At 38.7% G+C, this 68,893-nt stretch overlaps 9 protein-coding genes, 1 long non-coding RNA gene and 1 pseudogene across 15 annotated transcripts; 4 read left to right on the top strand and 7 right to left on the bottom strand.

The window, feature by feature from the left end:
• Positions 1-7,145: 7,145 nt before the first annotated feature.
• Positions 7,146-8,439, bottom strand: LOC131693327 (exosome complex component RRP42). Its single transcript, XM_058981051.1, has 2 exons — positions 8,063-8,439; positions 7,146-8,002 (listed from the first exon to the last, which is right to left on the bottom strand). Exons 1-2 carry the CDS (start codon positions 8,117-8,119, stop codon positions 7,163-7,165), a joined length of 897 nt encoding a protein of 298 aa, XP_058837034.1. The 5' UTR covers positions 8,120-8,439; the 3' UTR covers positions 7,146-7,162.
• An 8,406-nt stretch (positions 8,440-16,845) lies between these two features.
• LOC131687360 (uncharacterized) lies at positions 16,846-18,231 on the bottom strand (annotated as a pseudogene).
• A 10,441-nt stretch (positions 18,232-28,672) lies between these two features.
• LOC131693329 (uncharacterized) lies at positions 28,673-31,460 on the bottom strand. 2 transcript variants are annotated; one of them, XR_009306215.1, is made up of 3 exons: positions 30,967-31,460; positions 30,522-30,911; positions 28,673-29,531 (listed from the first exon to the last, which is right to left on the bottom strand). It is a non-coding gene; the product is annotated as an uncharacterized LOC131693329 (long non-coding RNA). The 2 variants fall into 2 exon arrangements; XR_009306216.1 differs by lacking the exon at positions 28,673-29,531 and adding an exon at positions 29,539-29,734.
• A 1,379-nt stretch (positions 31,461-32,839) lies between these two features.
• Positions 32,840-36,108, top strand: LOC131689628 (CDK5 and ABL1 enzyme substrate 2). 2 transcript variants are annotated; one of them, XM_058974859.1, is made up of 5 exons: positions 32,840-33,933; positions 33,994-34,714; positions 34,786-34,970; positions 35,453-35,657; positions 35,714-36,108. In XM_058974859.1, the coding sequence occupies exons 1-5, from the start codon at positions 33,494-33,496 to the stop codon at positions 35,852-35,854; spliced, it is 1,692 nt and encodes a 563-aa protein (XP_058830842.1). In that variant the 5' UTR covers positions 32,840-33,493; the 3' UTR covers positions 35,855-36,108. The 2 variants fall into 2 exon arrangements, with proteins under 2 accessions (XP_058830842.1, XP_058830841.1); XM_058974858.1 differs by having other exon boundaries at positions 32,847-33,933; positions 34,780-34,970.
• On the bottom strand, positions 36,056-37,499 carry LOC131689629 (arginine-hydroxylase NDUFAF5, mitochondrial). Its single transcript, XM_058974860.1, has 2 exons — positions 37,097-37,499; positions 36,056-36,958 (listed from the first exon to the last, which is right to left on the bottom strand). The coding sequence occupies exons 1-2, from the start codon at positions 37,222-37,224 to the stop codon at positions 36,118-36,120; spliced, it is 969 nt and encodes a 322-aa protein (XP_058830843.1). The 5' UTR covers positions 37,225-37,499; the 3' UTR covers positions 36,056-36,117.
• An 8,919-nt stretch (positions 37,500-46,418) lies between these two features.
• LOC131690307 (succinate dehydrogenase assembly factor 2, mitochondrial-like) lies at positions 46,419-47,652 on the top strand. The gene is made up of 3 exons (XM_058975977.1): positions 46,419-46,573; positions 46,639-46,823; positions 46,914-47,652. The coding sequence occupies exons 1-3, from the start codon at positions 46,556-46,558 to the stop codon at positions 47,185-47,187; spliced, it is 477 nt and encodes a 158-aa protein (XP_058831960.1). The 5' UTR covers positions 46,419-46,555; the 3' UTR covers positions 47,188-47,652.
• Positions 47,653-47,665: 13 nt separating this feature from the next.
• LOC131690306 (DNA mismatch repair protein Mlh1) lies at positions 47,666-50,138 on the bottom strand. 2 transcript variants are annotated; one of them, XM_058975976.1, is made up of 3 exons: positions 48,626-50,138; positions 48,294-48,456; positions 48,016-48,234 (listed from the first exon to the last, which is right to left on the bottom strand). In XM_058975976.1, the coding sequence occupies exons 1-3, from the start codon at positions 49,861-49,863 to the stop codon at positions 48,157-48,159; spliced, it is 1,479 nt and encodes a 492-aa protein (XP_058831959.1). In that variant the 5' UTR covers positions 49,864-50,138; the 3' UTR covers positions 48,016-48,156. The 2 variants fall into 2 exon arrangements, with proteins under 2 accessions (XP_058831958.1, XP_058831959.1); XM_058975975.1 differs by having other exon boundaries at positions 47,666-48,456; positions 48,626-50,137.
• A 4,634-nt stretch (positions 50,139-54,772) lies between these two features.
• LOC131692945 (uncharacterized) lies at positions 54,773-60,551 on the top strand. The gene is made up of 4 exons (XM_058980365.1): positions 54,773-55,040; positions 55,109-55,211; positions 59,659-60,197; positions 60,453-60,551. The coding sequence occupies exons 1-4, from the start codon at positions 54,776-54,778 to the stop codon at positions 60,491-60,493; spliced, it is 948 nt and encodes a 315-aa protein (XP_058836348.1). The 5' UTR covers positions 54,773-54,775; the 3' UTR covers positions 60,494-60,551.
• On the bottom strand, positions 60,027-61,877 carry LOC131692946 (uncharacterized). 2 transcript variants are annotated; one of them, XM_058980367.1, is made up of 4 exons: positions 60,915-61,877; positions 60,716-60,858; positions 60,190-60,545; positions 60,027-60,134 (listed from the first exon to the last, which is right to left on the bottom strand). In XM_058980367.1, exons 1-3 carry the CDS (start codon positions 61,136-61,138, stop codon positions 60,235-60,237), a joined length of 678 nt encoding a protein of 225 aa, XP_058836350.1. In that variant the 5' UTR covers positions 61,139-61,877; the 3' UTR covers positions 60,027-60,134; positions 60,190-60,234. The 2 variants fall into 2 exon arrangements, with proteins under 2 accessions (XP_058836350.1, XP_058836349.1); XM_058980366.1 differs by having other exon boundaries at positions 60,114-60,545.
• Positions 61,878-62,938: 1,061 nt separating this feature from the next.
• Positions 62,939-66,883, top strand: LOC131689559 (integrator complex subunit 8). The gene is made up of 6 exons (XM_058974749.1): positions 62,939-63,028; positions 63,086-63,204; positions 63,266-64,678; positions 64,818-65,688; positions 65,753-66,215; positions 66,686-66,883. The coding sequence occupies exons 2-6, from the start codon at positions 63,090-63,092 to the stop codon at positions 66,803-66,805; spliced, it is 2,982 nt and encodes a 993-aa protein (XP_058830732.1). The 5' UTR covers positions 62,939-63,028; positions 63,086-63,089; the 3' UTR covers positions 66,806-66,883.
• LOC131689561 (flap endonuclease 1) lies at positions 66,824-68,347 on the bottom strand. Of its 2 annotated transcripts, XM_058974751.1 has the most exons (3): positions 68,177-68,347; positions 68,013-68,121; positions 66,824-67,956 (listed from the first exon to the last, which is right to left on the bottom strand). In XM_058974751.1, the coding sequence occupies exons 2-3, from the start codon at positions 68,092-68,094 to the stop codon at positions 66,896-66,898; spliced, it is 1,143 nt and encodes a 380-aa protein (XP_058830734.1). In that variant the 5' UTR covers positions 68,095-68,121; positions 68,177-68,347; the 3' UTR covers positions 66,824-66,895. The 2 variants fall into 2 exon arrangements, with proteins under 2 accessions (XP_058830734.1, XP_058830733.1); XM_058974750.1 differs by having other exon boundaries at positions 68,013-68,346.
• Positions 68,348-68,893: the final 546 nt, after the last annotated feature.

The raw sequence follows: 68,893 nt of genomic DNA, 5'->3' as shown, positions 1-68,893 counted from the left end.
GAAATAACTTCGAAGTGTGGTCACGACACCCCTGTTATGTCATATACATTAACAACCCATCTTTTTCCATTTTGCATTCGTCCTAATAAGGACGATTTGTAGATAACTATGTTGATACAAGACGAGAATCTTTTGAAACAATTCTAACCTTGCCGACGATTGTTTTACACACATATGATCATTCCCCTTTCGCAGCTCACACCGAATGAGCACGCTTTGCATCAAGGCGTTCCTATCCTTTTGCGCGATAAATGAAAATATTTTCATCATTCGTTTTGGTGTAGCTTTCGCTTAGTGGTAGAGTTGCCACATTCACTGATTTTCTTGGAAGGATTTGCAAAAACCTGTTATCAAGGTTCAAAATGTACGTAACGCTTTCGCTAATATGCACTACTATCGCTTTCTCGCTCGTTCTCGTGCCGTGCATGAACCTGTCCTTTCCGTCCGGTTTCTAATGGCATAACCAAAACGAATATGCCGGCTTTCCCCCACCAACTACTCTCGTCAAGCAACCCAATAGGAATAATCATAGGAACAAACATGTAGTGGACCTATATTTAAAACTTTTCGTCATTTTATTGTTCGGTTGGTGCACCATATTGACGGCTCTATTCGGGATGGGCTGAAAATTTTCACTTTTCCGAGTCGTTTTCGAAAGATTTTTCAAAACACTATTTTTCCGTTGATAATGAATGTCCTACATATTCCAAAATTTAACACAACATTGGTACAAATATTTTCGACAAAATGCCGAAGAAATTGATTAAATCCATTTAGTACAACAAAAGATATAAGCGATCAAAATCTTACATCATTTTTCTTCCGAAATTTTGAAAAGGGGCCCCTTATTGAAAGGTAAGTCGTTAGTCACGACAAAAAGTGAAAATGACCACAACGCAAAGTGGGACAATTATGCGTAGAACGGCAGCATAGTTTCAAATGTGGCCACAGTCCCAACTACAAATATGTTTAAAATGACCGTTAAAGCGGGCGAAGTATTGTTTTTTAGTGTTATATCTGTTAGTCTGTGATTTGGTTGTGGACATGAATACCACGGATATGCACAGGCTGGTTCAGATCAATGCTGGGGGGACTCTCATCTTCGGGTACAATCGATTCAAATAGGGGTTTGTGCAGGGTGGCCAGAGAGAATTCCTTAATATCGGTAGGGTCACTAAAAGTTTATCAGTAGGCCGGGTTGTTGTCCCAAAAACGTAGTGCTGACATAGAATTGTAAAATACTGAACACAGATTTCAAACCAAATCCAACCCAAAAAATGAATGTTGAGTAGGATGTGTCCAAAATCATTAAAAATCGGTAGTTTTCGGTAGGGATAACAAAATATCGGTAGTTTTGCCTTGGTCGTCTGTGAATCGGTGGGGAAGACCAAAATCGGTAGACCTACCGATAAATCGGTAGGTCTGGCGCCCTGGGTTTCTGGTTTTTCGTGCAATCAGGCCCGGTAAAAAAAATGCGGACGAACATGGTCAGGCGACAAGATGGAGGGAAAGGTGGGAACATTTGACACTTTTGAGTGTATTAGTATTATACTTGCAAAATTAAGCTTGGCGGCCGGGGCCCTTGAAGTAAACTTCAACATCCGAATGAGCATCCTGATTCTTTGGCGCACGATGAAAAGTGAGAAAACGCCGAGTTTCACTTCGGATCTATCGATTAGAACACTTATGGACACTTTTTACCTCGAAAAAAACCGATTAAATTAACTATGACCGAACCGAAACAAAACTTATGGCAACAAAAAGGCCCGCTAAGTCAACTGTTTGTGCTTTTCTTCGTCATATCCTCTTGTTTTTTCGGCTTAATCAAAGAAAAATGATAACCGCACTCACACACAGAAAAAAATATGCACACCTGTATCCGTCTTGGTCAGGCCATTTAAACAGTTCACGCGTGTTTTTTGTAAGCGGCCAATAAGCATGCTGTCAAAATTCACTTTGAGAGAAAATTGCGGCCAAACCCTAAGACAAGACATGACAATAGGGGGGCCGTTTTTGTTCCAATTTTACGTCAGAATGTTCCAGCTCCTGATTGGTTGATTCGGACATTTTGCACCGTACGCAATGTTACTGCAGGGATAGCGAAATGATGTTTGGCAGTGTTGCTATATTTGTAGGAAAATATTGTAATTACTTTTGACAAATAAAATTAGTATCGTTAAAAGAGTAAAAATGATAAAATTGAGCAGAAATTATGCGGCAAAGTAGTACAGTATCTACCAAACATTTGCCGTATACGTGGTTGATTAATTTGAACAAAAATAAGACAGCAACCAAACCATAATCTAAAACTTGTCAGAAAATGGCTTCATCAAACCTTATTTAACACCCATGGCATGAAAACGGTGCCCTTCATCAATATAATGAATTCAAGATTGTATGCATTAAAAAAATCAACAAGAATCCATTTTCATTATTAAAAATAGCAACACTGTTCGGAAGATTTCGGCAGGGTGAAAATGTGCGAAAAGAAGAATGCCGAAGGAAAAATAAGAAGCCGATTGTCACGTCTTGTCTTAGGCCAAACCGTAACTCTCCGAGAACGGATGTTAACATTTTATGGAAGAAAAAAGTTTTCTCTTTCGTCTACTGCTAAGATTTATAGTCTGAGGCTAATGGTTTGTCCGGAATTTCACCTCAAAATGAATTTTGACAGCATGCTTATTGGCCCTTTTCAAAAAACACGCGAGAGTTTGACCCCTGTCAAAAAAAATGCGGACGAACATGGTCAGGTGATTTAAAAAGTTTGACGTTTGACTCAACTCGCCTGTGCTGATTGCCCCTAAGAACAAATGCAATTTGCGAATGCGATTTAATGGCAATTTCAATACTTAGACAAATTTTCTGGCGGCTGAAATGGACTTGGTTGTTTCTTGCGTTTTTCAAACATGGCGCTTCATATTTGGCTTAAGCTTAAAATTGTTTTTCGAACAATTGGTGAGTTCTCACCTGTATTTTGTTTGTCTAGTGCACTTCATTTAGCCAACGAATATAGGAAATTGTGGAATCGTGTGTAAGTGTAGTGGAACAAGATCTCTTACCCAAAGTCTTAATGAAAGTCAAATTGTGGTAAGTTTTGGTGTGCAATACCAATTTCACCATTAATTCTTCCTATAATTGAGGGTGATTACCTACTGTACTGATAAGTTTATATGAATAGATAATGAATCCGAAAATAAGCATTATTTGTAATTTTCATATTAGGCAATTAAGGGCGATGAAATGGCGCGTTTCCTGGGCGATTTAAGGGTGGGTAGAGCAGCAAAAAAATAACGGCGGCAAATCGCTCAAATGTTGCATTTGAAATAGCCCCCTAATTGCCAGCAATTTGCTTGCAAATTGAAGGGCAATTAGGGCATCCGAGTTGGCAAATAGCCCCCGTTAGCGAACAACTTGCCCTTTTTGACTGGGGGGACTGCACCTAGGGGCAGATCACTTGTGATGCATTTTTAAAAATCAGCGAAATTAAATGCATTTCTTTCCATCAAAATAGAATTTCATAATATATTTTGCGTTGCGTGCAACGTTTTTGCGTTGTGTGTAATGTTGTTTGCGTTGCGTGTAAGACGTCAAAACCCTACATAAAAACCAGAGATGCCAGATTTGCAGACAAGTCTGCAAATTGGCAGACTTTTAATTTAAGCTGCAGATTTTTTCGATGACGCAGATATTTGCAGATTTTTTAGTTTGGTTGCAGATATTTGCAGATTTCTTAGTTTGGTTGCAGATATTTGCAGATTTTTGAATATAAAGGCTTTTGGTTACACTAGCTTTCCTGACATTTTTTGTTCTTCCCAGACTTTTAAAATTATTATCGCAGACATTTGAAAAAAGTACCTGGCATCTCTGATAAAAACTAGCCCTACATTTAACAAAACGTCGAACAAAGTGGATCAGCGTAGGACGTTTGTTAAACAAACTTTTCTGCGAGGGAGTGCAAAGCTGATGCAAAAATGGAAATTAAATGCATTTTTTCTAATTTGATGCAAATTTGTTATACATTCTTAGAGTGATCTGCCCCTAGGATGAGAGTTAAATCAGTTGTACACATGCGGTGAAGAGCCCATTTTCGGTATATTCTTATCTAAACTCTACCCATTTGAAACCGTTGGTTATCATCTTTGTTTCACATATTATCTCAAATGGGGTGCTCGTTCAAGTTACCATTTCACTTAAACACTTGTATTCGATAATTAACAAGCAACTTTTGTTACTTATATCTTTCTTATTAATTCATATTAAGTAAAGGGATGAGTACCAATGTATACGAATTTCGTTGATCGTTAATTGATACGAAATATTGTTTTGTGTAAGTTGCTTAGATTGGCTAGCATTATGTTACGTGCCATGTTATTTCTATTCAATTTCCTCAAACATTGCCAAAAATCCTTTATAATTCACTCTCGTTAAAACCAACCTACTGAAAATGATGTATAAAATTTATAAATTCGCAAACAACCTACCAAAACAATAGTAGATGGTCATAGCAAAAACAACGAATTGTATTTTATTTCTCTATAAAATACTCATTAATCGTCATAAATTGTTTTTGGCAATTTTGTTTTTTTGTTGGAGACGGACCACTGCGACCAACATTTAGATTTATTGTGTTATGCCCATTCCTTAATCTAAGTGTACTATCAACTATGACATATTACTATAGATGAATGATTGTCTTTATTGAGATACACACTCTTCCCAGCTAGGGGTAAGGGTTTCAGCATGAAAAAACACTTTTTTTGCGAAATTTTTTTAGAACTTGTGAAGCGAATTGATCAAAACTTTTGTACATTATAGTGTACCATTTCAATAACATTCTGTAATTTTTCTATGTAAAATATCGACCAACGACTCGGTGACGAAGCTTTTTGTAGAACGTCTCTGAAACAAAAACGATTTGCGGTCTTACTTGCCATTCAAAAACTACTTAACCGATTTCTTTCAAACAGATTCTAGACAAAAAATACCTAACCCCTACGTTGAGTTTTTAAGATATTTTTTTGATTAAGGTGGAATTTTTCGTCAAAAATAGAAATTTTTATTTAAAACTAGCTAATCCATCGCGCGTTGCTGCGACTTTCAACGAAATAGGAGGAAAACACAATTTGTTCCGAAACGCGATCTGGCGGGAAGATAATCCCCATTCAATAGCACACAAACCCGCTCCAAAACAAACGCCTACTATGTATCAATTCGCTTCACGCAAAGTTCTAAAAAAATTCGCAAACAGTTTTTTTACGCTGAAACCCTATACCCTCTTAATCTAAGAAACTCCAGGATTTTTTATCGTTAGGTGAAATAAATTTCCTTAATTGTCGTAGTCCAGTTACGGTACTCCAATTGTTGTTTATAGCTGTGATCTCACACTTCTTCATCTCCATTTTGAGGGCACTCGATGAGAATCCACAGAATTGTTCTGGTCCGATAAAATTAGTGAAAGACCCTCTTCTTGCTAACTCATCGGTTTTTTCATTCCCTGCAACTCCACAATGTCCTGGAACCCAGTATAGATTGACATGATTTTTCTCCGCCAATTGTCGGAGTGCAAGGATGCATTCCCATACTAGTTAGGGCATTTAGTGCTGCTTAACTATCTGAGAAAATGCAGATATTTGCATACTGGTATCTTCTCTTGGCAATTTAGGTACCATTGCCACAAAGATAATAAAACATTGACAAAAGACGTTGATCCCATCTTTAGAGATACGAAAATATTATTGCGTTGAGAACAGCAATTAAACACGTTTTTCTAATAGATAAAATCCCCCAATTTCATGCATATCGATATCTCGAGCAGACTGAAATTCATTTCAGTACTAGAAATTCAGATAGTCTCAGTTCTATTGAGGCCATCCGTGCGGCGAAGCCTGGAAAGCACTCACCGTATTTTCTGGGGAAAATACGGAAATATCTGAGTGCTTTATCTAAAAAATCCAGATTACCTTGGTTAGAGTCCCGTCACATTGTTCTGTTGCGGGCAATGAGAAGGCGGACTCTTTAGCCAAGGTGGGCGCATTAGAAGGCGACACTTACGAAAGACCAATTTGCTTCAATGATTTTTTCAGTATCTCTCGTCAGAGGCGCTCGATAGTTGGCAAACTTCATGGAGCAATGGGCATCTGGGACGGTGGCTATATTCCATTATCCCGAAGGTATCAACGAATGCTTGGTTTAAGGGCTTGGATGTGAACCGGGACTCTATTCGTACGATGTCAAGGATCATGTCAAACCATTACACATTTGATGCGCATCTCCGTCGTATAGGGCTTGCTGAAAGTAATCATTGTGTTTGTTACAACGGGTATCACGACATCGAGTATGTTGTTTGGCTGTGCGCAGAGTACTGTGTTGCCAGGTCCCAACTAATAGATTCCCTTCGGGCCCGAGGTAGATCACCCTATGTGCCAGTCCGGGATGTCCTGGCAAGCCGCGACCACCCCTATATTTTTCTTATCTATATCTTTTTGAAAACTATTGATGTCCAACTTTAATACATTTTCCCCTTTCTCATTCACAGTAGAATCTCACCAACCTATCCCTGTATCTAATATGGCATTGCTTCACGAGTCTTCGCTGCATACCCTTCGCATACGTCTATCCAGAACATCATGACATACCTCACATGCAGATGATATAGAGAACATCATGACAGCATCGGAGTGCCAATAATTATCCGAAATATCGACCCTCCCCTCGCCCCTGCGATTACAGGCTGCAAACTACAACAAAGTGTGCATATCCGCCACAATGATCAATCAGCAAACGACGATGTCAATTACACAATATGTATCCCACTTCCTACCTTTTTCCTTTATTTACATAAGACGGGAGCAAGCCGCCCCTAAATACGGCTTTCCCTTCCCCTACTAACATGTGACATGTAATTAAAAAAATGAATTATCGGCCTCGTTGAGCTACAGCATGTGGGCCTAAATAAACGTATTTAAGATAAAAAAAAGTATTCTACGACTTATTCATGTGATTATTTAAAAATAACCTGAATTTTACCCGGGTTTTCTGCACTATGCCTAGAGGTCTATACTCACAAGTTTGCTGTTAACTACGCAACGATGCTACCCGGTATCTATACGATTGTCCCGTTTATTTTAAGCTAATGAATAAAGCAATTTAACATCCAAACTATTTATTTCATAAATCCAAAGATATCTTTTTCCCCTAAAGGTTTAGCATTTCTTTCTTCGTCAGTTTTGAGCGTAGCCATCAGTGCCTTATCAAGAAAAATACCCGCACTGATACCAAGATCTATGCTCTTGTTTAAGGTATCTGCGTGAAATGAGCCTTCGCCAGACGTTCTTATCGACGTGATAGATCCTTGATCGTCGCGGTAGGATACGCCAATCACAACGCTAATGGCACTGCACTCCTCTTCTTCAGCTGAGGGATCAACCACGCAATGATCTCCAATCTTGCAAACCGTCACTAATAACGGAGCAGGACCAATATCCAACCTTTCACAGTCATAGGGATCGTCAGAAAGGATGATATCCATAGATCCACCATCCAGTTCAGCAGATGAAACTTTTGGCAATTTTGTATTGAAAAGTGCCGCCTTCACTGCCAGCGAAACGGCATCGAATAAATTTCCTCCACATTCCAAGATCAATATATCAACATACAATTTCCAGCACTGGTGTTTAGCTAGAATACACAACGGGCCTAAATCGAATACCTGCTGGGAAAGGTACGCTTTCGACAACGTGTTTGCAATTTCTGTAGCCAACGCCTCACCCCCGCGGCCTTCAAAGTCTGGCGTCGCATTTGCAGAACAGTCCACGAAGAACTCTATTTTGCCTTCTTTTGGACGGTCGAAACTAGGTGCATCGATGTCTGCCTTTACGGCAACCAAAATATCCGTATTGGCAAGTCGAAGTCGAGCCGAACCCATTGCATGTACAACAATGTCCGTCTCCAGTTCCATTGGCCGATAGTCGCGGTTTGCTCGCCCGTCATTTCTATAGTCCTTCTACGAGAGAGATTCGCATTAGCTTGAATGAAAGGTACAGCCCGTATTACTGGGATTTACCTGAATTCCGTGTAAAATGTATGTTTTTTCAGCTTCACTCAACAAAACGTTAGCCATGTTTCATTAAACTAGAGTCTGTGCTGTGTATTGTTTATTGCTTTGAAAGTTGGATTTTTGATACACTTTGCTATCACACTTTTTTCACGGTTGCCAAATGAAATGATATGAAATCCACAAAAAATTAACTTTTTCTATCAAAATTTAATATATTATTAAAACAGCTAGAGTGGCAGCCATGCTAACGCACCAGCTACTAAAAGTAAGAAGAAGTTTGTTTTTGACACTTTTCAATTAGACAATCCATAGGCTTTTCTACGGCTCATGTACGTACACGGCACATGACACAAACACTACATCACTAGCTGGTGGAAAATAATTGACTAATCTATGTGGAGTTGTGTTAGTGCGAGATTGAGGTTAAATCGGGTAGTTTTTTTGCCAAATGAGGTTAAATCAGATGGCGAATTGAAAACATAGCTTTATATGTATGTTGTCTATACACATTGCAACTGTGTTGGTGTCCTAGACGTCAAATAAGTCAATAAACAAAGACGGCAAAATCAAATGGGATTGTTTTCAACCAAGAAGCTGCAGAAGTCAAGAGTGCTGATTCAAATGGTCCTTAGTGACAAATGTAAACAAACTGAGTTATTTGCAGCGCAGCACGTGATTACAACATAGCTAACGAATACCGAAAACCAGGATTCATTATACCCAGTATTTATCAAAATAACAAGCATTATATAAAAAGTCGCAAAGTTGTCATGATCATATTTAGAAATTTTGCACTTGAGACCTTTTAAATTGAAAGGACCTATGCGTGAAACATTTCAACACCTCTGCAACTGCTCATAGGCGCTATGCAAAAACGACGCATGATTCATTTCATTCTATGTTTTTCCCACTGCACATAGGTACCTAGTAAAAACGTCCTAAGCATCAAAATAAAAGATTATTTTCTTCTGTTCATGCGACTTATTTTCGAAGTTGAATTTAGAAAGTATAATAAATTAATTGATAATTGGAAAGCTTAGTTATTCTTAAATAACATGCCATTCGTTGGTTTCAACCACTTCCAGCCAATGGTTTGGTAATATAAACTAAAGTTTCCCGCAATTTTTTTCTGCAAGACTTCTGTTAAATCCAGTGCAACTATTTACCATAGTAATGAAGAACATTCGTATTCCGGTGCTCATTATGTCGAAAACTTTGAAGATATTCAATATTCGTCGTAAGAGCTACCTTTGCTGAAAAAAGCCTTATGTGCAGCGTCGTATGATTCTTAGGCCCGAAAAAAAGACCTATGTGAAAGGTCCTATAATTTTCAAAAGGACGCATCATTTTAAAACGCTTAAAAACTACATTAGCACTAAACATTTCATGTTTTTAGTATTATTTACCTAAAGAGCATAGTCCATAGACTATATTGGCATAATTGTTTCATCAAAACACATATTTGTTCTCTAATAGGGATTTGTTTTAGGTCCATGAAACTTCATCCTCGTTTTTCTCAGTTCGAGCTCAATGTCACTTAGGACCTTTTGAATAAGTACTCTTGAAGTGTTCGTGAGACCGGGCGACAAGAACTCAATTAGACGTTTGTTTGACAATTCAGCGGTGGGTTCTGTCAACAAGTATACTCCGGCGAACAGAAAAACTCGTCCGACAAACAACTTTGTTAGTTAGACTCGTTTGATGTTGGATCGAATCAACAATATTGTCGGATGTCGCACCCCTCGGAGTAACGTCAGAATATGTAAAGAAGAAATAATCAGCTGATCAGAAACGTCTCATGGATTGCCTAATGTCAGTAAACTGTCAAGTCAAACCCAGTGAGCAAATTTTCTGGCTGAGACTGCTCTGATGCTAGATTTCTGTAATTCTTGGTTTGGCAGCCCTGTCAGATTTCTGCGCGTATCCTGTCGGGTTAGTTGAGCTACACGCTCATTCAGAACTACTCAAAATTTGAGTTCCGAGTACTCAAATTCAAAAATCTAGGCAAACTGTCAAAAAATGAGTTTTTGAGTTGAGTGAAATTATCTCATCTCTTGAGTAACCGTTAAGTTTTAAAGTTTTGGGTGAAAAAATTACTTTGAACAATTGACTAAAGTTGGGTGTCGACCAGAACTTAAAAAAAAGACCTTGCTGTGAAGAGGAAGGCGCGGGAACATTCAGGAAAATCAATCGTAAGTTTCGACAAGTTTTATTTTTGCTTTAACCTAATTCCTTTTGATTTTTTTCAGATCCATCCGTTACTAAGAGATTATGATCTGCATGCTATCTAGGAAGGGGGAACATTCAGGAAAAAAAAGCTCCCGGAATATATGGACCGAGATCCAGACATCGTGATAACGCCGGGAGGTACAGGTAAATAACATTTTAAATTACGTTGAATTTTCATATAGCTATATTCTAAATATGGAGTGGTTATTTCTCATATTTTATTTTTGAGTAAAAAGTACTCAAATGTTGACATGTTCAACTCGAACTCAAAACTGAGTAAGCGAGAAAAACTCTCCTTTTGACTATGTGCACTTTTTATGAAATTGAGTGGCTGGCCACTCACTTTTGAGTTATGTTGGATGAGCGTGAGGGCGAACTCGGTTTCGCTACACGCTCATTCAAAACTACTCAAAATTTGAGTTCGGAGCACTCACTTTAAAAAGTAATAGCAATATGTCAAAAAATGAGTTTTAATTTGAGTAGAACTAACTCATTTCTTGAGTAATCATAAAATCTTCAAAGTTCTGAGTGAAAAAAATACTCTCAAAAAAGTGTGCGGAATTAGGTGCTGATTTAAATTTTAAAAAGAGCCTGAAGTTAAAGCCAATGAATGTTCATAAAACTAGAAGGTAAGTTTCATTGTGTTTTGCTTGCTTTCAAATCTTACTTCCAGTTGTGTTTTTGTAGTATCGGCAATTTATACAAGATGCCGATCGGCATGAAATAGATGTAGAGAACGACCCTTGGATTAAGTTCCCGAACATCGCAAACACCTGGACAACGGTCTGGAGGATCAGGTAAATGATATTTGAAATGCCAATGAATGTCATTGTACTTTTATTAAAAATTCGGAATGATTATTTTCTGGATTTCCCTCTTGAGTAAAATGTACTCAAATTTGACATTTTTATCCCAAACTCAAAACTGATTAAACGAGGAAAACTCAATTTTTGACTGTGTGCACTTTTTATGAAATTGAGTGGCTGACTACTCAAATTTGAGTTGTTATGGATGAGCGTGTAGAGTTTTCTGGCAAACTTTGACAGGAACCGAGCTAAACCCTGGCATAACTCGGACATAAACTGTGCAAAGATCTTGGCAATTAGGCAATCCATTAGACGTTTGTTTGACAATTCAGCGGTGGGTACTGTCAACAAATCTACTCCTGCGAACAGAAAAACTCGTCCGACAAACAACTTTCGTTAGTCCGATGCGTTTGATGTTGGATCGAATCAGCGATGTTGTCGGACGTCGCACCCCTCGGAGTAACGTCAGAATAAGTAAACAAGAAATAATCAGCTGATCAGAAACGTCTCATGGATTGCCTAATTCCTACCTGGTAGAAGTTAGCATGAATCGAGCAAAACATCTGACAAAGATGTTGCAGGAAGCGTGCAGAGATCTTGGCCGTATATTTCTGGCTGGATTCTGGATAAAAATGAGCAGCATCGGTTGGTTTAACCGCTTCTGTCAGAAACGGTTGTTGCATTTGAGCGAATTCGTTGCCAGAATTCTCGCACAAATCGCGCAAAATGCTCGCAGAAACTCTGCCAGCATCAATTTTGCTTTGCTCAACTTTTGCTAACTTTCTGCCTGCCACGCTGACCGGGAAGGAGTTGCACTTTTGATCACACTTTTGATTCATCACACTTTCATTCTGTGCAGTTCGATTTGGTGGGAACTGTGCAATATACAAGAGAAGACGTTTGTTTAATGTCGTTTTTGCTTGAAGCAAAACTGAGTCAGTTTCTAACCCCAACTGCTGTCAAAATGTATGAACTTACAGCGGTTGGGGTTAGAACCTGACTCAGTTTCGGGTTCAAGCGAAAACGCCGTTGGTCATTGTATGAAATGCCTTAACCTCACAAATTTGACAAGTGCTGGTCCTTATGTTTACAGTTTGAACTTAACAAATTTGAATTCAATTAAGATAAGTTTAGTGCTAATAATCACGCGAATAGAAATGTACAGTAACAAAACCATTAATTTTACTGACAGTACAGTAATTTTACAATAATTTACAGTAAGTTTTAATGTTATGCTACAATACAAATACAATAAACTTTAACGTTTTTACAGTAAATTTCAATGTCAAATAGACTTTTACTGTGAAAAAGGGGGTGGTTATGTATCTTAACACTAAAAAAAATTCTCCATACATTTTTTTCTCGAAAACAATAAAATTTAATGTGAATGCACTGTATCAGTTTTTTGCTGAACAGTGAAATTTATTGTTACATGAAATTTTATTGTAAATCTACTGTGAGAACTTGGCATCGAACAATGTTGAAACACTAATAACTATAATATTTATTGTTTTATGATTGTTTGTAGGGTAAATGCTATTGTAAAATTCTATCCGGGCAATTCCCAAGAAATTTTACCGCAAAACTACTCATCGAACACTAGAAGTAATTGATAAACAATTAATTAGTTCACTTATTAGATCATGAAAGATCTAATACATTTCCCCACAATAGTGAATAGCACAACTTAATTGTAAGGCGTTCTAGAGTAAATCTATACTTCCATAAACGTGATTCCCAATATATCATTTTGAGAATACGAATTATCTCTAAGTTCAAAATATCGATCGTGAACCGACAAATGTGCCTATATAACAAATGTACACAAACGGAGATTTGATTAATATCTTAAATAGGAGAAAAAATACTATATAAAAATATAAAAACTCATTTATAAATATTTCACACTTCATGAAAATCAATAAAAAACAAAACGGCGGATCCGACTTTCAACTGTAAACAAAATGCCAGGCGGGTTACGCCTCTGCATTTCTAAGGTAGTGTATACGGGCGAAATTGACAGCATCATTGTTTACAAAGTCCGTAAACAGAATCGCCCTAAACAAAAACCAAATGCTTGTTACACCCTGGAGGAATAACAAATTTTCCCCTCCAGCGAGCACGGCGAAAGCCACATTTGATTTTTGTTTTCTGGCGACACTGCGGGGCGAAATTGAGAGTCGTCAAAACATCAACATTTCATAACAACACTCGGCGAAATGATTTTTTTTCAATTTTATCAACGAAAACGTTATTATATAAAACATTTTAGTTATGCTGCCAAAAACTAGTATTGTTTAAAAGTGTTTCAATACATTTGAAAGCGCAGTATGCAAACACTATTCAAATACGATTTAATTTTCTGAACCGAATTTTCAAAGCTATCTTTCTCGATTCGATATCATTGCGACTTCGGCCCTTTGGTCGATTCATGATCGAATATAATCAACAGGACCACCACCTGTCACATTTAATGCATGACGTCACTGTGCAGTGACCAATAAAGTGGCCATTCAGAGATGCCAGATACTTTTTTCAAATGTCTGCAATAATAATTTTAAAAGTCTTGGCTATACCAAAATTGCCTAAAGTAGATAAAGCTGTAATTTGAAACCAGTGTAACCAAAGGCCTTTATTTTCAAAAATCTGTAAATATCTGCATCCAAACTAAAAAAACAGTAAATATCTATAACCAAATTAAAAAATCTGCAAATATCTGCGTCGTCGAAAAAATCTGCAGCTAAAATTAAAAGTCTACGAATTTGTAGATATGTCTGCAAATCTGGCATCTCTGCGGCCATTACACGTTTAATATTTTTGTCAATTTTTATTGAAGCAATATCGTCAGTATTGAGTATTGGCTTCAATACGCCAATCCCATTTGAAATGCACATCGTCGCAAACGTCAATACTACAGACACTTTATACACAGACTAGCGAAGTGTCAAAAAGTGCAGCCAAACGAGCATGAGGGTTTTGAGAGGGGAAGTGCAAGAGGAAGCCCATGCAAAGCTTATGAATCCGAAAAAATCACGAGCAATCTGTGTTTTACGACAAGTTTTTGCTGGTTAGCTTGTTAAAATCGGTCAATTAGGTAGCTCGTAATTTTTTTTAAAAAATGGATGGGATAAAAACTTCAAATGTCTATATCATGGCCAAAACCATTTTTTTCGCGAAGCCCACCTGGATTTGGTTTCGCAATGCTAAATACTATCGAAAAATTGGATCTTCCATCGAAATTGCGATATCACCTAATTTGGGTGGCCCATTTGAGAAATTTTGACTCATCACACAGAGAACAGATATAAGCTAGAACAAAATTTCTTAGAAAACCTGTGTAAACGTTCAAACAAAAAAACGTTGAAAATCACCATTGCATACAGGTCTTCTAGTTAGAATCGGTTGTGTCACTGGAGCCCGTATACGAACTGGAACCAGCCAGAATTCCAGTTCGTTTCCAGCTGAACTTTACTGGGTTAGTTTGACACATATTGCCCCGGGTACACACATGTCAAAGTAATGGGATACAACCCGGTCAAACCATTCGGAATCCTGAATGGAGTCAGTATGGATTCCAAATCAAATGCAACAACCGATTCTGAGTCGGAATCGGTTGTTGCATTTGATTTGGAATCCATAATGGCTCCATTTAGAAATCCGAACCGGTTCCGGAATGAGTTTAACTAGGAATATGCTAGAGCGAGACCCCATGTTTCAGTCCGTGAATACACGGAGACAGTAGCGCTTTGCTACTTCCCAGTTAAACTCATTCCGGAACCGGTTCGGATTTCTTAATGGAGTCATTATGGATTCCAAATCAAATGCAACAACCGATTCCGACTCAGAATCGGTTGTTGCATTTGATTTGGAATCCATACCGACTCCATTCAGGATTCCGAATCAAATTCCGAATGGTTTGACCGCTAGGGCGTGACACTCTTTTATAAAAATATTTCCACTGGTTTTATATTTTTTATACTTCCTTATATTTATTTATATTTGTCTATAAAAATTATAACTGTATTCGAATTGTTAAAAGTTCGAAAAGAAAAATTCGAACAGCCGTTACCATAGTAGTCTTAGCAACGCGTGTGATTAAAAAAAAACAAAGAAAAATGGTCTTGCATCAACAAAAAATGGTAGGTACGCATATAGATTTACACATAGTTCTCTTTTTACCGACGATTCTTTTGTCCCCTCATCTATTAATCAAACCCGGTTTGACGGGAGCTTAAAACCTGTCAAATTTATGCATGGTCCCCTGAAAAAAGAACCATAACCATCACAGCTTAGAACCCGCAAAACAACAACATCATCACCGATTCCGTTACTTAGATTCTGTAGGCAAAACCAGTTAAAGACCACATCCATTATGACAGAAATCATGTAGCAGCCAAAATATGCCTAAATGTTCATTTCTTCAAACGTGAAAGGTAAGACAATGATCCAGCCCATATCTATGGTCAAACGCAAATGACTAGTAATTAACATCAGCAGCTGTAACAACAAGCAAAAACTAAAACTATCCTCACCCAGATTTCTCAGCAGCAGATACAGCAATGGCACGTTCAGGCACAATAGCAACAGTATGCAATGCTACTCCAAGCACCGTAAGCAGGGGGAACCGCTATTCAGTCAGTGCAGCAGCTGCAGCAAGGTGAGTCATTTTTAATTTCGAACGGATCAGTACCTTGTTCAGTACATTGTAGTGCAATAATCCTATCCTTTGAAGAAAAAGATCGCGCTAAAAAATCACATCTGTTTCAGATCGAATTGGCCAAAAATCATTCAACAGCAGTAAGAAGACAACCGGTCAACCACAAACACAACAGCAAGGCGCTCGAAAGGGATTTTTTGTGCTTCAGTTAAATCGTAGCCAGACACAAAAACGCATCTTTGTCAAATCACAATCTTGTTTTCTGTTCTTATACTAAAATAGCTGTATTAACACCGATAATTCAACCATCCCAAGCGAAACAGTCACTATGTCAGCGCCAATCACCAATATTTCACAGCAGCAGCAAATTGAAACTTCACCATCCGACCGGTCGGTAGTAATGCCGTTCTAACGACGGTTCTGCCACAGGTTTTGACGTTAACTCAACAACCGCAACTATGTGACCATTGGTTAACAGCAGCAGCAACAATCACAAACTAGAATTATCATCACCCAGATTTCGCAGCAGCAGATACAGCAACGGTACTTTCAGGCACAACTGCAACAGTGTACAATACAGTTCCAAAAAGCAGAAGCATCACAAGCAAGAGGAACCACTGTAGCAGCCGCAGCAAGCTGATTTTTTATATTTTGGAAAGGATCAGTACATTGTATCGTAATAATCCCAAATATCACGCTCAAAAAATTACATTTCTTCATATCGAATTGGCTAGAATCGCTCAACAACAGTAACAGAAAACAACCGGTCAACTGCACACAATAGCAAGGTTTACAAGAATCCCGGTTTATCTTCAATCATATTTTAACTAAAAAAAATATTTGAAACATGACCGCCAAAGGACGCATCACCGCCTTTTATCACTGCCTGTTTCAGCGCAGCAATTTTATCCAGATCAAAATCTTCTTCCTCGTCATCAATTCTAAAACATTCGGTCATTTGGGACTTTTGATTTCTCTTTCTCCCACAGATAAATCATCGTCGTCTTCATCACCTCAAAGATTATTCGCGAGTGGAACGGGTTTTACTGTAGTCGCTGGAGTAATATTATCAAGGAGCTTTTATTCTTTTATTTCTTTTATTTAACTCTAAGCACCTTGAATATCATTTTCCAACTGAACATGTATTGTAGGTGTTGCCTTACGTGAACATATGCCAGTACCAAATTAATTTAATCGAATGTAACATATGGGGGGCATTGGTTTTTAATATCAGTTAGCTTGATGCAATCTAGAGCGGATGGAAGATTCGATTTAATGTGTTCAAACGACCTACGATCGACGTCCACTCGGGCGAATTCTTGCCAGCAGAAAGGAAAACCATGTTTGATTGCCTCATATAAATAGCTAGCAATCGATGTCTCTAACAAGCCTCGAAGCTTGGCAATATCCGCCACTGAGCGACACTCTAACCAGAGGTTCCAAGTTGTTTGCTGGGTTGGTGATAACTTACAGTGGGCTCCGCTTCAAATCCCGCTGCATGACAGACAATCCATCACTGCTGTTACAGTACCAGGTGAAAAGTTCAGTTTTTGCTGAATGGAGGACAAAAATTCTTTGCCAAATTTTTGAATCATAATATCAGAGAACTCATCTAACTTGGCATGCTTCATTTCCTCCAAATTCAGCGGTCCAATGGTAGCCATCTGGTGAAGGGCTTGATTCGAAGCAATCACATAGGGCATACATTCGTAAGCGGTGGCCAGTTCGGAGCGCTTTTTCAAGAGAATCTTCACCATATCCTGAATAAAGTCCTGCTTTTGCACAACTGATTGCTCCAGTATACGAGAACCTTTGGCTGGCTTTGAAAGTCCGATGTTGTACATACAGTGCTTGCGCTCGAACATGCGAATAAAAGTAAACTAGTCACATGTATTCCATTCTTGAAAAACATCCTTTTCTTTCAAGCAAAACGGTCAATGCTTTCCACCGGTCCTCATCTCGTGACTTCCCGAGACCGTGACAGGTATTTTCAAGTAATGATCATAGTTTCTTGCTTTTGGAGCCGCGCAGCAGTGCGATCGGCAGCACAATACCTGTATCACCACCTTCGATAGCTTACAACAAATGTTCCATGTCTTTACTAAAATCATAATTATCGCTCTCGTCGATCCCTGATTATCTTCTCGTAGTAGCTCATGTCTTTTGAAATCAGCGCGACTCCAAAACATAATACACTTGGATGGTTGTCCATCCCGGGCAGCTCTATCGCCTTCCTGATAATAACTTTCTAAATCCTTCGACGTACCATAGTGAATGATCAGTCCAACATCCGGTTTGTCGATTCCCATTCCGAAAGCTATCGTAGCCTATAATCTGAATGCAGTCTCGGACAAAGCTTTGGATTACCTCTCGCCTCTGCTTCAGCGAAAGACACGCATGATACGGCTCACAATCAATCCGTTTACTCTTCAACAGCTCCACAATCTCTTCCGTTTGCTTCCAAATCAGGCAGTAGATTATGATACTACCTTCAGTGTTGTTGCCAAGGGCGTGACACTCTTTTATAAAAATATTTCACCTCGTTTTATATTATTTATATCCCTTTATATTAATTTATAATTGCCTATTGACTAATCTATGTGGAGTGGTGTTAGTGCGAGATTGAGGTTAAATCGGGTAGTTTTTTTGCCAAATGAGGTTAAATCAGATGGCGAATTGAAAACATAGCGTTATATGTATGTTGTCTATACACATTGCAACTGTGTTGGTGTCCTAGACGTCAAATAAGTCAATAAAAGTTATAACTGTATTCGAAGCGTTGAAAGTTCGAAAAAAAAATTCGAACAAGCGTTACCATAGTTGCCTACGCGTGTGATTAAACAATGAAAAAATGGTGTTTCTTCAAAGAAAAATGGTAAGTACTCAAATATTTTTACATTTTTTGCCGAGAATCCATTTCTCCCGCGGGACGGAAGTAATTAAAAAATTACCAAGTATAGCTAATCAAACGCGTGGTAAAAATTTTTCGTCGCACAACAGCTGAACGAAAAGATGCCCACTCTACAGCCGTATGTCCTCAACACTTCATCGACCGGGAAGAAAATACACGTCCAAAAAATTTATAATTTCGTGTACAACCGTTATACCTACCCAAACAATCCAACATTCTGTATCGAATAACCAGTTTCAATATTCAACAGCAGCAAAACATCAAAAGCAACTTCGCATCCAGCAGCTACCAATAAACCCTCAAAAAAGAACCATAACAATTACAGTTTAGAACCCACAAATCAACAACAGATTGTGTTGCTCAGATCCTTCAGGAAGCGTATTTCCAAGATCAGCAGCAATACACCGTTCAAACCAGATACCAGTACGTCTTATTGTATATGAACTAACGGCAATTCAGCTCACTACGACGTGCCGTTGCACCGGGGTGAGTTATTTGTAGACATAAAACAGCCTAACGCCTTTTTGCTACTTTAGTGGCTGTCCGAGACGTTCCAACCTACCGATTTCCCTCAAAGTATTTTGAAGCACGCATGATAAAAATAAAACTTAAACGGTCGCAGATCAAACGCATTCACCCTAGAGCTCGGATCCTGTCTGCAGCAGGAAATGTGCATTATACAAAATGGTATTCCAATTGACATGCTGACGGATCTCAACAACCTGCAGGAAATGGGGAACACCATAATGGGCGATGTAGTGATCCATCCTAACTCAACATTTGTGAACAAAGTGCGCAAGAAAGAGTACTGTTCTAACCGGAAGAACACGGAAACAATAATTGTAACACTTCTGTGTCGGTGGCAAGTGTTCCAGTAGCACAGAGTTCCGCGTAAAAATCAGTTCCCGTTAGTATCTCGTCCATGCTTTCGCTACCGTGATTGATGAATGTTTATTTTTAGGTTGAAACAACGGGAATGTTTTTCCAACACTTTGCTTACCAGAGCGAGGCCGTGGACTTTATATCTCACCTAATATTCCTTGGGCTGTGGTCCTGCTTCCGTGGTTGGGTTTTCTTTCTTAGGAGGACGTCTGGAGTTTTAGAACTTTCAAACTTGATTTTCTTTCGTTAGTTAAAGAAGCACTGTGAATCACTTTGAAACTTGAAACTTAATTTATTCAGAAAATATTTACAAAAGTTATCTTAAAGCTACATGTTGCCCGCGCGATTCATATATCGCTACGGGAAAATTTGTCCCTTTTAGTCCTTAAGTTTTTCCCTATTCTCCTGAGATACGGTGTAGATTTCCTATGGCCTTAGAAGGGCGCAATTCCTATTTGTTTACTTATATATTTGGCCCTGCCTCTTCAAGACTGACGTATTTAACCACAATACGGATTCCTGCTATTCAATCCTAGTCCAGTCCCGCAAGGGCTCACAAAATATGCGGTTACATTTGTACCGCTTTCTAAGATTTTATTACTATCCTAACCGCAGAGTAAGTGAGAAGGAAAAACCCAAAGCTAGCTAATCGGACTGCGTATGGCACGCTTATGTATATTAGGCGCGGGAGGTTGATAAATAGACAGTGATCCCTTTTTCTGTGTTCTTTTCATTTCATTTTCGGGTTTTTAAGATCAACATCAACCTTCCCTACGCGTAGCAGTGATGCATTTCTTATGCACTGCTGACATTGTATAATTAACTCATTTGCGCGGCAACATTCCAGGGCCCGTAAATCATCCTAGTGGTTTACTCAAATTATCGCTTTACCGCGCAAAAATCTTAGTATTATTCTTACGGGTGTAAATCATGACGTTATTCTATTTAACTACAAGTTCTTCGAAACTGTTCATTAAACGTCAGGTTGGTACTTGATCTACTGATACGAAGAGTATCAGCGCACCTACTTGGAAGTGCTTTGGCCCTTGTACGAGGTCTAGTTATGCTCTTCATTTTCCTAGGGTTTGGTGGTAGTATTCCTTCCACCATTTGTTTAGTTTTCCCAATGTCTACCCGCTTGCGTGTGCGGTAGACATAAGGTTCTTTTATATCATTCAACGTTTCGATAAAGTGTTTCTTGTACCCTTCATCATTTATGTTTTGCGGAAAAGGTACCTGCTTAAGCGCCTGGTTTTTATTCCTGATAAGTTCCGGCTGATTTTTGTTTGGAGGATTGAAATCCGATCCCACTAATTTTACTGCTGATCTGGTATGTGATCTAGTTCTGGAATCAATACCCAGCCAAATTTGTTTATTTACGGCAGCGTCTGCCTTTGTTTTCTCTCGCTCTTTGGTCTTTTGTTTTCTGTCTTCAATTTTATGGCAATTCAATCTTTCATGTGCCTTATTCTTATTCTTAACATTTTTAGGGTGTGTTGGCAAAACACGTGTTGTCGATAAAGTATAAGTCTGCGGGTCAACGCCCGACACGACTTGTTTCATTTCAAAATTTGAATATTTGTTTTTAAAATATTCTTTCTGTTTTGTTTGTCGGTAGGGCTTTCTACCTAACCCTTGTTCCAACCTTAGAAAACGACCTGAAGTATCGTCATACTTTGTTTTCTCTGCCTGTTCATCGCCCTTTGGGATGAACGGCTTCTCAGGTTCTTTGACCCTGACAGATTCAATACAGAAATGACTTAGGATCATTTCTTTTTTGTTTTCCCTTTTTGGACCTACATCATGCTTTGGCGAAAACTTTCCACGTTGTGTTGCGCCATGAAGAACCCAACCTAATTTAGTTTTCTTAGCTACCGGTTCATTGAACCCTCTGGATTTTTCCTCTAATCCAGTCATTAAGTACGCATGTGGCAATCCAAGTAATAATGTAGGAGTTGCATTTTCATAATGCGGTAACTCTGTACTTTCTAAGTAAGAGTATTTGTTAATCAGTTTGTTTCGCGCTTGAGTTTGAGTAGGTAACGATAATTGCTTTATCGTTCTCAAGCCATTTAACGAATAAGTTTTATCAAACTGACCTCTTATTTTCATACGAATTTCTTGACTCGATTTTTCTTTTTGAGTCTTACCATTCGTCCATGCTAATGTCATAGGACGTTCAATTCCTTTTAAATGTAGTTTTTCTACTATGTCACTTTGTACCAGACTTACTGAGGACCCTGTATCCATGAAGGCAAATGTTTCTACTTCATGCGGTCCGTTCTTAAGAGTGACGGGAATTATTTGATAATGGATTATTTTACCAGAATGGTGGTAATTTATATTTTCATTGTCGCTTTCATCAGACCTTTTTTCTTGTGCTATAACATGTAACAGTTGGTGATGTCTACTTTTGCACCCTTCTATGTTACAAATTTTAGTGGTTCTACAATTCTTTACCGAGTGATTCGGTCTGCAGCACGAAAAGCATAAATTCTTCTCCTTAACGATCTTCCTCCGTTGGTCGGGAGAGAGTTCTCTAAATTTACCACAATCTATTATCCTGTGGTCAAGCTCGCATAACAAGCACTTTTGGTAGCTTGTAGCGTGATAATTAATCCTGTTAGATTTTTCTATTCTAACGGGTTTATCGTCTTGTAATCCCCGCTCAGCTATCAACATGGTAGCTAGCTTTTGCTGGGGCTGTAACCAATCAAATAAATCGCTTACCGTTGGAGCGACAAAGGGATTTGCAGTGGTTGAAAGCGCCCTTTCCTCATTAACATGAGTTAGCCATTTTAAGTGCAGTCCCTGTGGTAACCTGCTGACTAAATCACGGACTAAACGTTGGTCATTGAGACATTCCTTACGTCCCAAACAGTCCATATTGGTGACGAGGTTACCAATTCGAGATACGAAGTCTACCATGGTTTGTGGTTGTTCGAAACGTGGATTCCTAATTTCTAACACGTCTCGTAAAAGGCCTGAATATATCAGTTCGATGCTTCCGAACTGATCCTCTAATTTTTGGATAATTTTGTTAACGTTGCGCGAGTCTAAAAGCAGCGCGTTAACTGCTTGTAGTGCGCCTCCCTTCAAGCATCTTTGCAATCGATGCAGGTTTTCTAAATCAGTGAATTCCCCTTCACGAGTTGTTTCGTAGAAGGTTTGTTTAAATCTGGGCCACATCTTACAGGACCCATCAAAATAAGGCAAGTCCATTAGGGACTGCCTTAGGGCGTACTTATTTGCGGTAGTCTGGTTACCGACGTTGATTTTATTAATTTTTTGAATTATTAAGTCAAAAATTTCCGCTTGGGGATTTTCTAATTGACTTCTCTCTTTAAATTTTCTTAATTGCCTCTCTTTCTCCGCGAGAGAGTCTCTAATAGCCTGGCACTTCCTACAAAGCCAAAGCTCGCTCTTCTTTGGCTTATGTTTCAACCCTACGCAACTCAGGTGGAACCAGCGATCGCAATCGTCGCAGGCCACCATATTGTCTACATCATTAGCTTTAACACATAGGCGACAGTTGCCATTTGGATTTTGTACAAAATTATACTCCATAACTACGCTCTTAAAATTAGCTTACTTGTTTCCTTTTCTGTGTTGGACCGACGGTGTTCTTCGTAGTCCGCAGGTGCCGGTGCGATACCGACGGTGTTCTTCCAATCTGCAGGTGCCGGCGCGAGACCGACTGTGTTCTTCTAATCTGCAGGTGCCGGCGCGAGACCGACTGTGTTCTTCCTTCCTATTAACTAGTTGCAGTAAAACATAACTTTTGTCTCCAGTTTTCCGTGAAGAAACACTACTCAACTTTTGCGTTTTCACGGATAGTTATCCAACGTTTTACATCACAACACTACTACAAATGTCAGACTGCATCAAATGTAGATTCCCCGCACCCACGTCTATCAGTGTTAATATGCGTGCTGTCAAAAGGTTCAGCAAATTCCCCTTGTCTAAGGTGTCTGCTGCGTCTCTTATACTTTCTACTAGTCACTATATACTTGGTATGTATGTTTACTTTCTATGGATCTTGTATTTGTAACACTGTATTAGAACTTTAGTTTACATTTGTATCCTCAGAAGCTGCCACTTCATCCGCGCAACCTCCCTAATCGCACTTAATCCTGGGAGAATGTTTTCTATGCTGTACACCGTTTATACTTATCACACTATTTCTGGTTATCGGCCAGGTTTCGACTGTCCGGAAGTTTCAGTGTTCAGTGATAGATTTCAACTATCACTCTCCAGTGCTCCTCTCTGGAGCCACCATGAAACAACGGGAATGTTTTCCCAACACTTTGCTTACCAGAGCGAGGCCGTGGACTTTATATCTCACCTAATATTCCTTGGGCTGTGGTCCTGCTTCCGTGGTTGGGTTTTCTTTCTTAGGAGGACGTCTGGAGTTTTAGAACTTTCAAACTTGATTTTCTTTCGTTAGTTAAAGAAGCACTGTGAATCACTTTGAAACTTGAAACTTAATTTATTCAGAAAATATTTACAAAAGTTATCTTAAAGCTACATGTTGCCCGCGCGATTCATGTATCGCTACGGGAAAATTTGTCCCTTTTAGTCCTTAAGTTTTTCCCTATTCTCCTGAGATACGGTGTAGATTTCCTATGGCCTTAGAAGGGCGCAATTCCTATTTGTTTACTTATATATTTGGCCCTGCCTCTTCAAGACTGACGTATTTAACCACAATACGGATTCCTGCTATTCAATCCTAGTCCAGTCCCGCAAGGGCTCACAAAATATGCGGTTACATTTGTACCGCTTTCTAAGATTTTATTACTATCCTAACCGCAGAGTAAGTGAGAAGGAAAAACCCAAAGCTAGCTAATCGGACTGCGTATGGCACGCTTATGTATATTAGGCGCGGGAGGTTGATAAATAGACAGTGATCCCTTTTTCTGTGTTCTTTTCATTTCATTTTCGGGTTTTTAAGATCAACATCAACCTTCCCTACGCGTAGCAGTGATGCATTTCTTATGCACTGCTGACATTGTATAATTAACTCATTTGCGCGGCAACATAGGTTCAATCCCGACGGGTGTTTCCAGAGCGCAGAAATATACTACCTGGATCAGGGATAGGTGCCAGTGAAGGACAAACTGTCAATGAAGTTCCACAAAAGAAACCACCACTTGTGCCGATCGGAAACTTTAATATGAAATGTCTTATGACGAGAATCATGATATCTGCTATCCAAAATCGAAAATTGCCTGAAATCATTGGAAAAAGATTCGTCTTGCTCCACCGATCAAATCGGTATTTTTAATACTCGTCCGTTTGGATAACTTACTTTGAATAGATTTAGATGAACATACAACGAAAATTGATCACAAGCTCGCACAATGTAAAACTAATGATAAAAATATTCCCGTCCAGAGATGCCAGATATTTTTTTCAAATGTCTGCAATAATAATTTTATAGTCTAGGAAGAACAAAAAATGTCAGGAAAACTGGTGTAACCAAAAGCCTTTATATACAAAAATCTGTAAATATCTGCAACCAAACTAAAAAATCTGCAAATATCTGAATTAAACAAAAAATCTGCAAATATCTGCGTCATCGAAAAAATCTGCAGCTAAAATTAAGTCTGCGAATTTGCAGACATGTCTGCAAATCTGGCATCTCTGTCTAAGTTGGTCAGGGATGCCAGATTAGTCTGCTTCACAGATTTTCAATGTTCTGCACAGATTTTTAAAACCACGCAGATTTCCAGTTTTCTCTTTTAATGCACAGATTTCCACAGTTTTCTGTTATAATCCACAGACTAGTACAGATTTCTGACCTCGCGCTCAATTTTTGCCTCGAGTAAAAACTAAAAAGAGGTCACCATTTCTTTGAAAGAAAAATCGATTTCACCAAATCGATTTTATTGAATCAATAAAATCGATGTTGTCAAACATCGAACCGAAAAGATCGGATACGAAAAATCGATTTTTCAAGCTGAAAAAATCGATTTTGAAAAAATCGCATCGACATCGCCCATTCCTAGATTCTCCACTTTGGCGTCTAATGGCGATTTCGCTTGAACCTGAAACTGAGTCAGGTTCTAACCCCAACCGCTGTCAGTTCATACATTTTGACAGTAGTTGGGGTTACGAACGGACTCAGTTTCGCCTCAAACAAAAACCACATAAGTGATTACGAATGCATGGGAACAAACGTTGCGCCTTTTCAGATGAAATTCTATAAATTTACCCTCATCAACCAAATAGACCGTTTGTAAAAAATCGGACCTCGATTGTGATGCAATGAGCGGGGAATACCTGTTAATGCCTGTCTCGGCAATTTACTAAATTGAGACCAGCAGCTATCGCCACTATGCGGACCGAAGAAAACAATCTGGAGGTTTCCTCCGATATTGCTAGTCGACAACGTGAACACAGTTTCTCCGTTATCACTTGAAGTTCGATGCAGCATGTGCTGCAAAAGGAGTGTTTAAGGTTTACACAAAAAATCTTCAAATACATGGACCGAGACATTGATGAAAACGTGATCATTTTGGCCCTCTCTTGTATATTGAATCTTATTTCTAGTCTTAAGATAGCTGTAAACTTTCTATTCTTTAGTAAAAAAAATATTTCAACATTGTAACCTCCTAGTTTTAAGATATCAAAAATGTAAAAACAAAAGAAATGTGCACCGCCAAGCTAACGCATTTGTGCCTATCAAATAAACGAAATGAATGAAAAAAAGAAAACGTGATCGCTCATAAACCGGACGTTTTTAATCCAAATAAATTTTTAGACTACTCCAGGGCATTGCGATATGCTCTGTATTAATAAAAAGGGGCAACGAATAACCAATAAATAAAACTTTTCGACTCTTTCAAACACTATTTTATCTTAATAATATGATTAATTTTATACAATTAGGATGAACCCGATCGAGATGTGAGCGGAAGGTATATTTTCGCCGAGTTTCTCGGTCTTCCGATGACGATGAACGAGCTAAAATCAAGCAACTTAAGTCTCACTATCACAAAGTTCTTATGAGACAATACTTACTTTCACAAAGCACTGTTATCAGTCTTGCCTGGATATTTGACTTTGCTTCCGTTTTATTCGGCGATTTCCTTTCCTTGCAACTTGGTGATCCTTCCGCATATTGGTATAATAAATCCAGTTCTGGCCGACAGGCAGATAACTTGATGGTCTTTGGCGTATTTTTAGCTCCTGCATCCCCTGTCAATGACATGCCAGTTTTGGCTATAGAAGTTGGTAAATTTCTGAAGCCCTAGAGCAAAAAATTGAGTCCAAAAGAAATTCCATGAAACCCGCATATATTACCTTGTCAGTATACAAATTTGATGGTGTCTACCCGTGGGAAAAATTTTGATTGTTCTAGCATCGTACATTTCTTTGGCAATGGCATCTTTACTTCGACTGTTAGATCTCGCTCGTACAACAGTTTAAAATAATTAGTTTGCTACTTACAAGCATCAAGGTATCAATACTTACCCTAATTCGGTAGCTCCCGCTCCTGCCTTTGAAACTACGGCCTCAAAAGCTCCAGTTTATGCACAACTTTTTTTTGACATGCTTCGCTTTACTGCCGATAGAATGAATATTGATGGTCACAATAACGAGATCGACCGCACTTGGGATCTAAGCCGACCTACGGTATTTAATTTTGAAAAACGATTTGGTTTCGACGTCAGATGTAAACAATAAAAAATAGCAAATCCAGCGCACACTAAGAATAAGTTCGAAAACAAGTTCGAAAATTCCTCAATGCAATATTTGCTTATAAAGTGTATAAAATTATAATGTCGCTATAATTCTACGAAAACATTATAAATTTATAATATTTTATAATTTATTGGAAGTGTCACGCCCCTTGTTTGACCGGGTTCTAGTACACTGTACCAAAACTGAAGCGTTATTCCGAATGATTTTCAATATGACCCGGCCCTTTAACATTTGTCAGTTGTGTTTTGGATGACAGCCTTTTGATTTTTGTTGCCAGTTACTTTACACCCTTGTATGCAAGTATCAAATGATAGACATTCAGAAAATAGAAGCAAAAGTTTCGCATTGCAAAGCAACAACCGATCAAGATTGAAATGTTAACATTAACTTTACAATAACTAAAACGTCGAATTTGATAAGACATCCCCATATTCAGCGTATATACCAAATCAGAAAATCGAAATACTTCCATTATTTCTTAGCATAAATGTCATCGCAAAGTTGAATGAAAGTTGCTCAAAGAACAAGACGATATATATTTGGTTTTAAGCAGAAGATCAGTTCAAATCAAGGAATTGGTTGTACATATATAATTATTATTGAAACAGTTTATTGCATTTTGCAAACGTAATTTATTGTTATTGGTTTCTTAAAAACTATTGATCAAAATAATATATTCTAAAAACATCAAAACACAATCCAAATGCTTGTAACATGCTAACGTAGTATAAAAAATAACCTCACATTGAATTCAAACTTTTGACACTTTGCTTAATATAGTTTCGTTACCAATGTCATCATGACAATCTTACAGCTTTAGCACACAGTTAAGCTCAGCCGGAAATGAACCGGAGTTCTGGCTGGTTCCAGTTCGTATTCCGACTTCAGTGGCTAATTAGAATCGGTTGTGTTACTGGAGCCAGAATACGAACTGGAACCAGCCAGAAATCCAGTTCATTTCCGGCTGAACCACAACTTTTTTATCGCTACTCCCCCGGTACGTGTCTTCGAAAAAAATTCTTCAGTTAAAACATGTTACGTAACGTCGGTGACTACGAAAGTAAACGAAGAGAGACAATTACGCAGTATTCAAATTTAACGGTAAAAATTTGTTGCCTTCCTTTAGCGGAGAAAGTTATGTCTTATGTGTAATATAACTTGTTTTAGTTTAGTGCTAGGGCGTTTAGTGACAACGGTTTGCCTTGCTCTCTTGGTTCGATCTCGACTATAGATTCTATAGGCTAGTTTACAGTCCGGAAAACGTGTCACGGGATTTGGGTCCCTGTGTATTTTAAATGGAGCTCGGGATTTCAAATCCCGTGACGGGAAATAAGTCTACACAAAAATGACAGTTTTCCTGAAGTGTAAACCCAACCGCGGGAAACATCACGGGATTTTAAAACTCTCCACACAGAAATTCGGCCGGGAACAATTCAACACAAATTGTTTCCGACGGGGAAAATAGTATTTTTATAAAGTTTACAATTCGCTGCAAGTTGGATACTGTTTGTATTTTTAAGAAGCAGCAGAGTTTTTGGTTTGACAGTTTGGAGAGATCTCAGCGGGAAATTTTCCCTGATCAAATCCCGACGCAAATCCCGTGCGAAATCCCGTGATCCATTTCCCGAACTGTAAACTAGCCTTATCTCTCGATGCTGAATCATGGCAGCTAGCAACGGAATTATTCTTCAATGTGAAATTTACCCAGCAGTACCAGAATATAATATTCGCGCAATCAACGAAAAGTTTCCGGAATTTGCGTCGGAGTCAGTCGAAACTTTTCATAGTTTGGATTGATACCGTTTCCGAGCTAGTGCTTTTTTAAAGATATTTTTCTGATGAGTCAGAATTTGTAATTCCGGACATATTCTCTTGTCTAGTGCGTAATTCTACTGGATCGTTGATCGACTTTTAACAATCGCACCGGGAGGTTGCTGATCTAGCTCAGTGCCTTCAAGTTTTACGGTAAACTTAAAAATTGCTGGGTGACTTGGTTTCTTGCTTGAGCGCAAAAGAGTGGTTTCCTTTCTGCTAACAATGATTAGGTTTGTTCCAGTACACGGAAGTCACTCCCTGTTGCTCCGGAACAAAAAATTCTTGCTCCTTTTCACTCCGATTTGCTACCAGAAGAAGGAAAAGAAAAGAAGATAATACAGGAACGATTTTCTCCGGAGTACTTCCAGTTTCTCCTGGTACTGGAACAAACCTATTGCTACCAGTGTACTCTTGCGGCAACGTTGATCCATCACAGAATCTCTTACGTTTGTGCGGTGCTGGTGTTTTCTGAAAAGAGGAAATAAATCACTATTACAGCATAATGGTGAATAGTGGGACGCAATTCTTGAGCGTTTTTTCAAAAAGTCATATCTGCAATGAGTTACTCTCTTTGTTTACTTTCTCTTCTGTTAATAATTCGGTCACTTTAACATTTATCCCTCAAGTCTGGTCATAATATGCTACTTAAAACCACCGTCTTTCGATCTGTACTGTAAAATAAGTGAAAAGCGTTATAGTGACACCGTAAAAATCGAAAGAGAAAGTAAACAAAGAGAGTAACTCATTGCAGATGTCTTTTTGAAAAAATTCTCATGCGTTAAAATATTCGTAAACAGGCGTGTGTCATGAATGCCACCTGTATATTAACCACAATCATAGTACACTCAAAAAAGTAAACGTTATGCCTATTGATTTATAGATTTTTGCACTATTGCGGAAGAATACGTTTACGACACTATTTACTGGCACATAAACCTAATGTGTGTATTTACAAGAAATATTAATCTTACATTCACATTTCATAATTATTAGGCACATAAAACCCCATTCTATAACAATATGCACATATAACTTATGTGTGTGCATACATAGTTTATACAATTGACACATAGAAGGTATGTGTGCGTGCGATAACAATAGCATTTCTTCTTCATATGAATTTTAAGCGGTTTGAAACAAATAGAATTAACGTTTGGATTTTTTAGTGTACTTTTGTGCAGAGAATATTGTAACAACATAACGATAAAGTCAAAGTAACACCTTTCCGATCCGCTTTGGCAACGGTTCAGTACCGTGCACGAATGCCAATATTATTTCACACGCTTCAAATGTGAGCACACTTGTCCGGGACGGTGCCGTGCCGGACAAGTGTGAATGCTCGCTTTTGATTTGTATGAAAGAATATTGGTGTCCGTGCACGGAACTGAAACGGATCGGATAAGTGTAAATAGTGCTTAATGCTATAAATTGAACCCTTCCATAATAAAACTGAAATACCTGCGTCAGATTGTTTAATTGATTGTACATTTCCAAAGGTAATCAGCATTGTGGGGCAATGTAGTTCAGCCGCCATGGTCATCGGGATAGAACCAAAGCAGATCGAACATTGGCTCCTCATGTTGCATATCATGCGATCCGTCTAGCTCTCGAATCTGATTCAGGGACTAAGACGGCTATGTGAAACCAGTAGATTTGGCCATCACCTAGTGCCGGTCGCGTGGAAATTTTCCAAACCTTGGGATAGGAATACCTGTAACTACAATCTCGGGACTCGTGGTTCCTAGGGCTGTGATTCCCGTACGATATTGAATCGTTAGTACCACCATTTCACCAGAATAATAGTTCCGATCAACATAGTCATCAATTGACAGCTATTTGGCATCCATCCTAAAAAAAATATGATCGTGAAACTAGCTGTGCACAAACTTACGAAACATTTTACCTATTGTATATTTCACTCCCTTTCCAGTACTCCCTCTTTGCCTTGCATACTATGGCTTTGACTAGTTATTTGCACTAAATACGGCTATTGAAGATGACAAGCAGCAGTATTTTCACGTTTTGATGTCGCGAACTGACTTTTTGCGACTGCACAGAAATAATGAAAAAACTTATCTCGCAAACGCATGAAGCGCTTCAAATGACTGTCATTCGAGCCAGCCCAAACACTGGAAACAGATGAAACACGAATGATCAACTACTGTTAGTTGAGATGATAATAATAAGCACCATCGTTTACTTTTTTGGGTGCAAATAATTCATATGGCGTTATGTCTATCCTTCGAATATCACAGACTGTTCATTCCAATACAGACATGAAGTCATTCGATCTTGAATCCACCATTTTTTAGATGATTGCCGTTCGAAATCGTCAACATTGAGTTTTTATGTCATTCAAATGGCAAATCATATGCTATATCGCAACAATTTTTGTTCAGTGTAGTTATAATCTCTTTTATTTCAGCACCACTACACGGTAAAAAATACTCAAAGTGATAGTGATTTGCAGTTGGATTCGCACTACTTGCCCAGCATTTCAAAGCGATGTGTCGATCTATTGGAATAGATCATTTCAAAGAATCAACGAAATCAACAGCAAAGCACTTCCATTTTAAATGTGTTGCACATTGCTTCTGATAGATCTTGCATTCAACTATATACGCATTCCTTACGGTATATCCCATTATAAATATGTTACCTGAGAACAAATAATTGCTCAATAAATTAACCACAAGTACAATATATAATACTCACGTTCTACATTACTTTGGAAATGCAACTTTTCCATTTTTGCTCCTATTACAGACTTTAATGTTTCGGCACGTTTGACAATTGCAATTATAGATGGAACCATTCAAATTCAATAGATTAGTACAGTGGTGCGAATTCAACGGATATTCACTTCAATTTAAAGATCATTTTCATTGAATAGCTTTCAAAGACAAGGTTATTTTGATACGAGTTATGAATCCTTAGAAAATCAATGTTAAATCACTTCAATTGTTAGTGATACATGATAAACTGATTCAAGTGCAAAATCATTTGAATTAGACGTGCCAATATTTGACCGTGTATGAATAGTTTAGACGAGCTTTTTCAAACGTTTAATTTGGTTGACAGTTTTACATATAACAGCTGGAGTAAAACAAACCCCCCAAGTACTGTGTGTGACATGATTTGCATTGAGTTCGTATCGCCAGGTCTCACGAACACTTCTGCTTCCTGGTTGGAAACAATTCCATTTGGTTTTGCCCTCTTTGTTTATTATTTTCCACCAGCTAGTGATGTAGTGTTTGTTTCATGTGACGTGTACGTTCATGAGCCGTAGAAAAATCTATAAAACTCAGCCCCCTGCTAGGCAGCCATTTTGTCCTAGCCAACATCTGCCTTTGTTAAAATCAAAACAACCCAATGCTATTGCACGGGCGACGTGGGCCAAGATGCAGCTAGGCTCATCATATGTTGACTACTGTCAAAGTCCGTATATCTCCATAGCGGGATGACAGGAGTGACACCCTCCTGATAAAACTCTATATCATATTCACTCAGGAGGGTGTCACTCCTGTCATCCGCTATGGAGATATACGGACTTTGACAGTAGTCAACATATGATGGGCCTAGCTGCATCTAGGCCCACGTCGCCCGTGCAATAGCATTGGGTTGTTTTGATTTTAACAAAGGCAGATGTTGGCTAGGACAAAATGGCTGCCTAGCAGGGGGCTGTATTCACTAGTGAGCATTTTGAAAAATAAAATCGATTTTGCTACATCGATCTCTTTAATTCAAAAAAATCGATGTTGTCAAAAATCGAGCCGGGAATAATCGATGCAAAAACCGATTTTACTGAATCAATAAAATCGATGTTGTCAAACATCGAATCGAAAAGATCAGATGCCAAAAAATCGATTTTTCAAGCTGAAAAAATCGATTCCTACATAAAAGAACAAAACAAAAAAAAGTTCAGTCGTCATTTCGTGAATAGAGGAAAAGTTTTTCGTATATTATTTATTTATTTTAGTAAATCAGGATCAAATATCAACATTTTTTGTTTATCTCGAACTTAAGGTTTCGCTGGATTTGTCCTTGTTATATCAACAACGCATTCTTTTATGTAACTTGAGCAGTGAGACACGGGCTTCGGGACAATTGTGCAAAGTGTTGTTTATATTGAGCAGTTTGCGTTATCAGCTAAAAAAGAAAGGAGGCAGCTTAAGTAAAGTACATCAAGAAACGCGAGAACCGTCGACCAGCTGCAAGATGATACCTAGTAAAAAGAGTTTATAGTAGCTGCACTGCGCTTATCGCTGATGGTTCTCTTCCGAAGCTTACTCTTATTTTTTTTCTGTGGGGTGAATGCTGACTACTCCGGTGCGTTTGAGTGGTATTGGAGTCCAGCTGTGGAAGTTGGTCTTATTAATCGAGTTTAAGGCACCAACCACAGTCCGGCATTCGTTGTTTCCCTTCGATTCATGGCTAGTTCTATGAACAACAAGACCCGTTTTCGTCGTAGATTGGCTGCGATTTCTTTTCTGTCCAACATTTCTTTGGACGGTACTCACCGAGACACAAAGTTAGGACCGTTGCACGGTTCTGGGGCTGGAGCTAGTGCTGGTGGCATTGATTCAAACGTAAACAACAATAATGTGGGAGGCGTACGGACGGCAAACTTCGACGATTCATCGGAGGATAACATTGACGCACCTGGGACGGCTACGGACAACAATTTTGAACAGTTTGAATCCAACCTGAGTGGAGCTAATGGATCCGTGGCACAGACCGGTGCCGTGAGACGAATCCGTGCCCGGACTGGCACATTTGGTAAAAGCTCCGATAGAAATGCGTTTCATCGGATTGATAGCGAAGGAAATGTGGTATATAGCAAAATAGCCTCAACCCCGTTGAAGGATAGGTAATTTTTTTTCTAAAGATGTTGAATGTAGGTGCTTGAATTACGTTATCTTTAACACAGAGAAAATGTAAATCCCAATGATGGAGGTACTCATTACAATCCAACGGACAAAAGGGCTCGTGCCAATTCCACTTCACTTCGGGCTGGGAGTGGTGGAGTCAAGAGAGCTTTGTTGATGAACGCCAGCGGTGATGACAGACGAGGAGCAGAGTTGCATCACAATAGCAGCACTGAAAGTTTAATTCAAGGACGGCGAAACGTCACAATCAACACTCCGGCAGCACGTGAAGTTAAATTCATAACGCCAGAACTCTGCCGCAATCATAACTATCGCAACGATCGCGTAATTTTAACGTCTAAACGCGCACCTTGCTTTCTTTTCTCGGTGTTACCCAACTATAAGAATAAATCTTCACGAAGTGAGACTCGTCGCGAGGGAAGACGGCGCAATCCGTCCGGTACCAGACCACTGTCTTCTCTTAATGACTTGCCGTTCGACGCATTTCGACTACTCGGAATTGAACGGGGAGGAGAACCAGGCCAGGAGGTATCCTACGGACATCTGCTGATTCCTTCCCGGCAGTATCATCGAGAAAAGAAACATGAAAAAGCAGCACGCAGCGGTTTTGAGATTACGAACTTTGCATCATTGGAAAATCACGCTGCGGCTCGGTACTATAGCTATGACATGCACAATCGAAACGCTACCGCCAGTCCTTCGCAGAATATGAGTAGCTTGGACAAGGGAGATATTGATGAAGGATTCACATCCGTTTCTGGGGTGAGAATCTTCTAGTTGTTTATGCGAGTAATCATAAAAAATTTGACAGCCTATATCCTTTGTAGATTCAGTATTCGCCTAACATCCTAGACGACCCTGAATTGATCGCTGGAAAGCATCGAACTTTACTAACGTTCACGTCGTATATGACATCAGTGATCGATTACGTGCGTCCGTCAGACTTAAAGAAGGAACTAAACGATAAGTTTCGCGAAAAGTTCCCTCACATACAACTAACGCTGAGTAAACTGAGAAGGTGAGTTTGATGAGCATTCTGTCACTTGGCCGCGGAAAAGAGTGGGTGTAGAAAACATGTAGACATAAAGTTGGGAATTAACTTTTGCATGAGTATTTAACCCTTAAATGCATATTGTTGTTGAATATAGTGCTCGTATCCATCCTGAAAAATGAGCATAAAAGAAAAATGAAATTTGTGCGTTTAAGGGTTAAAACCGCTTCTGCTAGCTTTAGTACACATGTCATAAAGCGGTTTCAATTGATTTACAAGCAGGAAAGCAAAAAGTGATAAAAATACTTCGGTAGCATTTATTTGTAAAGGTCTGAGTTTTATCTCAGTTTGTTTTGTGATAAAACAAGTATGTTTTCATTGTAAAGACCCGAACAGAATGCTCCGTCATTGTCACTTGAAACTCCGGATTGAAAAATCTATGTTTCGTGTACTGGGCGAGGTTACATACTGTTGACAACTTTCTCATTCTGACTCACCAATTTTTACAGCCTAAAACGCGAAATGAAACGCATCAACAAGCTAGACTCGAGAATCGACTTCCTTACTATTTCCCAAGCATACGTTTATTTCGAGAAGTTGATTTTATCCAATTTAATCAATAAAGAGAACCGCAAACTTTGCGCCGGAGCCTGTCTTCTGCTCAGCGCCAAACTAAACGATGTCAAAGGCGAAGTACTAAAAAGTTTGATTGAGGTAAGTTTACGTCCTTGCTTCATGTTCACTTTTGGTGCATTTGTTCAATTTTACAGAAAACGGAGAGCTTGTTTCGTCTTAACCGCAAAGAGTTAATTGCATCGGAATTCGCCGTGCTAGTTGCGCTCGAGTTTAGCCTTCACGTTCCAACCAGCGAAATTCACCCACATTACCAGCGTTTGCTGTACGAATCATGAGACCTAATGGACACATTCGCTTGGGAATACTATATTTTGTCTAGTGGTATTTTGTTTCCTCGCTTTATATTTTAACTGGTCGTTTGCTCTTTAAGCTCATGAAAATTGAATTACGTAATTTTTGATTGGTTATGTGGAGAAAAATTTGATTTATCGCATTAACTAGTGAAACCACATAATAATGAAATGTTTCTAAACGCCTATTTGTTCCTTTCTTTAATTCTATTATCAATAAAATAATAAATATTCACGAACACTCGTCACTACTTGCTTTTTTTCGGTCCAACTATTTTGGCCAAATCCTTTAACGAAATATCTGCCGATCCTCGTTCCAGTGGTTTAGGCTGCGTGGGACATGGTTTCCAACCGACAAAATAAATCACCTGAAAGGTAGCTGCAATTCCGTCTTCTTTCCCATACATATCCTGGTATATAGCAGCCGCTGCTAGCATAACGTCTCGGCTTAGATGCAATGGCCGGCTAAATGCAGCATTATTTTCAGCCATTCCCTTCAGGTCACCCATCAGCTCAAACATTGTCGGGTAACCAACGACAATTTCATCGGTATCGATGGTCAGCATAGTGAAATTCGAACGATTTAATAACATACCGACGTCTCTTATTTGTGTAAATGGTGATATATGCGGAGAGAGGCCTCCTCTTCGTTCTTGTTCAGCTAATTGCAGCGAAGACCTCAGTTCATATAGCGTCTCTCCACCAAACATGGTTCCCATGAATACTCCATCCGGGACCAGCGCTTCATTTATAGCACGGAAACACGCCGGCAGATCATTAATCCAGTGCAGACTCAAGCTGGAAACTACCAAATCGAGACTTTCTTTTTCAAAGTCAAACTTTTCCTCATCCAAAACGCGCACACTAAAATTAAGCCCCGGTGTTCCTTTTATCTGTGACAGCATTGTTGGGCTCATGTCCACCACAGTTAGTTTTTCAACGGATTCCCCAAGCACGTGATTTGTGACATATCCGCGACCTGCACCCAAATCTACAGCATTCCTAAACTGTCGCTGCACGTCGAAAATTCGATCCGACAATCGAAAGCCAATTTCATCCTTAATGTAATCGTACAGCTCAACATCCTCTCTAAGAAAATAGTAATATTAGTATAAGCGAAGTTGAGGCAGGTTCTAGTCCTGAGTACTGTCAAAATGAATTATCTAACAGCAATGAGGGTTAGTACCGGCTTGATTTAGGATAATAAAACTACTGTTTTCCACAAACCTTTTGGCGGCCCGTTCTCTCTGTAGTCGTTTAACATTCCTGTCGAAAATGCTAACTACTGGAACACAGTATGAGCGTGCTAAGATATAGTTTAACAATGTTTTGGGTAACTTTGTTACGAGAAACATTGTTGACAGAAGCACTAGTTAACATCTGCTGCTATCAGTATCAGCAATTCACCTGAATACTTATTATTGAATATTTATTACCACAGATGAAAACAAAATCAAATTATATTGCCTCGTTTCTTTAAAGGGACCAATGAGGAAATTTTGGGATATTCGTTATATTCCATATTCTATTCGAAGTATTTTTACCTATAAAATCATAATGTTATCGCAAAATTATTTTATTTTATTTTCTTTGCTATGTCAATTACTTGACGGCTGAGACCGTTCACGGTCCATCTCGCCCTTTGTGGTCTGTGTGCACGGAAACGAAAAACTACCTAAAATTGAGTTCCTTTGACTCAATCTCGTGGTATCGTGGGGGAACTTAAAATTAGGTAAACCGTGTTGAAGGTAGTTTCCATTTAACCACGGCAAAAATTACAACTCATTGATAGGTTTTTTATACTCAAATTTAAGTTGAATTTACCTAATTTTGAGTATACCCCAAACAACTCGAAGTCGAATCTCTCGTTTTGTTTTTGACAACACTAATAAGTGCGAAAGCGACGCACAACTCAAAAGTAAGTTAAAAGAACTTATGCTGCCGGTTGTTTTATTTAACCGTGTGTGTACTTGGAATTACTGGTTTCCGTGGTTGATGTATACTGGGTAGGTTTGGTTGTTTGAATTAAAGGTGCAAATCACAGAGAACAGTTCAAGCATGATTTTTGAAACCTGCGAAACTCGCACTTCACCCAAACAGAGAAAACGGTGATGACATTTTCGAAGTTTTATTTTAAATGTTATTTAAAAACCATACCGATTTTTACACCAATTATTCATCCAAAATGCTCACCAAAGACGCCTTTCCATTGAATGGAACGAACATTCGCGATCAAGACATTTAAAAGAGCGGATTGAAGACAAATTAAAGTTACGATGTTATTTCTCGAGTACTTTTTCAAATGGACGTAAGTAACAATGAGAGATTCTCTTTGAGGTCTTTCTCTTCTGTTCATTACTCGGCCATTTCAACATTTACTACTCTACTCTTTGCATAATATTGTAGTAAAAACCGTCGGCTTTCGATATGTACTGGAAAATTAGTGCAAAGTGTTGTAATGACGTCGTAATAAACGAAAGAGAAAGTAAACAAAGAGAGGCTCTCAATGTTACTTACGTCCATTTGAAAAAGTACTCGAGATTTGTATCACGCTCACAGTTTCGTCGTTTTGCTTTCGTTGGTTTGGTATCTTTGTTGCACTTACGTTATTTCAGTTGCGTCAATTGTGGTGACTAATCTTATCATTTTTTAATCAATTCTATAACTGAACTGTTCCGCCGAGGCAGTATGCCAATGGGGACAACCAACATTTGTAGTTTGTCACTTTTGAGCAGTGTGTTGAAGACAAATAAAGGTTACGTTATTCTGAGCATCACTCTTACCACAGATAACAGACGTTTAGGCTCGATTTGAATCGTGTGTAAATACCCGCTGCTGAAATTCCGAATAAATCAGACATCTGAAACATGTTTGGCAAACGTTTGCAGATGGCGCAGTGATCACTACAATGCAGTTAGAGTGCAGCTGTCAAACACGTGTAGCAAACAGTTGCGCAGATGGCAATAGTGAAACACGGATTTTCAACGTATATCAATTTGAAAGTTTACACAGGTTTTTGAAGAAATTTTGTTCTAGCCTAAACGTCTGTTATCTGTGCTCTTACACTTTCGACATTTTTCAATTAGTCGATTTTAGGTTTGCATTTTTGCTCGCATTGTCAAAAGTATTTAGATTTGATCTACTGTAGGATAGATTTAGATAATCAAAAATAAAAATGTGCTGAAAGTGCATTAGTGGTGCTTAGAATAACATTACTTGCATTCTTTTCCCCTAAAATATTGGCTAGGATTAAGGAACTGCCTGCTCTTGTTCCCCTTATAGAAACATTACCTATATTGAGCATTTTAGTAGAAAGATTGCAGTATATTTTAATGATTTAGTTACAAAAACCGATTAAATTAAAATAACGTAAGTGTTACAGCAGTACCAAACCTAACGTAACTAACATGACGAAACTGTATTTATGCACTGTTGACGTGTCAGTTGTTTGTTCGTCATTATTTAGATTGCGCATTTTTCAGCTGCATTACCGAATAATGAAACGAATGTTTGTCAGCATGTACATTAAGATGCGTAGAATGCGGGGGAGTAAAAATCTCAGTTTGTTTACATTTGTTAGTTACGGTGTTTTCAAAAATCATGCTTGAGTTACGCAAAGAGTGAAGTAAAAAAAGTCCACCTATCGAGCACAATTGGAATCCATCTCTGATACCTCTGCGGCAAAGTTGGATTTTAATTTCGCTCGATAGGTAGACTTTTTTCGGCTTCACTTTCTGCACACTCTTTGCGTACCTTTATGCTAAGGTCTTTGGTGCAAATCAATTTTTTTAGGGGGCCATACATAAATGACGTAGCATTTTAGGGGGTAGGGAGGGTATACCTAATTTGTGACGAAGTGTGACGTGGGATGGGGGGGGGGGGGGTAGGGTCAGGAGTTGTGCGACGTAGCATCAAGTTCAAATTTTTTTAAAGAGTAGAGAAAACAATTTAATGTTCCTCCATTCCCAACAGAAATAAATTTAAATTCACACAAGTGAAAAGTAAGCGTTTTTTAATGTGGTTAATTTTACGATTCCCGGAATTACAAGCTTGCAAAAAACAACGAAACATTTTGTATGCGGAATTAACTTACTACATTAGTTAGCTTATGTTACTAACTGGTAGACTTAGTTTGGTAGCTAAATTAAATTATCTCTTCGGATTCAACCAAACAAAATTTAGTAATTTAGATGAACGAATGCTTCATAGAATCAGGATTTTCAACCGAGAGAACTTCTTTTCATGCCCCATGACATATAAAATTCAAAACAAAACTGTAAACACTATATTTGTGATGAAATGTGCTTATTTTGTACGCAATTTGCTGTTATAATGAAAATGCTGATAAAAGCCGTCAAACATGTTGTAAGGACATGTATTTAAAAGAATTGAAAAACATATGTAATTTTTTTCATCCCCCGGCAGCGTTGCGCAAGGAGGGGGGGGGGGTGTAGGAAAATTCTACGTTATTTACAAGGGGGAGGTTTGAGTTTTGTGACCAAAGGCTACGAGGGGGGAGCGAGGGGTCGAAAATCGTCGAAAAAAAGCTACGTCATTTGTGTACGGCCCCTAGATAGTGTACTATTTCCTTCAAATCGCTTTCGGAATTTTCTTTGAGTATTCGTTGTAATGGTTTGCAGTACTCTAGGGTTGGATATTCTGCTCTTTCGTTGTTGTACTTTGTGCAAAAGTATAAGATGTGCTCTAAGTCTTCTTTTTCCTCGCAAATATCACAAAGTTCTTCGGCTTCCCATCCCCATTTGTGTAGGCGCTAGCTAGGTGACCATTCCTGTAAGATAATCGCAATGGTATTTGGACCTTAAAAAACCATTCCCTGAAGTTTCCTCTTATCATTAACGAAACGATAAACCAACGCTACCGGCAATCATATTGACTATTCTATTTATGGTCAGCGCCACTTGTACCATTTGCCGAATAGGTCGTTAAGTAACGTTACCATTCAAAAATGCCGATTTCCTCGAGCAAATTTTGGGGCATATAAGGGGAATGGTGATCTTATAATCCATTTTTGCGGCACTACATTGGTATTGGATATAATTATAGGTACATTAAACATTCTACCATAAACATTTCTTCACCATGCTGTGCGATTAGTATAATCTTACACTATACACAATTCATTTAATGATTTTTTTACAATATGACAAATCGTGACGCAAAACAACCATGGTACCATACCACAAATCGTTTCGATCATTTGGTGTATTGTGACCACAGATAACCATTTCTCGAATAGTACAGTTATAGTTTTCGAGTGACACTATGCCATGGGCAAAATGTGATGAGTGTGTATAATAAACTACTTTATCGACACTATCAAATGCGGCAGATGTAAAAAGAACTTTATAAATGTTTTTTTTTCTGATTGACCCAAGAGCCTCTTCTCCCTCCCCCCCCCCCTCATCAGTTCGAATGACGTTTTTTATTCTAACGATTTATGGTAATCTGTGATTCGATTGCATGCCGTCCTCCATGTTCGGTTGTTGACATCTTATGGTGGTGGTACTGCCGCTTTTACCAATTGAGCTATTTCTGTAATCTTGTGGAACGTATTTTGGTCTTCATAATAATCTAGCCACAATCGACTTTAGGAAGAGGGTAAATCGACATGTCATATACTAATAAACGGTTGATGATTACAAATGACCATGATTGTAAGAGCTGAATAATTATGGAGCATACCGTATATGGTTGGAACTTCAATTCAAATTTTCCCTTAATTTTCCTTGAATTGGTTTAAGAGGAGGTTTGCCAGCCTTTCGGTGATGGTGAGCCGTGTGTTTGATACAATACATTCATATATAATATATAAACCGTTGAATCTGGTTGGTTAGGCAAATCGAGAATCTGAATGACGCATTCGTTATTGGAATTGACCATCTCTCCTCGTCTTGACAGGTTTAGCAACTTCCGGCAGCTGTGTACTTACGTTGTTAAAAAGACTCGTGAAGTATACGAAAAATGTAATACATTTACATTGATCCACTTAAGAACAAGGTATAAACTCGGGTATTAGAGGAGGATTTGAAATTCTTGAGTTGCTAGTACTGCAATACATGGTGTTAGCCCTTCTTTAGAAGTCCATCCTAAATTACTAACAAAACTTCTTAAACGACAGTGTTACTATGTGATATATTTTGCCATATACGAAATTTGATTATGATTAGTTTTACCATTTTGCTGAATGTGCTTACAAACAAATTGTTGCTATAGATGAAATGTGAATTAATCTAATCGACCTTTGCTGAGTAAAACATTATTGACTGCCTTGTGGATTCATTTCACGTTTCACACAAAGGTATGAAGCTTTAGATTTTGTCCAAAAACGAAACCTGTATGCCAAAAATTAAATTTGGAATTTCTTTTATCCAACCTAAATAATCTGATTCCCACTTGGTAAAAAATAATAATAATGTATTAAAGCACTTTATCAGTGGATAATTTTTTTTTCAATAAATATGTGCAATAAACAAAACATTGTTATTTCATTTTAACAACACATTCAATTCAATATAAAGCATTACTGTAAACTGTAACCAAACGATTCGAGTTGAGATGAACATTATGGTAATCTTGTGAGGAAATTGTAACGATACACGTTTTTCTTTAAAGCAAACCTTACAGAACCATATGAAAACGACTAACATAATTGTGACTTCAATTCAAACCGTTTCGATATTTTTTAATAATCCTGCGGAAGCACCTCAATTCTTTTCTAACTTACAATATTATATTATAACCATTCCCTATATTGTAACAATAACTCGTATCTTCATTCTATATTTTCATATAATTTTACAGGAAAACGCATTTATCGTAATATCAAAAATAGACCTTAACGTATGTGGTTACTATAGCACTTATGATTTTTGTATAATATGGAGGATTCCAGATAAAGCTTTTATTTATGCGAGGTTGCCTTTGATTTGGAATCCATATGACTCCATTTAGAAATCCGAACCGGTTCCGGAATGAGTTTATTCAGCTTTTTGTTAGTGGCTGCGTTCCCAAATGCGCACTCCACTTTGACAAGTCGTTCGTCCAATGTCAATTTTGACAAATCATCAGTCGTGTCAATTTTGACAATCCGTTCCATCAGTCTCAATTTTCACAACACGGTAGGCGTTGATTTTTGTTCACGTTTCAAACGTTAAACATCAAAATAAATTTTCGGTTATTTTCCGTTAAAAGTACGATTTCGGTTCAGGTCGCCACAATCGACTGGCTTTCGCCAATTGAATCGCCTTTTAACAGTAACATTCAATTCGAAATGAATATTCAGAAAAACTACTACTACTTTACAACTACTATGTTTGCAAAATCGGTTTATAAAAATTGGACAAGTAGCAACGCGTAATACGGTGACCAATCGGTCTTATCATAAAATTTTCAGATTGTGAAAACCAATCATCAGCGACATTAGATTAAGATAAAACTAATGAGCCGGATGAGTTTCAACCCATTTCGTTTGTTAACGTTGCAGCTGTTATTTGCCATCATGCTAAGAGGATATTTTTTATCGCATTTTTCGTTGTGTATGATGGTAAATTTTACTACAAATGTTGTTCAAAAAACGCACAAATCTAAACAAACTTTGCTAAGATATTACATTGTCAAAAGATTGCGTGCTTTTTCGAGTTTATACCGAGTTTCTGTTTTATTACTGGTCATATCGTACGTGATGAATTCAGGTAAGAGTAGAAGCTCGAATCCCTAAATTCTGGTTCTAATTAATATTCGTATTAGTAGTTTTTGGTAGAGGCCGATTGAAGCATCGATCGCTGGTCATTCTGGAGGGAGATTAATAATGAGAAAAGGTCTTTAAAAATTTCAAAATTTCAGTTTTGTAGTTCAGGTCAGGTCAAAATGAGTTTACGTTTGATTAAATTGAGAGCCGCTATTATGGAACCATGCCGACTTTCCAGATTTATTGTCCGAGCCAGCAGGTCCTTGATTGGCGCCTCCAGCTCCTGTTCGTCACATTTTTAGACCAAAAGCACATCGTATATTTTCGCAATCAGTGTTCTGATCGGTTTGGAGATTTCCTTCAGCGAATATCCCAACGAATGGAAACAATTCGACATAGATCTTTCATTAGGGCTTAAATCGCAAATGTAAACAAACAGCGTTTTCGCTATTATGACATTATGCGACAAAAATACTACAAGATTGAGGTGAAAATTAGTTAAAATGGTTTTTAATTCGATTTATAATTAAATAAAACAAAACGGCGAAACATGCATTTTCTTCGAGATTTCGACTTAGGCCCTTCTTCTCATATGGAATATAAAGGCTAAACTTACATTTTTAGACAGAACCGGGGCGTATGGTTATTATTCACAAAATTATTCTTTAAATGGCAGTTCTATTATATAAATGATAAGCAATATCTACTATGATCATGTCTACTCTATAGTTATTGTTCATAAACATTCGAATATTTCGATATTTTCATGAAATTCGGAGAAAAGATGCACGCGCCCTTTCATTTGCATTGGGTTTATATGCGCCCATTTGCTGAGCCCTATTAAAAAGTATACTGTCAAGCTCGCCCATTTACCCAGCCCTACCCAGCAAGACAAAGTCAGTTTAGCCCATTTACCGCGCCCTTCTGAAAATTGTGCTCACGGTTTAGCCCTTTCGCAAATGGTGGTTGCTGAAGGGCGAAATCACGACTGGAATGCAAATTGGGCGTAAGCATTTTTTTAGTTTCTACCCACTAAAAGCACATAGGAATTAAATTCTTTGTTATATTGTCATAAGGTTTAACCAAAGATGCTTCAGGGAAAACATGATCATAAAGTAATTTATACCTGCAATAAAAACTACATTTAGAAAAGCATCGCCGAATATTGAAACTGATTTTTCTCCATTTGAGTACATTGCGACTTAGGCCCTAATGAAAAATCTGTGTCGAATTCTTTGTTTTCTCTAGCCAACACCCAGAATACTGTTGACCAAATCGAACGAACAGGTTAGCTCGGTAATTCCTTTTCTAACAATAATTAGCTTTCTAATAAGGTTGTTGTCTTTCCGTATAACATTCTCATTTCCGCTTTCGCCAAATAACTTCAGGAAGGCTGCCAATTTGAGCATTTTCTTATTCTCTTCGGGCTGAGTGTTCACACCAGGAGACAAAGTCGAAGGTAATCCAAAATGTTGTATCGAAGCTATAAGGAAGCCTCATTTTTCCAGAACCTGACCGATCGATGATCGTTAAATGTTTTCCTTTCGGTCTTCATAGTAATACATTCAACCATACCTTTGAAACACGGAAGCACAATCCATTTAGTTTCATAGGGAGTTGGAAAGGATTTTTGGACTGTACCTTCTCTGTCTGTTCTTATTTACAGTTGTCAAAAGATAGAATTGACTCATAGTTGAGATGTTCTTTCTTGGAAACTCCATATAAAAAGATAGTCATCATTTCCTTCAACTGACCACTTTCTGCACAGATAATCGGCAGCAAATACCTCGACGGAACAGAATAATTTTATAAACACATTTGATTGTAATACGGGACGAACCGTACTCTGTCAGTCATGACGGTGTCCTTTTGCCCCTTGGGCAGTATGGTTTCGCCAATAGCCTTCGTTTGCTCCCTCCAGTAAAAAACCGTCTGAGCCAAGACTTCCCTTGACAATGATTCGTCTAAAGATGAGATGGAGCTCGATAATAAACGACTTCTTGGCTGAAACTATCCCGTGCTCTTCAACCGGATTTGCTGTGAACACAAATTTTGACGTTTAACGTTTCAGACGAGAACAAAAATCAACGCCCACCGTGTTGTGAAAATTGAAACTGACGCAACGGCTGATGATTTGTCAAAATTGACATTGGACGGACGACTTGTCAAAGTTGAGTGCGCATTTGAGAACGCAGCCACTAACAAAAAGCTGAATTGGGTAGCTGAGGATAAGCGTGTAGTAAAATGTGCCATCTAGAAACGGTGTTGCCAAGACCACATATGTAAAAGAGCATAATAGCAAAAGCGATCGGCAAAATGTAATAAAATAATTATTATCAATTATCTCTATATTATCCTCGGTAAAACCATGTAATATGCTTATACGATCCTGCAATGAGTAAATGCAGAGATAATGGTTGGATTAATAGTCTTCTATGTGCTTTAATTGTTAAATAAATTTAAAAGTTACAAGGGAATTTTCAAACACGATTTTTTCCGTTTCTGTTAGATATGATGTAATGAAAAACAGCTCTAGATTTTTTATAACAAGGATACTGATTTTCAATAAAATCATCTGGCATCTTTGCCTTTGCCCTCAACTCAAGCAGAGATGCCAGATTTGCAGACAAGTCTGCAAATTCGCAGACTTTTAATTTAAGCTGCATTCTTCGATGACGCAAAATTTACAGATTTTCATGTTTGGTTGCAGATATTTGCAGATTTTTTAGTTTGGTTGCAGATATTTACAGATTTTTGAATGAAAAGGCTTTTGATTACACTAGCTTGCCTGACATTTTTGTTCTTCCCAGACTTTTAAAATTATTATTGCAGACATTTGAAAAAAGTACCTGGCATCTCTGAACTCAAGCCAAAAACGTCAAAACAACAAAAAATTCCGTTCTGAAATTTTGTATCAATTTTTTTTAGGTTTATGTAACAGATGTTTTTTTTAAATCACAATAAAATTGTGCGCAAAAATGTCGCTTTTTCGTCTGGTGTGTAATACCATGTGCTTACAAATAATAATACTTGTAATGTATATTCCATGGTCATTTTCTAGGTGAGTTATTCCGGAGCGAAATTTGAACACACTTCTCGCTGGATCTGTTCTGGTAGGATATTTTTCGCTCCTCCAAATGATGGGAACAAAAGCCTTCCGCCCATGATTGATTTGGAGGACAAATCTCTTCCGATTCCCATTTACAAGGAAAAACAAAACGAACCGTTGCAACTGCAGAAATCAAGGTAACTAGCAGATTGACGATGAAAACGCTAGTAGGCTGGCGTAGTCTATTGTATTTTGTCTATATGTTACTACAAACGCTTTACACACAGATTGCTGTATCAATCCCGTAAACGCGGGATGCTCGAAAATGGCTTGCTGTTGAGTACCTTTGCGGCCAAGTATCTGGAGTCAATGACTGCACAACAAACTAAGCTTTACGATAGTCTTATAAATTTACCCTCCAACGATTGGGACATCTTTTATTGGGCAACTGGTGTGAAGCCAACACCACCCGAATACGATAACGAGATAATGAATATGCTAAAACAGCATGTAAAGAACAACAATAGGGAGCAAAGATTCCATCAGCCTAATCTCTATTAGTCTTTTTTCTCGACTAGAATATAAATTTAATCAATCGTTTTGCAGAAAATCTAGACTAAGTATAACGTCAATATCAATACTAGTATCTAGGTAAAGGGGGACGTAGTACTTAAGGCAGATTTAGGGTCGTTTTTTACACGCTTACTTTTAAATGTTTCAAAGCTGTACGCACACGTGGCGACAGGACACATGCTACAAACATATTCACTATGGATTTTATTCTACTTATTTCAACGTTGTTGCTGTCGTCGTGTTGAATTACCTAGAACAAAATCCATAGTGAATAATTTTTGTGGCGTGTGTCGTGTCGTTTCACATGAGTGGTCTAGTAACGTAATAATTCTAGAACAAACCAGGTGTACCGTTGCTTTTAAAAGTAAGGCGTGGGTAAAAAAAATCGGTCCTTGTAGTCATATTGCTCTATGTGAAATGCAGCATCAATAAAATGTGATATAAGATATTGGAGTGAAGCAATGAGTTGTTAAAATAGTAAAATTATGTATAAGCCTTATTTACATAAATAGAAGCAAACCACTCCAACATTAACATCTTTCAAAGACGCGATAAAGGTCAGGAAGGTTGGCCACCTGAAGTAGCGATCCGTTTTTGGCAAATGCTTTGGGTGGTATAAAATATTGTTTGATGGTTGAATAGACTGCATGCTCAGCTTCCCACTTGTACTCCTGTTCATTTTTAGTGCATGCCACTCTTGCATAGTACATTGCAGTTTCACGACAAAATGTTTGAAAGCACTCTTGTTCGTCATCCCACTCGACCTCGGTAGCTAAGCGAAGTAAAAATATAGGCAAATGAGCCATTGATGGGATATATTCTTCGATTACAATAGGAATTGATTCAAGATTTCCTTCGGCACTAATGCAAAGGTTGAAATATTCTCGCATAAGTGGTGCCTTAGTAATTAGTATCTCTTTGATTCGTTCGGCAAGTTCTTGTTTTGATCCATCCTCTTCAGTCCATCCGCTTTCCGAATCCTGTAGCGCTAAAGTGGCCAGTTCCAGCAAAGGCAACGGGTTCGCGAAATCCATTCTAGCAAAATTTCCGAAATTAAACAGCAATATTTGATAGCAAAGCTCTTCACACAATACTTTTGTTGAGGTAAGAAACATTTTTGTGTCGTACTGAATAAGGGCATGCGTGCGATCAATCACACCGACAAAGGTGAGCTCGCTGAAAATTTTTCGCAAATCTCGATCACAGTCATCCTCAATGCTCTTGCGCAAGTTCAATATACTGGTAAGTTTAGTGTCCCTGGAAGAATAAATTAGATCAACTTAAAGAACGTTCAAGTAGTTTCATCCTGGGACGGGATGTGTGGATACGAAAGAAAACGTTATGTCAAAGGTGGAACTGTCAAGACGAACGATAAAATGAACAGAAAAAAATCTATCCGCAGATTCCGTCCCAGGCTTCATCGTACTTGAAATGTTTCTCTCGCCGTGGTGTTATCTTTTCAGTTTTGTCAGTTCCACTGAAACTTGCATTCCTAGAAATATTGATTCCAAAAAATTTCTCCAGCTTCTGGTCGTTGTGACTGGTGCGAACAAATTTGTAATCTAACCTGGATTTATCGCTGCTAGAATCGTTCAACTTTACCGAATCAGGGTTAGAAGCTCCTGGCAACAATGCCTGGGTGTAAAATGTTCTCGACGCATTAGCGCCAAGTAGAGCTCGCTCTACTGCCTCCTTGATTTGTTCCACAATTTCATCTTCATGCAAAAAGTGGACCTCGTGCTTCGTTGGATGTACGTTAACATCCACATTGGTTGGATGTAGTTCTATAGAAAGATATACAAATGGAGCCATTCCTTTGGGCAAATAGAGTGAGTAAACTTGGTCAATCGCTTTTTTGAGATTAGCTGACTCGACTGCTCGGTGGTTGATAAAAAGTAGAAATATCCCTTTTTTTAGAGAAAAATTGACATTCGTGATATGACCATCAACAGTCAACCCTAGAATTTCGTTGTCGAAAGCAACTTTGAGAAGAGCCTTGCCGATGGATGGGCCATAGATCAGTTTAATATTGTTCTGAACGGTAGACTTTGCCTGTGTTCTAATAGTCGCGTTTTCGCCGAATTTCTTTAGCATAAATCCGGTTTGCGGATTATGCACTGCGTATTTGGCGATAACGTCTGATATTTTTTGGAACTCTTCGTTGGGAGCTTTGAGTGCTTGTTTGCGCATCGGGACGTTGTAGAACAGATCCTCAACGGAAATTTGCGTACCCTGATTAGCTGCACAGGTTTTGATTTCTCCTTTCAATTTACCATCCTCATAAGATGCCCTGAATGCACACTGTTCATTTCGTGTTTTTGTGATTATGGTTAGATGGGCTACATGACTGATACTGGCCAGCGCTTCTCCACGAAATCCGTACGTATCAATTGCTGAAAGGTCTTCAAAGCTCTGCAACTTTGAAGTTGTAAACCGCTCACATACTATACCTAAGTCTTCTCGTCGGATTCCACTTCCGTTATCCTGAATCTGCAGCGATTTTAGTCCACCTACTTTGACCACTACCTGAATGCTGGTTGCTTTCGCGTCGAGACTGTTTTCCACCATTTCTTTTAATGCATTTGCTGGCCGTTGGATAATTTCACCGGCCGCTATCCTGTTCACAACTGCTTCGTCCAATTTACGAATTGTAGCGGGTTCCATAATTTCCTTCACAATGTGATGATAACTACAATAATCACTGCTGTTTAATGTATTCAGAGATGCCAGGTACTTTTTTCAAATGTCTGCAATAATAATTTTAAAAGTCTGGGAAGAACAAAAAATGTGAGGAAAGCTAGTGTAACCAAAAGCCTTTATACTCAAAAATCTGCAACCAAACTAAAAAATCTGCAAATATCTGCAACCAAACTAAAAAATCTGCAAATATCTGCGTCATCGAAAAAATCTGCAGCTTAAATTTAAAGTCTGCGAATTTGCAGACTTGTCTGCAAATCTGGCATCTCTGAATGTATTTTTTTTTTCGTTTGTGGTGTCAGAATGACAGGACGTGGGGCCCATATTATTGGTTCGAATCAAAACTCGTCGAAAAGTCAATTGACGATACCCTGCCAAAAAATGCGGACGAACATGGTCAGGCGATTTAAAAAGTTTGGCGTTTGACTCAACTCGCCTGTGCTAATTTCCCCTAGGAACAAATGCAATTTGCGAATGCGATTTAAAGGCAATTTCAATACTTAGACAAATTTTCTGGCGGCTGAAATGGACTTGGTTGTTTTTTGCGTTTTTCAAACATGGCGGTTCATGTTTGGCTTAAGCTTAAAATTGTTTTTTGAACCATTGATGTGTTCTCACTTGTATTTTGTTTGTCTAGTGCACTTCATTTAGCCAACGAATGTAGAAAATTGTGGTATCGTGTGTAAGTATAGTAGAACAAGATCTCTGACCTAAAGTCTTAATGAACGTCAGATTGTGATAAGTTTTGGTGTGATTCTTCCTATAAGTTGGTGGTGATTACCTAGTATACTGGTAAGTATATGGTGAGTAGATCATGAATCCGAAAATAAGTATTATTTTTAATTTTCATATTAGTCAATTAAGGTTGCACAGAGAATGCGTAAAACTCGCAAACGAAAAAAGCAGTTTTTTTCCACACCGTATGTCAGATCTTCATAAAAATCAATCAGCGTATGTAGAATGTTGTTACAGTACTGCTGATTGATTTTTATGAAGATCTGACATACGGTGTGGAAAAAAACTGCTTTTTTCGTTTGCGTATTTTACGCATTCTCTGTGCAACCTTAAGGGCGATTAAATGCACGATCATTCAAAACTACTCAAAATTTGAGTTCAGAGCACTCAATTTGAAAAATAGACGCAATATGTCAAAAAATGAGTTTTAATTTGAGTAGAGTTAACTCAGTTGGTAAGTAACCATTCAATTTTTAAATCTTTGAGTGAAAAAATTACTTATCCTCAAGAAAAAGTGCGAGGAGTTCGACATCGTCTAAAACTTTAATAAAAGATCAAGCCACGGACCTAGTAGCTGTAGAGTCGAAGCAGAACATTCAGAAAACTAAAATGTAGGTTTCTCTGAGTTTTATTTTTATTCTAATCTAACTTCTATTCGTGTTTTTATAGTTTCTGCTAGTTCTACAATGTACCGATTGGTGTAAAAGAGTTGTGAAGAAACGTCGTCGGATTATATTTCCAGACATCGCTAGCGTCTGGATGAACAGGTAAAGGATACTTGAAGTATCGGTGAGATTCTTTGTAATAATATTAAAAATACTGAATGATTATTTTTCAAATTTGCTTTTTGAGTAAAATGTACTCACATTTGACATTTGCATCCAAAACTCAAAACTGAGTAAACGAGGCGAACTCAGTTTTTGACCATGTGCAGTTTTTATGAAATTGAGTGGCTAGCCACTCAAATTTGAGCTACTATCAATTAGTGTGTGGCGCATTCCGTGGGCGATTTGGAGGCGATTTATGGGCGGGTAGGGCGGCAAAAAAAAATGACGGCGGCAAAACGCCCAAATGTTGCATTTGAAATAGCCCCCTAATTGCCAGCAGTTTGCAGGCAAATTGAAGGGCAATTAGCGCATCGGAGTTGGCAAATAGCCCCCCGTTAGCCAGCAACTTGCCCTTTTTGGCTGGGTAGGTTCATCGGCTGGATGTTGTTGGCTTGAATCAAAACTTGTCGAAAGTAAAAATTCATTTCATATCGTCAAACTGGCGCCCGGGTGGTGAAATCGTTAGAATTCAATGGGGTGCTGGAGCGGAGCCAGAAAAATTTATTTTCAGATTAAATTTTACTAAACTTCCCAGTTAAGCTCAGCCGGAATCCTGGCTGGCTCTATTTTGTATTCCGGCTCCGGTGACAACCGATTCTAGTTAGAATGTTTAAGGGGTACCATTTCGATGCGGCTTAGCCGCATAACCGAGGCCTACACTCAGGCAACTAGACTAGCGAAATTTGTAAGTTTCGCCTTATGAAGCTGCAAAAACATTGAAAATCTAAAATACTTAAAGCAACTATGAGTTCCATACGCTACCTATAATTCTTTTGACAACAACGTATAAATATATTACGTCATACATTGGATTTTCATTACCGCGCCTTATGAAATTCAATGTTGCCACTTACGCGAAAAAAAGTTAAGCAAACATAAAAATGGCGCCTATAATTGTGGACGAACTGAAGATAATCGCAGATTTTCTGAACGGCGCATCCGGTGTAAATTTGGAAATATTCCGACGTAAACCAAAGTAATTGGCCTCAATTGATTTATTAAAAAAACAATATTGCATCTTCCTTTCAGGCGCAAAAGTCACAGTTGGATAACTGCTAACTTTCAGCGAGATCGAATTTTGCTGTGTAATCGGAATCGTACTTTTAACGCGCGTGGTTCATATAATGCACAAATGTAATCTATGTATTTGAAAAAATGCATTAAAACCAAGTAGACGAGTAGAAATAAAATCGTAAAGATATCTGATCAATCAGAGTTTCCATTTCCTGTGTAGTATTTATTTTTATTTAGTTTTAAAATGTTGAATTTCATAATTTTCTCATTACAACCTTCATAAGGTTGGATTTATTTATTCCATAAATTCAAAAATTAGAATTTCATAAGGTTGGTATAAAAGACATAGGTCATAGGGTTGTTTTATTTTGGTTCGATTCATAAGGCAATCTAATGGAAATCAAACTGATTTGTTGTGTCGAAAAAACATAAGGCAATTTTTTGAATTTTGATATTCTAGTTGCCTCAGTGTAGGAACCGGGCGAGGTGGCCATCGACCCGCCGTCGGAAACAAGTGAACCTGTGATCCACTTGAGCCAATAATATGGGCCCGCCAGTAAAGAACCTAATTGGCTCGAATCAAAACTCCACGAAATGTCAATTGACGATAAGTTCATCCGGAGTGTTCATTTGTGTTTACATTTTGCTAGCGTTGCCAATTTTATTTTATTTCCACCACCCAATGTGGCTACACCACATCGCTTTTGCGCGTGCTGTCCGACTTCGCTACCGTTCAGTCGGTCTTAAACTAGGTATAGCCCCTATGTTTGAGTAAGCCGGGCAAACGAGTGGATCACAGGTTCACTTATTTCCGACGGCGGGTCGGCGACCACCTCGCCCGGCGGATCCTCAGCGGCTTTGAAGTTCAACTGAAAATGAACTGGAATTCTGGGGTGAGATTGTGGAACCATTTCGAAACGACTTCTTCATACAAGCTTGCATACAATGAACCTTTCGTTTCGAGATGCACAATTTCACCCCTGGTTGGTTCTAATTAGTATGACAACTGATATTAACTAGTATCGATTTTTTCACTGGAGCCGGAATACGAAGTAGAACCAGCCAGCATTCCGGCTGAGCCTAACTGGGAAGTTTCCTAAAAAATCTGGAATATAAAAATTTTCTGGCAACGCTTCAGTATCCCGTTGAACTCTAACGATTTCGCCATCTGGGAGCAAGTCTAACGCTATGGAATGAACTTTGTTTACTTTCGACAAGTTTTTATTGCATACTTTACGCTGACGTCAGAAATGAACTCGAGTGTTCATTTTTGATAGTTCGCTTGTACTTATAGGGTTGCCACCTCTGGAGAGGCTTTGACCCGGAGATTTTCAATGACCTGGGGGTGGTGGATTTTGAGTGGAACTAGACGGAAAGCGATTGCTCGGCATTTTAGAGCACTTTAATCGTTATGTATTACTACGTTAAAGTAAAGCTGTAAATTTCAACGTTTCAGAACGGTTTTATCGGTTTAATCTGATGTAGCATTTCATTTTCCCGACTGAGTGTTAATAATACAAAAGCACCAGCTACTCTCGCTGTGCAGGATAAGTCGAACGAGAATTGCTCTCCAATGGAAATAATACTATGTTCACACTAGCACAAAATAACCTGTTTTATTGATGGTAATATAAAGTTAAAACCGAACCGTTCACACATGTATAAGGTAATATACCATAGCATGCTGTTTGTTGTTGCTAAGTGCGATTGTTTATTCGACAAAGTTCGTACGAAAATGACGTTGCAAGAGAAAATTGATGTTTGTATTCCAATTTACAATCTACTTTGTGATTCGGTATTTGAACTCAACGACCTGTACAGCAGTGCGATTCGGGACCTGAGACGTAGGCGAAGAATGTACATTGAAAACATCCGGGACATCAAAAAGCGCCAGTTTTTGCTTCTAGAAGCCGCGGAAAATGTTACCGTCGACAGAATATGGACGCTTGTAAGTTGAAATGAATTAGTATTATTTTTAGCAAAAACGGTATTTTGTCCAGGCTCTGGTCTGGATGATTCAGAGGATACGACACCAGCCACATAAGCCACTTGTCCTGTGTTCCAGCCACAACTGGCAGGATTGCAGCACTATTTGCAACAACGATGAATACAAATTTATTCACTAGTCTTCTTCGCGTGAAATTAACTTCTGAAAATTTTGTTTTCAGAAACGAACTCAGTACTTTTGGGAAAAAGACTGCCAAGTAAACGGAGATGAGTTTTTTAAGCAGAATTTCCGAATGTATCGCAGCACATTTAACTGCCTTTGCAACATGCTTCCGCGTTTGCAAAAAATGGACACTATGCTTCGCAAGGCTATTCCATTAGAAAAAAGAGTAGCGGTTGCTTTATATACCTTAGGTTCCTCATCAGAGTTCCGCAGTATTGCGAACTTGTTCGGTATAGGAAAGTCAACAGTATGTGTGATACTATTGGAGTTTTGCCGAGAGATCTGGGAAATTCTTGCACCGCTTTATTTAAGCAAGCTTCCTTTGGAAAGAGACACGATCGAGGATTGCGTTGCTGGCTTCCTGAATCTTGGATTTCCACAATGTCTTGGTGCGATAGGTAAGTATATAAATGTAAACCTTGATGTACTCTTGTTTGTGTCTCATGTTACACTTTCCTTTTTTCAGATGGCTGTCATATCGAAATCCATCCCAGAGCTACGGAAGCTGTTGATTACTACAATTACAAGGGATGGTACTCAACTGTTTTGATGGCTTTGGTGGATTACAGGTAGTCAAGTTAATCTGTTTATATTAATATATGTAGTTTGAATTGTTTTATTCGTTAATTATAAGATTAAATGTAGAATAACAGTGCGTAAGCGGTTATAATTTTTTATTATAAATCTAACTAGTTGACCGACAGTAGTGTAAATATATATTATCGTTTGTACTTTGTTCCTGAGATGGGAACTACGGATAGATGTTTGCTTTTTCTTTTCTTCTGGTCATTTTATCTTTTGGCTTATGTCTCTTTCTGCCTCACATATTTTATATGGACTGGCTGCATTTGGCGTTCGATTTTTCGCTACTCGCATGTCTCGTCTCAGCTAAGTACAAGTGCCAACGGAATTTCAAAGTCGCGAAATTCGATAGATGCAGCGATTTCCTTGATCTGACAAGACTTGTTTCTGTACTGAACTGAATCAGTGTTAGGATGCTATTGTGAATTTCTCTTTTGAGTCTACAAACGAGCCAAATCGGTATAGCAGAGCTCTAGTAAGGCTCGACCAGGATATTATTATTACATATTTTACACGGTTTTATACCCAAATGACTAAAGTTACTCCATTCTCAGTTACTAGAAGGAGAAGATATTCCTATTTCAAACAAGTGGCAAGATAGTAGTTTCCAAAGAAAGGAACAGCCAGAGAAGAAAAACGACTTAGCATTCACCATCATTTTTGAAAGCATTTTATTTTGTATTCTAAACGTGTCAACGGACGAAATAAGATGCATTCCTACTTTACGTATATGTAGCCTCAAATATATATTTTCTATAATAATGAGAAAATCATTGATACAGGTCTTATATCCGAGCTCACAACTAACGATATTTATGCTGTGACAGTTAACCGGACTGAGAGGATTGTTCGATATTTTTTCCTCATGATTAATCGTCACCTTTTGATGATTTGGGATTTGTCACACTGCGACAGTAATGAGTTGTATTGTTCATTTGGGGCTTTAACTTAAAAAATCATACGCCCTCGCAGTAATGATCGACAGTTATGCAAACGTCCATCACATCACTTGTGGCAGTTCAGATATCAATTAAATTGCACGTATCCGCATTTTCCCAATATTTGCAAGATCTGGGAAAAAACGTGTTAGATGTAACTCTCTGCGTTGATAGCTGGGTACTTAGCTCTCGCTTAATGATTAAAAATGTTATCAGATCGCACATAAATCTTCTTGATCATTTGAACATTCCGTTAGATACCGTAACATATCAACAAATTGGGACTTTTTCGAAGAGAACTTGCCGATGAGTAGGTTTTCTGTGTATTTTTCAATAAGACCGCGGATACGATTAACTTATCCACTGTAATAGCGACATACAAAGAGGCACATCCTATTCGGGTTGCACGTGCCACAGCCCCTAAGTTTTTTAGACAATTTTGATGCTTGGGTCTTAGCCACTCACGGAGAAGGTTTACGTACGACTACCTACTTTTACGTTTTTAGTTGAAAGAATTCAATTTTACACCATAGGAAAAAGTGTTTATTTTCACCATACTAAGCATCGTTAATAGACATAAAGCTGAATTGCATGCTATTGAGAGTGAATATAACTCGATGCTTGCGCATTGCTTTCCTTGCTATATTCGTCGCACGGAGGAAAACCTTAAGCAGGATCCTAATTCGTTCTGGTCGTTTGTGAAAAATCGTAAGCAGTCGCACGGAATCCCCCAACGTGTCAGTTACAACGATGTTACCGCCAGGTCCCCGTTTGAATCGGCAAACCTATTCTCAGCCTTTTTTCGAAGTGTGCAAAGTAATAACCGACCACCTTTGTATGGAGGGTATTTGAATAGCCTGCCGATGTTCGATTTGAACATGTCGCTCTTCAATTTTTCGGTACGCGATGTGGAGCTGAAACACAGTCACAAGATGGTACCAAGACAGGTGGTGTGAATGATGTTGAGAATTATCGTACTATCTCAATTTTGAGTTGCTTACCGAAAGTTTTTGAAAGCCTCGTTCACAATTTGCTGTACCCGAAAGTGCACCATATTATGTCCGAGTGGCAGCATGCATTTGTGAAAAAACGATCGACAAGCACAAATTTTATGGCATACGTTTCGTCGCTAAACAGCGCGCCTGGTGAACGTCAGCAAATTAATGCCGTTCATGTGGATTTTGATAAAGCGTTCGATAGAGTACCTCATTTGCTAATGGTGGCCAAACTCGAACGAATGGGACTTCCTGAATGGTTGTCACGGTGGATATTTTCGTACCCCACCGAACGCTGTGCGTACGTTCGTATCGATGAAATGAGATCATCTCCGTTTGTGATCGAGTCGGGTGTTCCCCAGGGAAGTCATGTAGCCCCGCTACTGTTTATATTATTCGTAAACGATTTGTGCTCCGCTATACAGTCCCCTAAGTACATGTTTGCGGATGATCGAAAATTCTTTCGTGTAATTGCTTCGGCAGTCGATTGCTGTGCCATCCAAGCCGATATCGATTTGCTGCTAAATTGGTCCACACTAAACGGGATGGAAGTAAACATACAAAAGTGTAATGTGATCTCGTTCTGTCGTAACAGGCACTTAACAACTTTTGATTATAGAATGTCAACAAGCACTATCAACCGTGTAAACACAGTTAAGGGTCTAGGCATTCTTCTCGATAGCAAATTGAGTTTCGCGCAGCACATTGCAATGTCTACAGCCAAAGCTTATGCCGTATTGGGGTTCATCACAGCTTTGTTTAAATAAGAAATTATTGCACGCGTGCTTGGAAGCGACGAGGACTTCTGGTAATTCACCATCAAGAATCAGGAATCAGAATATATTGGCTCATATGGCACGTTCCACGTATGTAGTCGGGGATTTCTGCCTTGCCGTGTCTTCTCATCATTTCCCGAACGGGAGGAAGCGAGAAGGAGCAGGTAGGAAGGTAGAATTGGAAAGGAGGGGAAAACAACAGCACTAAAACAGCAGGTAAGTTAAACTAGTTCAAATCGCCTGCGAGTAAGCCCAAAGCTCTTTACCACATTGGATAAGAAATTTTAGTATGTATCTGAGTTTCAGTCGTCCAAACACGATGTTGTCTATGTAACGACGACCGAAAACTCAAAATCACAATTGCGCTGAGCAGTTGCATATCAGATGATCGGATTCACAAAGATCACATGAAAATTACTCAGCGTGCTAAATAGTTGCCATGTGATAATTGATTTTGCAGCGGCCGGTTAGGCCGATTAAAGCCCAGGTCAGCTACCCCAGTGGAGTTTCCAAAAAATGTACGAGATTTTTCGAAATCACTGGGCACGGTTGTTATCCAACTTGTCGAAATTGGTAGAGCGGGCTCAGGACCAACGAAGTCTATCGCTGAACCTGCCCTTATTAATTCATCAGCCCATTCAATTCCAGTAATGCCGGAATGGCCCGGCACCCAGACAAGGCAGATAGTCTTGACAATGTTTAGTTCTTCGATTCGGGCTCAGCACGTGATCACTAGTTTGAATCATGATTCGTCTGAGCTAAGGGCTTTACCTTCTTTAGGTCGAGATAGATTAATAGTTGCTGTACGTTCTTGCTGAAGATTGATTTATGTTATTCTAACCATTGTTGGTTAGAAAACTCTACATTTCATTTTGATAATGCAATAACTCTGAAATTCGTCAACCTAATCCCGGCCGACATAAGGCTTTTGGATTTAAACAGGGGCGTAGCTAGAGTTTACGGAGAGGGGTTACCACCCCTCCCCCTCACTGGTCACCACCCCTTTAAATTCACCTAAGATCACCCCTCATTGAACCCCCCTCAGACCAACACCATATCCATTACCACCGCTATATCACAAGGCATCCCAAATTATGCTGGGGAGTGGTTCGTTCGTGAGTTTTTCACCCTCCTCACACACCCACCCCGCATGATAAAATTTGTTAGCAGAAAGAGTACGTTGATCCCAAAAAGCTGTTGATTAGGCTAATTAAGTTTGACATATCTCCGTAGGCGCGTTGTAAAAAGTTAAAATAGGTAGTATATCAGCTGAATATTTCGCCAAAAGTGGTTTTCAAGTAGCACTGATGTACAATATTGTTTCTATAAGTTCTGATACCCTTATTCTATAAGCGACTATAGAACCGAACGAAGGCAATTTTCACGGTTTAGTGCTTACTTGGGCTCCCATTCCCCATATAAGTCTACGTGGCTTTACAAATACTAGGAGACGTACTTAAATACTGTAAAAATGACATGCAAATACAGTGACAACAATGATAGTAAGATTTGTTTCAACTTCAATATACAAGCGCTCGATAACCTTGGTGTCAAAGGAGGCCAAAATACAATGTTTGACACTGCAACTTCCCGCTAAATCCTACCTTTGGCCATAAGATGAAACTATCTTTGCTAAACCAATAATAACAGACATGGAAGTCAAAAAAGAAATCAAAAACGCACTCTTCGCATTTAAAGTGTAATAATCTATTTGTTATTTTTCAGATACCGTTTTTTATACATAAATGTCGGTAGTCCAGGGCGATGCAATGATTCGCAGGTATACGAATCATCGCTTTTAAAGAAGCACCTTACTGAAAACCCCCTAATGGATGAACTATCAAAAAACATATGTGGTGTTAATGTGCCGGTGTTGATAATCGGAGACTCTGCATTTAGATTTTCTAAAAATCTTATGAAGCCTTACCCTTTCAACGTCGCTGGAGATGAGTTACAAAAAACTTACAATTTTGTGCAAGCAAGTACTCGGCGAGTTGTAGAAAATGCTTTTGGACATATCAAAGCACGGTTTCGTCGAATTGGAAAAGGAATCGACAACACTATTGAAAACTCGTCGTTGATCATTAAAGCGTGCTGTGTACTTCATAACTTCCTCAATGTAAACGACGATCATCTTAATTCAAAGTGGATTATAGAACAGCTAAGAAGTGAAAAGGGTCGTATATATCCTGAACAGCCAGCTATAATTCATGATTATGATGAAAACGCGGAGAATATAAGACATGCTATTGCTACCTTCTTCAGTAAGTATTAATGTTTATTCATATTTGTTTAGAATAACTAATTTCTGGAGCCTAGGAAGGAAATGAAAGCGTCTTTCATTTCAGCTGAATTTTGAACAAATCTTTCGAGTAGAGCGGTTCGTTGCGACTCCAACTCAAACAACTTTTGATCTGTCTCTCTCAAATATTCGTTCTGTTCTCTAGATGCTTCCTCCATTTTATCCCATCGTTTTAAAAGCTCGTTCTGAAATATATTTTTCTTCTCCTTCTTTCCAGGTCTCAACGGCATTTCAGAATCCAGCGACGGTCCTGCGTAGGATAGATCGGAATCAACGGTTTCTTCTACATATTCTGCAATTATCTCAGCATCTGAACAACAAATAAAATGAATATTTTTATTAGTCACAAAAAATCTTTGTCATATTGAACGCAATTCTATAGGCTTTTTATGTATTACGTTCTGTTGTTTTTTTTTGTTGTACGCTTAATACATAACAAGACTGAATGTTTTGGGAAATGAACTAAACACGTGAAATTACCTGGCAATAATTCAGAGAAGCTTTCTTCAACTCGTTGAGACACGTTGGTTATTGGGAATGTACCCAAAAAGCTGTGGATTTTGGCATAAAACGGCCAGGTCGACGGTGATCCTCCGGAGGGACCGATTAGAGCTTTCTCTTTCCTAGAAAAACGATAATCATTTTTTGCTTGTTTTAATTACATCAAAAGTATACCTACTTGTATTTTGATGTGAGGTTGTGAATTCTCACTTTAATTTCGTCCGTTCCTACGGTAAAACCCCTTTTGTCCAGCTCATGTCTAATTTCCTGGTAGACGTGGTTGTTTTTACGATTTCCTCGCAAATCCGCAATTTTGTCGGCCCACAGCTCTACCAGCAAATCAATGCAAGCAGCGCTCCATCGATTTTTCTTCGTTTTCTTTGAACTGCGTTCAGGCTCCATTATTTTCGAAGCAAATCACGTGCACCAGCCACCAAAACAAAATTATGAAGAATGAAGTGTATACAATTGCCACCGCAACGAAGTGTACACATTTGTCATCGCAACGAAATGTATACAATTGTCATGGAATTGTCATTTGACGATGTCACAAACTGACAGTAAAAGCTCGCAGGGTTGTGCTCGATTCACAAATATATTACCTCGAGACGTGTTATTTAGAAAAAACAGGTTTTAAAATGACGTTTCGCTATATGAAATAACGCGATGGGAAAACATGTTATTTCTCTTAAAACACGAAATCAGACTTAAAACACGTTTTAACTGGTAGTGTGAACATAGTATAAGGAGAGCAAATGAGGCAGGGCTGCGGCATCACATGGGAAGCACTATGTGGTGTCGGTTATTCATCACCAGAGGTCGCAACAAAGGGGCAAAACATACCTCCCTAGCCAACAGTTAAGGGTCGCTGCAGGAGTAGCAACAACACCGGAAGAACTCGTTTGATGTTCAGCTAGTCAGTTGGATTAGAACAAAGCTGCCATACCTTGGTGTAACAGTGAAGTAATTTGGTAAAATTGCAGCAAAATAACTTTTTACACCATTTTGAGCGACTTAAATAGTGGGATGCAACATTTCAATTGTAACATATAGCGAAATATTACTTTTCTTAATTGATAGTAAATTTGATTTGTTTTTCATTTTCATTGCTTTGTGAAAGAAGTCAGCAATATTTGGTGAACTCATCTTCGCCACCTTAAAATCACAAAATAAATTTGAACCAGAGTAATAGTTAACTTAGACTTTTTAAATATTTTGTAAAGAATCAGTTAATTCCATAAAAAATGAAAGCATGGTTCTTCCCACCAAACGCGGAGAAATTGATATAAAATCCGGAGGCCCGGAGATTGCTCCCGAGAACCGGAGTCTCCGAGTCAAACCCGGAGGGGCGGCAACCCTAACTGTTTACATGGACTTAGAAAAATTCTTTGCGATTTGCTTCGAGCGAATCTAGTCGTCCACAAAATGTTTCCATGTAAACAGTACAAGTGAACTGTCAAGAAAAGTGAGGTTAACTGTGTCAGTAAAGAATCTAATACTGCACGCCACCGAAAAACTACCTAAAATTCAGTACTTTTAACTCAATACCGCGGTATCGTGCAGGAAGGTAAAATTAGGTAAACCGTGGTGAAGGTAGTTTCCATTTAACTACGGCAAAAATAATAACTCAACCTTGAGTTTAATTTACTTAAATTTAAGTTGAATTTACCTAATTTTGAGGATACCTCAAACAACTCAAAAGTACCTTACTGCATGGAAGACCTCAACTGAGTCGAATCTCTCGTTTTGTTTCTGACAACACTAATAAAGCGACGCACAGCTCAGAAGTACCTAAATTTAAATTGAAAGAACTTATTCTGTAGGTTATGGTTGCGTGTAGCCAACAACATTCAGTCTTCGACGAGTTTTGATTCGAGCCAATAATAGAGGTCCTGGTTACAGACGTCAAACGACACAGCAAAAAAAAAACAAGTGTCAATTTCAGAGATGCCAGATTTGCAGACAAGTCTGCAAATTCGCAGACTTTTAATTTAAGCTGCAGATTTTTTCGATGACGCAGATATTTGCAGATTTTTTAGTTTGGTTGCAGATATTTGCAGATTTTTTAGTTTGGTTGCAGATATTTACAGATTTTTGAATATAAAGGCTTTTGGTTACACTAGCGTTCCTGACATTTTTTGTTCTTCCCAGACTTTTAAAATTATTATTGCAGACATTTGAAAAAAGTACCTGGCATCTCTGGTCAATTTCATGAGATTTTATTGTGTGTCTTTTAGACGGCTAAAACCGATCACGGTCCATCTCGCCTGAGATTTTATTGTTCGGAATAATGTAATACATGAAAAACATATATTTAAAACATCATTGGATAAGAATATAACTTTCTAGCTAAATGATGGATGTTCTTCGACCAACAATGATTCCACTTTCAGATGAAACTATTTTATGGTTTGAATTTTTGTTAAAACCTAATTTACTTACGAAACATCTTTCGAGGGCCGCTCCCGGTAAGTTTTGTAGAATTTGCTTGAAATTATATGTATATACGAAAATGAGACGTCTTCACAGATCCTTCCCCGACCGAGCTGATAACACAGTTCCTTTCCATTGCACCAGAAAATCAGAATCCAAATGAACTTAATTCGCCGGAAGCAGATAGTATGAATAAAAACGAAGGACTGAAGTACAGCAAGAAGCAACTCGCGCTAAAAATTCTAGCGTTGAAGGTTGCTGCTTTTCTTCGGTGGGATTTGGAAGCATTGGAAAAAAATCTTCCTTTGCAAAGACAAATTCAGCTGTTGAGTGATTTGTGTAGCGTTACAGCTGGTAAAGCAGTCAATTTGCCGCTTTCATTGGTACATGAATGTCCAATTATTGGACCGGAAGGGTCAAAGCATTCTCTTAACTTTGCGTTGACCTTGTATCACCGATGGGTGCTGCGGGCACAAGTAATTCGTGGGTCCGTAGCAAAAAACGCAAAACCGTTCAACCTTGTTTCAGGAGTTCCGGACGCCACGTCCTATTCAATGCGGGATGATTCGTTTATTAATTCGTTGGAACCGTTCACCAACATCAGCATCGATTTCCTTAACCAAGTTATTGCGGATTCCGAACCATTCCGAATTCTGACGTACGACTCATTTGTAGCTCTGGATGCACATGCAGATAGTGTTCAGCAGCGATTTGACACGGCAATTGCCATATCGAATGCAGAGCTAAGAGCGCAAATTCACTATGACCTGTGTTTGTACTATCTCTATATGCAGAAGTATGAACTCGCCAAGCAGAATATTCTTCTCAGTAAGAAGAATTTCGATCAGGTAAAGCATGAGTATAGCACCAAGCCATCGCGAACATACCTTTACTGCAGCGTTGAAGAAGCACAACTTAAGGGATACATGATGGCATGTGGAGTGGCGGGTGGGTCTATCGGGTTACTGCAACGCCTCAACGAATCAGTTATGGATCATTATTCGGGTATTGTGCCTATCTTGAAGGAAGATAATATTAAACGGGAAATCCCGATCACCCAGCGAAAGATTCTTGAGCTAAACGTTGAAGGTTACGCTTCGATGGGAAGTCCGGAGGCGGGTACCAACAACGATCATAAGGAGCTAGAGTTGGCGGTTGTTGCGTTGAATGTCATTCGTCACGTCTTAGATGGCGATAATATATTGGGATCGAATGTGGCACTGCAGAAGTATAAACTGCAACAGATGAAGATATTGGAACTGTTGTTGCAGTTTGTAGACGAGCAGTTTGAAGAATACAGTTTTTCTGACCGGAATCGATTAAAGACTTACTTTATTCGCACGATCAGCTCTTTGGGAAATTCCGGAGGTGTGGAGACAATTCTGAAAAGCTATCAGAAACTTATTTCTCTCCAGGAATATGAAGACTTGAAAAAACAGAGGATGAGGGACGACGTTCAATTCACCGGCATTGGAATACAATCCGATTGGACTATATGTGACTCCAAGAGTAAGTGATTTTATTTTTATAATTCACATCGATAATTTGTAATTTTATCCTTTAATTTACATTCCTTCAATTTACGCTGTACATCAGATCAAGGAAAAGTAGTTATAACAATATTAAAAGTCTTCCCTTTTTATTTTAGTGCTTCGATTGGATGTTGGCACTTACGAGCGACAGCTTATCACGTGTACTCACGCTAGTGGTGTTCGTAAAATGTTGGTAAAATTGGCCGGAACTAATCCTACCAAACCGCTTTGGAGCATCAACCCGAGCTGGTCGATTCCACTGCCATTGAAGCAGCTGTTGATGTCATTGCAACGTGGCTTTTTGCAGGATTTTGCATATATTCTAGTAGGCAAATCACGCGAATTAGCAGCCAAAAAAGACTATTCGGCAGCAATTGCTCTACTTACCTGCTTGAAAAGTGAAACAACGCGGCAAGATTTGGCCAGCAATCCGATGGTGTTGAAGTTGGGTAAGCTGGCCGCATGGGAAGCTCTGTTAATTCAGATCCAGCAAGTATTGGACGAGTGGCCAAAGAAGCCAACCGACCAGGTGCAATTTATTCGTAACTGTAAACAATGTTTGAATGCCAGCACGAGTAATGATGTGGCGCCACGTGCAAAAGTTCTTGAGCACTGTGCCGTGATCCTACTGAATTTTAATGATTGGAACAGTCTACTTAACCCAGATAAACGTTATCCAGCGTTGGAATTTTGTTTTGCGATTACTCAGGCCTATTTTGACATCGAAAAGTTTAAAGGGACTAAGAAAACTAGCCGCGAAGCATGGGATTTTATACTGCCATTGTTTGTTAATCAGCAATCTTCGCGGCAACGACATTCAACAGAAAGTTCCACGATGCTACAACTGTTTTTGTCGAAATTACGCGATCCGCTGATTATAACGATTGTACTTTCCCTACTGGCACGATTGCATAACATCCTGAAGGACGAGACTAATTTAGATCTGAACGCAGAGTACATGTTTCTTTGGCCAACCAACGTTAACAAGTAAGTGGGAACGATCGACTTGTCGTCTTCTTTTTAAATTATGAATCAACTTTTATGTTTACAGTCCGGCGGTTTATAATATTAAAATGGTGGACGAAATACTGAACAGTTTCATTCTTCAATCGCTTAAGTATTACCCACACAACGTTCCTTGGATTAAACTGAAAGGTGACATCGAGTTCTGCAATGGAAACCATGAAGCGGCCATGCGTTATTATGTCACAGCGTTGATATCCGGATCGGAGTACTGTACAATCCATCTGCAGCGGCCACTGTTGGATGATTTTATTATTCGGCGTATGATCAAGTGCTGTTCGAATCTGGGTTGTTTCATGCAGGCGGCTGTTTTGTGCCAATTTCTAGATGAGACCGACTACGGTCTTGCGTTCAAAAGTGTTAGTGAGAAGACCGCCAGTTTTTCGGATGCCATGGACTCGTACTACGGTTGCATATGGGATCCGACTCTGTTGGAGTTCATCGTCAATTGGCACTTCAAAAAAGGAGAACACAAGCGCAGATTGCAAGCGGTATGTTTTAAGACTCCTCCCTAAAATTTTCCAAACTGGAGCTCACGTGGGCTCGCATCGATTGGACCTCTAATAAAGTTAGTCGGATTTAGTTTTCCCAGTTTAAGAATGTTGGTTTCAGATCAGGTTACTGAGCAACGACGTTTAGATTCGAGTCAAATTTTGAACATTCCCCGGTCAGGATTTGAGGCTCAAAAATGTTAGTCCGGTGCGAGCTCGCAGTTTCTAATAATGTCCAAAACCAACCACTAAAACAATAAAAAATTCGCGTGTTTTTTGAAAAGGATCAATAAACAGGCTGTCCAAATTGAATTTGAGGGAACGTCTACTGCTGTAATCTATAATCGGCGAGTAATGGGTTATTCGGAATGTCGCCTTAAATTGTACTTTGACAGTATGCTTATTAGACCTATTTCAAAAACATGCGAGATGTGCACCTCTTGATCACAGGACGATTTTTTTCTTTACAGATATCTTATCTCGGTCAACTCGAACTCAATGCCAACAACAATGAGGAAATAAAACGAGAAGCAGCAGTTATACGAAAGACACGCTTTTTGCGTTCTCTTGCAAAACAGTTCATGCTGTAAATGGGAACAAATCACAAATTATGGATATAGCAATTATTTATTTGAAAGAAAACATTCAGTAAATGATTTTTAATTCAATTAAGCAAGCTTTTACTTTGGCTTCCGCCCTGGTTTTCCTGCCGTTGTTTTAGCTTTCTTAGAAGCAGGCGTCTTTTTGTCTTCAGGCTTTCGCTTTTGTGCTGGCGTTGATGGAAGAACCTTGAAGAACGAATCAAGTCGTCCCTGGGTAGCGGTGGATTTGGTTTTCAAAATTTTCTTAGCGCCGGCCCGAATGCGATCTTCATTGAACTGACGGTCACCGCACAGATACTTAACCAGGCCCTCTTCGTCAGGTTCCACCCATTTAAGCTCAAGTGATTCTGGATCGGCTACGTCCGGTTCTTTGAATAACTGTCGTGCCTGCTGATAGTTCCAGTTTTCCGGCACAATGTACTTTGTAGTGTCAATATTCTCTAGAATTTTCTCAATCGACCGATATTTGTTGATCAATTCGATGGCTTTTTTAGGTCCGATTCCGCGGATGCTGTCACAATAATCGCAACCAAGCAAAATGCACAAATCAATGAACTCATCCCGATTTAGTTCGAATCCGCTGAGAAGTTTTTCGTAATTGAACTCCTGGACTGGCATTTTTCGTGCCTCACTGAAGGTCAAATGACGCAGCAAAATGCTTGAGCCAAAAGTAAGAGCGTCCATATCTTCAGTTGCAGTAGCGTAAACCTTGCCACCTTTTACGAGTGCTGCACATTGTGCTTCAGCTTCGCATGGAGCATCAACGTAGGGAACTCCCATAAGTTTCAGTAGTTCTTTCGCTTCGTTGGAATGTTGTTTGGTAACTTTTACCAAGCGCCTATTAAACTTATCAATGTCTTCAGTAGCTCCTGCTTCGGTTGCTTTATCCAGCGCTTTCTGGGCTTCCTCGCGCTTTTCAGCACGTTTATTAAGCTCGCCTGATTTTAGATCTGGCGGCTTACCATCGAACACATATACAGGTTTAATTCCATTCTCCAGCAGACGAATTGTCCGATAGAATGTTCCCATGAGATGTGAAGTTGTCTCTCCATCGACTGATGTTAGTTGAGCTCCTTCTGCTCTGACGGCTATCAGGAATTGGTACAGACACATGGACGCGTCGATAGCAACTTTTCTTCCTGAATGCAAAAGAAAGTGTTATATAAGGAAAATACGGAGTAATTTTGATACTTACCGAAAAAGTTTTTTATTTCCCCTTCTTTGACCGCAAATGGAGCCACATCGGCTATCAATTGGGATAGTCCTTTAATTCCCATGGTGCTTATTCACAATTTCGCAAATTACTGATAAACACAAAATAATCGACTGGTGTTATTGTGTTATATTTATCAAAATTACCTTTCCCGATCGCGAAAACTATTCCTATATTTTCCGATAAACTTTACAAAACACAAGGAACACGAATAAAGCTTGAGCTTCGCTGATTTCCGCCAAAACAACACAAATCTAGGCAACACTTGAAAAGGGCCTAGGTGCAAATGTCAAGCAAAATACACATCACGCAGAAAAAAAATAGTAAAAATAAACAAATATTGGTTTTAAATAATTTTCCCGTTTGATATAGTGACAAACAAGATTCAGATTTGATTCAATCAAAACTGTTGATTGAAATAACCAATTAATTCATTTGTTGGCTTGTCAACATTAATGATGACGCTGCGCTGGTGCTGCTCGTCGGGTGCTGCTGCGTCGGCAATTAATGTGTCTTCGATTCCGGGCTCCGACTGGTGTCACGCGCACCTGTTTGCGCGTGGCGAAATATTTTTGAAGCTTCTGGCCAAGTCCGGTGATAACTTGCATAAACATCACAGCAGTATAAAAGAGACGGAAATGAAAAATATGCAAACTCTGCATTTTACCAATTTGAACATTTACTAAACAGTTTGTTGTTGCAAACAAGCTAAATTTTTCTGCATGTACCAAGAATGTAGACCGAAGACTACACTGTTTGTCATAACGTAATATTTGATGAAGCAAAATTTGATCAAATAAACGTGTTTGACAAACAATTTTGACAACGCCAGTACACGAGATCAACTGTTTAACAAACTTTTT

The sequence above is a fragment of the Topomyia yanbarensis genome, chromosome 3, assembly GCF_030247195.1.
Source record: "Topomyia yanbarensis strain Yona2022 chromosome 3, ASM3024719v1, whole genome shotgun sequence".
NCBI lineage: Eukaryota > Metazoa > Arthropoda > Insecta > Diptera > Culicidae > Topomyia > Topomyia yanbarensis.
This window is presented reverse-complemented; position numbering and strand designations above follow the sequence as displayed.

Excerpts from the sequence above, each read along its gene's own strand:
- LOC131692945 (XM_058980365.1), top strand. The coding sequence starts at position 54,776 with ATGCTTCGCAAGGCTATTCCATTAGAAAAAAGAGTAGCGGTTGCTTTA. Across the intron at positions 55,041-55,108 it reads ACAATGTCTTGGTGCGATAG|ATGGCTGTCATATCGAAATC; the intron begins GTAAGTATATAA and ends TCCTTTTTTCAG. Across the intron at positions 60,198-60,452 it reads TGCTATTGCTACCTTCTTCA|GTCTCAACGGCATTTCAGAA; the intron begins GTAAGTATTAAT and ends CCTTCTTTCCAG.
- LOC131690306 (XM_058975975.1), bottom strand. The coding sequence starts at position 49,863 with ATGGAACCCGCTACAATTCGTAAATTGGACGAAGCAGTTGTGAACAGG. Across the intron at positions 48,457-48,625 it reads CGGCGAGAGAAACATTTCAA|GGACACTAAACTTACCAGTA; the intron begins GTACGATGAAGC and ends TTATTCTTCCAG.
- LOC131689561 (XM_058974751.1), bottom strand. The coding sequence starts at position 68,094 with ATGGGAATTAAAGGACTATCCCAATTGATAGCCGATGTGGCTCCATTT. Across the intron at positions 67,957-68,012 it reads GGAAATAAAAAACTTTTTCG|GAAGAAAAGTTGCTATCGAC; the intron begins GTAAGTATCAAA and ends TTTTGCATTCAG.
- LOC131693327 (XM_058981051.1), bottom strand. The coding sequence starts at position 8,119 with ATGGCTAACGTTTTGTTGAGTGAAGCTGAAAAAACATACATTTTACAC. Across the intron at positions 8,003-8,062 it reads ACATTTTACACGGAATTCAG|AAGGACTATAGAAATGACGG; the intron begins GTAAATCCCAGT and ends TCTCTCTCGTAG.
- LOC131692946 (XM_058980367.1), bottom strand. The coding sequence starts at position 61,138 with ATGGAGCCTGAACGCAGTTCAAAGAAAACGAAGAAAAATCGATGGAGC. Across the intron at positions 60,859-60,914 it reads AACCTCACATCAAAATACAA|GAAAGAGAAAGCTCTAATCG; the intron begins GTAGGTATACTT and ends TCGTTTTTCTAG. Across the intron at positions 60,546-60,715 it reads CTTCTCTGAATTATTGCCAG|ATGCTGAGATAATTGCAGAA; the intron begins GTAATTTCACGT and ends TTTGTTGTTCAG.
- LOC131689628 (XM_058974858.1), top strand. The coding sequence starts at position 33,494 with ATGGCTAGTTCTATGAACAACAAGACCCGTTTTCGTCGTAGATTGGCT. Across the intron at positions 33,934-33,993 it reads TCAACCCCGTTGAAGGATAG|AGAAAATGTAAATCCCAATG; the intron begins GTAATTTTTTTT and ends TCTTTAACACAG. Across the intron at positions 34,715-34,779 it reads GATTCACATCCGTTTCTGGG|ATTCAGTATTCGCCTAACAT; the intron begins GTGAGAATCTTC and ends TATCCTTTGTAG.
- LOC131689559 (XM_058974749.1), top strand. The coding sequence starts at position 63,090 with ATGATGGATGTTCTTCGACCAACAATGATTCCACTTTCAGATGAAACT. Across the intron at positions 65,689-65,752 it reads TGGCCAACCAACGTTAACAA|TCCGGCGGTTTATAATATTA; the intron begins GTAAGTGGGAAC and ends TTATGTTTACAG. Across the intron at positions 66,216-66,685 it reads ACAAGCGCAGATTGCAAGCG|ATATCTTATCTCGGTCAACT; the intron begins GTATGTTTTAAG and ends TTTTCTTTACAG.
- LOC131689629 (XM_058974860.1), bottom strand. The coding sequence starts at position 37,224 with ATGTTTCTCGTAACAAAGTTACCCAAAACATTGTTAAACTATATCTTA. Across the intron at positions 36,959-37,096 it reads AGAGAACGGGCCGCCAAAAG|AGAGGATGTTGAGCTGTACG; the intron begins GTTTGTGGAAAA and ends CTATTTTCTTAG.
- LOC131690307 (XM_058975977.1), top strand. Across the intron at positions 46,824-46,913 it reads TTGCAACTGCAGAAATCAAG|ATTGCTGTATCAATCCCGTA; the intron begins GTAACTAGCAGA and ends CTTTACACACAG.